A 71,818-nucleotide genomic window follows, 5' to 3' on the forward strand; every position below is an offset into this window, starting at 1 on the left:
AGTACAGGTGGTTTTATAGTTATCATTCAAATTTTCTCTATTCTTATTACTTTTCTGTCTAGGTGTCCATCATTAGCATGGAATAGTGAAGTTTCCAACTATTGCCATTGAATTACCTATTTCTCTGTTCAATTCTGTCAATTTTTCCTTAATGTGTCTAGGGGCTCTGTTAGGTGCACTTCTGTTTATAACTGCTATATCCTCTTGATGAAGTGACTCTTTTATTCTTTTAAAACGCCCTTCTTTGTCTCTAGTAACAATTTTTGTCTTCAAGTATTTTTATCTTATGTTAATATATACACTTCTGATCTCTTTTAGCTACTGTTTGCATAATTTATCTTTTTTCATGCTTTTACTTTTAGCTTTTATGTGTCTTTGAATCTATAGTGTGTCTCTTGTAGACAGCATGGTTTTTTTTTTAAATCTTTTGGCATGGAGTCTCAGTTCAGGCTGACCTTGAGTTTACTTCGTAGCCCAGGGCTAGTCTTGAACTTGCAACAATCCTCCTGCCTCAGTCTCCTGAATGCTGGGATTACAGGCCTGCGCCACTATGCCTGGTTTACAGCATGATTTTTTTTTTTATCCATTATGGCAATTTCTGCTTTTAAAGTGCCAATTAAATATTATGCAATCACCAATAAAGTATCTTATTATTATTATTTTGTCATTGTTGTTGAGAGAAGGTCTTGCTATGTAGTTCAGGCTAGCTTTGCACTCACTATATAGCCCAGGCTGTCTTTTAACTCATGATAATCCTTTCTCCTCAGCCTCCCAAGTACTGGGATCACAGGTTTATGGCACCACACCAGGCAGTAAAGTATTATTATTTTTTTTTAGTAAAGTATTATTTATACTGCTATTTTTCTGTTTGTTTTCTGTATGTCTTGTATCTTTCTCCATATTTCTTCCACCATTACCACCATCTTTTCTATTAAATAGATATTTTCTATTTCATAGTTTAATTCCTATGTCATTTTATTTTACTATAAATTTTTTCCCCAGATACCTCTTCCTATGACCACAGACTGACCTCAAATTCCTGAGCTCAGATGATCCTCCTGCCTCAGCTTCCTGAGTAGTTAGGAATACAGGTGTGCACCACCATGCCTGCACACTACATAATTTTTTAATTAAAAAAATGTTTTTGTGGTACTGAGTATTGATCCCAGAGCCTTTGCACTGAACTATATTCCCAATTTTTTTTTTTTTTTTTTTTTTTTTTGGTATCAGGAATCAAACTCAGGACCTTGCACTTGCCAGGCAGGCACTTATGCCACTGAGCTATATCCCCGGCACCCCCAGCCACTTTTTAAAAAATTTATTTATTTATTTATTTATTTATTTTTGAGACAGGGTCTCACTATGCAGTTCAAACTGATCTTGTGCTCACTTTGTAGCCCAGGCTGGTCTTGAACTCGCAACAATCCTCCTGCCTCAGCCTCCCCAGTGCTTTATTTTTTATTTTGAAATAAGTTGCTAAATTGCCTAGGCTGGGCTTGAACTGGCAATCCTCTCCCTCTCAGTCTCCCAGGAGGCTAGGATTAAAGGCATGTACCCTTTGCCTGGCTACTATATACTTTGTTTATTTGCTTTTTTAAAAAAAAGTATGTTGTAAGTTTGGCAGTTTTTTTGGTACCAGGAATTGAACTCAGGACCTTGCGCTTGCCAAGCAAGGCGCTGTACTGCTGAGCTATACTCCTGGCCTTAAACTTTGCTCTTACATAGCTTTATTTTGTCCTTTCTACTGTGGTCTCCTATTGTCATACAAATTACATGTTTTTACATTTTATGCCCACCAGTATAGTTATAATTATTGTCGTATACAATTGTCTTTTAAATATGATAAAAGAGTTAAAAACAAAAATTACACAATATACTTTTTTGTGGACAAGGTCTCACTGTGTAGTTCAGGCTTGACTTGAACTCACTGTGTAACCCAGGCTGGCATTGAACATACAGCAATCCTCCTGCTTCAGCCTCTTTAGTGCTGGGATTACAGGCTTGTACCAAGCCGACATGTCCAGCAGGCCTGATAACAGAACACTCTTTCCTTTATGTAAACCCCTGTCTTTACTGCCTTTGTGTAACTGATGGCCTTGCAATGGAACTTCAAATATAATGGGACATTTGTTTTTGTAACTCATGCTTGTTTAACTGATGGCCTTATAGTGTAACGTGAGATGTTTAAACTCCCTTAGCAACTCATGATGTCACCCAACCCTCCAATCATAATGCACCAAATCTGCCTTTGTACCTCCCTACTTACCTTACTTATAAAAGTATCAAAACCCCAGCTGGGCGGGGATGACTCTTTGGGAGCCATCCCAGTCAAGCCACTGACGACGACGACGACGATGACGACGATGACGACATAAATAAACTTTCTCCTAATTTCTCCTAAACCTTCTCCGTGCCATTTCTTCTCATGTTTGGAGGGCTGGGAATATAGCTCAGTGGCACAAGTGCCTGCCTGGCAAGCACAAGATCCTAAGTTCAACTCTTGGTACCAAAAAAAAAAAAAAAAAAAAAATCTTTTTGTGTTTGGTCTGTTTTCTGTAATATTTCAGTCATCCAAGGCGCACAGAATGCACACTGGGACACGCTTTCAACCTTCACTCTGGCAGTTTGCAATGCTGCTTCACTTCCTGCTTGGATAGAGCCTCAAGTTTAAGCAATGGTGAGGGTTTGGGGGTTCTTCCGGTCTCTCCTGACCATGCGCAAAGGCCTGTGGAGTGAGCATGCGCACAGTCTCATGCATGTGCAGAGAACTTTCCCCAAACGTCCATGTGTTAGTTACTTTTCTCTCGTTGCTGAGACAAAATACCTGATGCCTAAAATTATGGAAGGAAAGGTTTATTTAGCTCACAGTTTGTGGAGGTTTCAGTCTGTAATCAGCCGGCTCCAAGGCAGGGTGGTATGGCACCGGGGCAACACTTCAAGGCAGCAGAAGACAGCAAAAGCAGCAAGAGCAGAAGGGGGAGAAGCAAGCTACCCCCAACTAAGGCAGGTATAGCACTCATGCCATCTCTGTACCATCTCTGTGCCTCCTCTTGCACAGGATGAGGATGTTTACAAAGTGAGGACCCTGGCCCCCTGCTGAATCACTTAAACTTCTAAACTTCTCAAGTTGACACAGTGCGTCAACCATAACACTCTATATGGATATCACATTCCACAGTCTTTTAAATTAGCTTCTTCTTTTCTCCACCTGTTATCTACCATCACAGACACGTACAAAGTTAGACAGTTGCCTCTCATTGTCACAGACAAATGTCCCAGAGGAAAGGTCTTTTTAGGCAGCAAGTTCTTCAGGTCAAATAAAGATAGCCTTTTTTTTTTCTTGAAAGTTTCAAATATATTTTATTTCTTCAATATGCCATATTTTAATAGCCTTACAGTGGTTTTACTTGGCGTCAATTATGTGTTGGTTTTGAAACAATTCAGTATTACACCAGCTGGCATGATTACCACTTTGTCCATTCCTTTGGGGTGACTTTGTCAACAGTGGACAAGTTTCATTCTCTTCCAATTTGTATCTCTCTCTCTCTCTCTCTTTTTTTTTTTTTTTTTTTTTTTTTTTTTTTTTTTTTGGTCTTTTTGAGACAGCGTCTCACTATGCAGTTCAGGCTGGCTTTGAGCTCACTTTGTAGCCCAGGCTGGTCTTGAACTCACAATGATCCTCCTGCCTCAGCCTCCCAAGTGCTAGGATTACAGGTGTGTGCCACCACACCCAGCTTGTATCTCTCTTATGGTATATGTCCATGCAGAAAGTGGCTCCACTAGCTGATACAGCATTACTGTTACTTGTCATGGTACCCAAGTGTCTGTTTCTGGCATCTCTGCTTTGTCACTGTTTGCTGAGTGCTTCTAACTTGGCAATTACTTAGTGTATTTTTTGCCAAGGGAAATATGGAGCTGAGGGTAGAGCCGTGGCAACTGCAGATTTTGATTTGTTGCAGAGTCGCTCCAGGTACCCTTGCAAAGAGCCCTGAGAAACCTAGATTGCCTTGAGTGAAATGTTCCAGGAAACTATGAGACAGGCCAAATCACTGAATGGAGCTTTCTGTGAATGGAGCATTGAAGGAGTTCTAACTCCATTTTGCTCCTTTAGTGGCTGCCAAGATGTCAGCTTTTACTGTGATTGTAGGATGTTGGTTTTCAAGGCAACTGTGGAATTAGGGAAAGAGGAAGGATGGAAAGGACACATTAAAATGCCACAAAACTCACTATTAGTGAGAGTCACTTTTTTGTGGGGGGCAGGGTCTTGCTAGGTAGTTCAGGCTGGCCTTGCACTCACAGCTGTGGAATTAAGGAAAGAGGTAGGATGGGAAAGGACACATTAAAATGCCTCAGCCTCCCAAGTGCTGGGATTTCAGGTGTGTGCCACTACATCCAGCAAGCATCAATTATTTTTCTTGCATAAACACTCCTGTTATTGCTGCAAGCCTTAGCTTTGTTTTCAAAGTTATTAAAAAAAAACCAAAACCCTGATCCTGAGGATTTTGCCTAAAGTGGTCTTGTTACTTTTATGGATGAGTGAAATTTTGGAGGTTCTTATTGCACCACTTTTGCTCCTTCTAGTAGCTTTTTAATTTTTTTCCATTTGTTTTTAGACTAAATTCTTTAATGTCATTACTAATGTCTCTTTCTCACACATCCAACATCTGCAAATCCTGTAGAGGTAGCAAATCCTCTATCTTTGAAAAATATCCAGGATCCTACCACTCGTCACCACTTGCATTGTTACCACCCTCCTCTAGCCAAGTGCTCTATCATCACTCGTTCTTTTTTTTATTTTTATTTTTCCCCAAGACAGGGTCTTGCTATGTAGTACAGGCTAGCTTTGAATTCATTATATAGCTCAGACTGGCCTCAAATTCCCAACGATCCTTCTGCCTCAGCCTCTCAAGTGATGGGATTACAAGGGTGTACCACCACGCCCAGCTTCAGTGATTTTTTTTTTTTTGGTACCAGGAATCAAACTCAGGACCTTGCACTTGCCAGATAAGCACTCACGCCACTGAGCTCCCTATATCCCTGGCTTTCATTATTTTTTAAAAACCTTATCTCCTTACTTTTCTTCAGACTTCCAAGCCTGGTCTTTGCTGTAATTCTGTATGGTTTGTGCCCCTCAGAGATTCATGCGTCAGAATCTCGGTCTTTAATATGGTGTTATAAAAGGTGGGAGAACTTTCAAGAGGTGGGGCCTAGTGGAAGGTAATGAGGTCACTGGGGACAAGACCCTTGGATGATAGTAATGTAGTTCTCACAGGACCTTGGCTAGTTCCGCAGAGTAAGTTGTCATAAAAAAGTTTGGTCCCTGACTGTTTCTGGCCTCCTGTCTCACCGTATGATCGCTGCAGTGTGCTGCTGCCACTGTGATGCCATCTGCCATGAGGCCATAAATACAGGGTAAACAAATAGGACCATCCAGTTTTGGATTTATTTATTTATTTATTTTTTTCCCGTACCGGGAATCGAAATCATGACCTTGGGCTTGCCAAGCAGGTGCTGTGCCGCTGAGCTAAATCCCCACCCCCAAATTTTGGATTTTTAGTCTTTCAAACTGTAAGCTAAATAAACTTTTCTTTATAAGTACCCAGCTTCAAGCCGAACATGGTAACCCATGCCTGTAGTCTTAGCACTTGGGAGGCTGAGACAAGAGGATCACCATAAATTCTATACCAGGCTACACAGTGAGTTCAAGGCCAACCTGAACTGCATGGCAAGACCCTGTCCTCATCCCCGCACCCCCAGGAAAGTACCCAGCTTCTGACAATTTGATATAACAACAGAAAATGGACAAAGACTGTCCTGTTTCAAAACTTTTGCTTTGTTATATGAGATTTACCTATGGCTTATTCCCTTAGTTTCTTTAGGTCATTGCTCAGGTGACGACACATCATTCCACCCTGTACCTCACACGCTGTCACTCTATCTTCTTTATCTTGCTTCATTTTTCCCTAGTATCTGACATGTTATATTTGCTAGTATTTATTATCTGTCTCTTCACATTAGAACATAACTCCTAAAGACAGAGCTTCTGGATCTTGTGTTCGTTGTTGTACCCTCAGTGCCTGGAACACAACTGACTTATGTGGCACTAGGTACCTTCTAGCAGAATGTGTACCAGATCTTTCACTTGTTTCTCTGGATCCACTCTTCATTACTCATGATGTCCTGTATGCACAATATCAGTGGGCTCCTTTGCCCTCTGACTTCTGCCCATGTAGAGCCCCAAGAATAGTCTGGAGAAGAAGCCAGGCATGGTGGCACACACCTGTAATCCCTGTACTTAGCAGGCTGAGGCAGGAGGATTACTGCAAGTTTGAGGCCAGCCTGGGCTGCACAGTGAGTTCAAGACCACCCTGAACTATGTAGCAAGAACCTGTCTCAAAAAAATGGAAAAAAAATTTTGGAAGAAAGACAGGCCAGAGTACTTCCCAAGCTCTTCTTGCCAGAGTGCCTCAGGTTTACTATCCCTGGATCCCTGGAGGATCACTATCTCTATTGCTCCTATCCTCTTGTAGTCTTTTGTCTTAATTCCTGCACACCCTTCTCTTGCCTTTTGGTGTCAGGAGGGCAACAGCTTGTCTGCTGTTACTGTCCTCAGGGTGCGGTACTAACCCTGTCCTCAGGGTAGTCTACTGTCTATATGCACTCATCCATACCTTTGTAAATAGACCCTTTCTGTATAATCCTAATGGGAGAGTGACTTCTGTTTGCTCTAGGATCCTTCTTTTTTTTTTTTTTTCCAGTACTAGGAATCGAACTCACGACCTTGCGCTTGCCAGGCAGGCGCTGTGCCGCTGAGCTAAATCCCCAGCCCCAAGGATCCTGCTTGATGCAAATGACTAGTCCTTCAGGGACAAGACAAGGGTGTCCATCTCAGCACTCTTGTTCAGTACAGTAAGTCCTCCTCTTCTGAAAGATTTCTGTCGTGGGAGAAAGTTCGTAATTTGGATGCATTCGTAAATCTGATAAAATGAGTCATATACATTTGACTCAGACATAAATGTAAAACATAAAAAAACTCACACACAAAAATACTGTAAATAAACTATTTTTACTTTTATAGTTACCTTAAAATGGTGGTACAGTTCAGTACAGAATTTTCATGGTTTTTGCTTTGTGCTTTCTAGCAGTCCCCTCCACATCACTACTGCTTTTCCTACTGCTTCTGGACATCCGGGGCTCTGATTGAGCACTGCACTACTATACACTCTTACACTGCACATAAGCACACAGCAGCACAACTGTGACAGTGGCCGGCAGACATGTGAGCTGCCTCTGCGATGTGTTCGCATCTAGGAATGTTTGTAATGTGAAGTCCATTTGTATCTCTATATTGGTGAAAGTTCACAACTCAAATGTTTCTAAGTCGAGGACTTACGGTATAGTACCTCAAAGTTGCCAGAGCTATCAAGCAAGGAAAGAAAAAGGATACATATAGGAAAGGAAGAAGTCAAACTATCCTTTATCACAGATGACATGATCCTTTACAAGGACAACGCAAAAAGCTACACCCAAAAACTCATAAAACTAATAAATTAAGCAAAATTAATGCACAATACTCTGGTTTCTCTTCAGAGCACACAGATCTTTCAACTTTTTTTTTTGGTGCCAGGAATCAAACTCAGAACCCTGCACTTGCCAGGCAGGTGCTGTACCGCTGAGCTATATCCCCAGCCCCTCACCCTTTACTAAAGATTTCCACAGAGAGGAACAATGTTGAGTCTTAAACCAATTTTTTGAGGCCTTGTCTTTGCCAAGGCTAACTATAATGTTTAAAAGAAAGTTTAAAGTTCTGAGCTTTATATATATTTTCTTAATGTAAGCCTAACAAACCGTATAAAAAGTGTTAAAAAAAAAAAAAAGGTAATATGCAAAAATCAATAGTGTTTCTGTACACCAAAAAAGAAATCAGGAGAACAAACCTTCACACCCTTCTCTTGCCTTTTGGCATCGGGATGGGAAAAGCTTCTCTGCTGTCACCACCCTCAGGGTGTTGTACTAACACTGTCCTCAGGGTAGTATACTATTCATATGGTTTCCCTACACCTATCCCTACCTTCGTAAGCAAACCCTTTCTATATTATCCTAGTGGGGGAGTGACTGCTCTTTACAATGAATCCACCAAAAAAGAAATCAGATTTCAAAAGAAATCCCACTCCTGATAGCTTCAAAAACAAATTTAAATACCTAGGAATTAACATAGCCAAGGAATTGAAAGACCTCTGTGATAAAAACTATAGTATTCTGAAAAAAAATGGTTGAACAGGACATCAGAAAATAAAAAACATCTCCTGTTCCTAGATAGGCAGAACCTAATGTTTTTGTATTGTTTTTGAGACAGGCTCTTGCTATGTAGTTCAGGCTGGCTTTGAACTCACTGTGTAGTCTAGGCTGGCTTTAAATTCCTGGAAATTCTACTGCCTCACCTGCTCAAGTATTAGAATTACAGGTATGTGTCATCACACCTGCCAGAAGCAATATTATCAAAATGGCCAATCAAAATACAAACATTAATCTTCACAGAACTAGAAAAAAAACCCTAAAATTTATTTGGAACCAGAAGAGACACAGAATAGCAAAAGCAATCCTGAGTGACAAGAGCAAAGCAGGAGGCATCACAATCCCAGATTTCAAGGTATATTACAAAGCTACAGTGATAAAAACAGCATGGTACTAGTACAAAAATAGACATGTTGATCAATGGAATAGAAATGAGGCTGCAGAAACAACCCCAACAGTTTTAGTCATCTGGTCTTCAACAAAGGGACCAAAAACATATGCTAAAGAAAAAGGTAGTCTCGGGGGCTGGGGATTTAGCTCAGTGGCACAGTGCCTGCTTAGCAGGCGCAAGGTCGTGAGTTCGATTCCTGGTACTGGAAAAAAAAAAAAAACCAAAAAAGAAGAAAAGAAAAAGGTAGCCTCTTTAACTGCTGGGAAAACAGGTTATCTGTGTGCAGAAGAATGAATCTCTCACCCAGCACTATAGTTAAATCAAATAGAAATGGATCAAAGACATATATCAGAATAGAAACACTGAACCTTTTGGAAGGAAAAATTGGTAAAACTCTTGAAGGCTTAGGCAAGACTTCCTGAGCAGAACCCCAGCTGCACAAGAAACAACATCAAGACTCAACAAATAGGATATATCAAATTAAAAAGTATTTATATGGCAAAAGAAACAACCAACAGAGTGAAGAAACAATTATAGAATGAGAAAAAAAATTTTTGCCAGTTACTTCTCAGACTACTAGTATCAAGATTTTTTAAAGAACTTCAAATAATTAGACCCACCCCCAAAAAAAGACCCAAGTGTAAAAAATGGGCAATGGAAAAAAAAAATGGGCAACTGACATGAATAGGGATTTCTCAGAAGAAGTACAAATGACCAATAAATACATGAAAAAAATGTTCACCATCTTTGGCCATCAGAGAAATACAAATCAAAACAACACTGAGATTCCACCTTAGTCCAAAAAGAATGGCTATCACCACAAACTAAAAACAACAAATGCTGGTGAGATTAGAGGAAAAAGGACCCTTTCTACATTGTTGGTGAGAATATAATCTAGTGCAACCATTATGGAAATCAGTATGGAGATTCCTCAGAAAAGTAAAAATAGAGATTCTGTACCCAGCTGTACCTCTTCTAGGTATCTTCCCCAAAGAGATCATATTACATAACCCTTTAAAGACATTATATTACAATGATACATGCATACTGCATGTTTATAGCAGCACAACTCATAATAGCTAAATCTTGGAAGCAGCCTACATGCTCATCAACAGATGAATGGATAAAGGAAATGTGGTATATATATATACATATACACACAATAAAGTACTATTCATGTATAAAGAAGGATAAATTTGAGTCATTTGTAGTAAAATGGATGCATCTTGAGACTAAGTAAAATAAATGAGACACGGAGGGTTAAATATCACATAGTGGTTTCTCTTATATGAGAAACCCAAAGAAAAAATGATTTAGGAGCAAAATAAAAGACAGATGACAGGAAATTAGGAGATAGACTTTGTGCAGATGGGAAGGAAACCTGGGGATAAGAGGAGATAGGAGGGAGAGGAAGGGAAGTAAAAAGGATCAAGATTTGATATGTGTATATACCATGTATTACAAAAATACACTAATAAAAAAAGGGAGGCTGGGCATAGTGGAGCACACCTGTAATCCAAGCACTCAGGCAGAGTGTTTGTAAACAAAAGTGTTCATGAACTGAGGTACTATTTTTATTTAAAAAATTTTTCAGCCAGGCAGGGTGGCGCACGCCTGTAATCCCAGCACTCGGGAGGCTGAGGCAGGAGGATCACTGTGAGTTCCAGGACAGCCTGGGCTACAAAGTGAGCTCAAGGCTAGCCTGAACTACATAGCAAGACCCTATCTCAAAAAGACAAAAAAAAAAAAAGAAAGAAAAAATCTTAAAATCAATAGGCACAAGTACCACAATAGAAAAATGGGGCTGGGGTTGGGACTGGGGTGTAACTCAGTGGTAGAGCATTTGTATAGCATGTGTGAGGCCCTGGGTTTGATCCCAGCACTGAAGGGGTGGTGTACTGGGCATGGTAGCACACTCCTCTAATCCCAGTGCTCTGGGAGGCTCAGGTAAGAGGATCCCAAGTTTAAGCCTAGCCTGAGAAACTTAGTTTTTGTCTCAAAAAAATAAGATCTGGGGGCTGGGGATTTAGCTCAGCAATAAAAGCACCTGCCTGGTAAGCACAAGGTTGTGAGTTTGATTCCTGGTATCAGAAGAAAAACAAAAAACAAAAAACAAAAACAAAAACAAAAAAAAGATCTGGGAGTGTAGCTAAGAGTGAAGGCCCTGGGTTCAATTCCTTATACTGTGAAAGAAGAGAAAGAAAGAAAGAAAGAAAGAAAGAAAGAAAGAAAGAAAGAAAGAAAGAAAGTTCCTTGTACACTACCAAGAATTAACATTCATAATCTTTCTCCTAGCACTGGCCTTTTACCAAAGTAACTGCATTGGGGAAAAGGAAATGGTCAGATCTTTTGAGGATTACTGCACATTGGCTCTGAGCTGACACTAATTCCAGGAGGCCCACAATGTTACCATGACCCACCAGTCATAGCAGGAGCTTATGGAGGTCATTTTAGCATTTTAGCACAAATCTGTCTCACAATGGGCCCAGTGGGCCCCCTAATTAATCATGCAATTATTTTACCCTTTCTAGAATGTGTGGTTGGAATAGATATTTTTAGCAGCTGGTAGAATCCCTACATTGGTTCTCTGAACTGTGAGGTGAAGATTATTATGGTAGCAAGAGTCAAGGAGGACTAGAGATTTAGGTCAGTGGTAGAGCACCCGGCTAGCATGTGCAAGGCACAGGTTTATTTATTTATTTATTTATTTTTCTATGCAGTTCAGGCCAGTCTTGAACTCACTTTGTAGCCCACGCTGGCCTCAAACTCTCAGTGATCCTCTTGCCTCAGCCTCCTGAGTGCTGGGATTACAGGTGTGCACCACCATGCCCGGCTAAGGCACAGGTTTAAACTCAAGCACCTGAAAGAAAAAAAAAAGTCAAGGCACTAGAGTACTAGAACTACTTCTACTTAGGAAAGTAGTGGATCAAAATTAATACCATATTCCTGGAGGAACTGCACAGATTAGGGCCACCAGCAAAGTCTTGAAAGATGCATGAGTATTCTATTAAATCCTCATTCAATTTGCCTGTTTGGCCTGTACAGAAGAGAGGCATTCTCCAAAATGACAGTGTGTTACTATAAGCTTAATGTGAGGATGACTACAATTGTAGCTGTTGTAGCAGATGTGACTTCATTATTGTGCCCATGGACACGTATGTGGAACGTGGTAGGCAGAGTGATCTAGAAAATGTCTTTTTCCCATTCTTGTCAATTCAGAACACCAAAAGCAGTTCACTTTTAGATGGAAAGGCCAGCAGTACACCCTCACTGTCCTACCTCAAGTGTATATTAACTTGCATACCAGTTCTCCAGCCCTATGTCATGATTAGCTTATAAAGATACTGATTACCTTTCCTTCTACAAACTATCATGATATCTGACAACAGGCAATTCCTTAGGGTATCTCTTGGTATTACCATGCTTTGTGATTGAGGTCTATTTTGTGACTGAAGGGTCCACGAAAGATCCAGACCCTTCAGGAATGAAGATTGAAATCACTTTACCAAGTAAAGCACCATGAGAAGCTGAATTCTTTTCTAAAGTCAAAAGGTGTATATAAGGGTAGTGGAATAGGTAATTATAAAAACAACCATGACGGTCTGGGTAGTTATAGAAATGAGAACTGTAGCTATCATGAGTATTCCTCTTTATTTTGTTATAATTACGTATGTGTATATATACACACTCTATCTCATGTAGATGTATATATGTATAGTAATGAACACATATCTTGGTTTTCCTCTCATATTCCCTTATCATGTAACATAAGACGTATTGATTTATCAGGCCATTGAAGTACTGTTAATTTTAGAGTATTCTGTTATATTAAGAAGAAACATCAGTCAAGGACTTTTCTTCCTCTTCAAGGAGAAAGAAGTTAGTGTCCTGTTTATTGTATGCAGGATGGTTATATCAAATTAGACAGAATTATGACCTGTATTTGGAAATTAAGTGTGTTTTAAGGAGATATATATGGGTGCCAAGTTGACAAGGAGTAGATTTGTAATGGCTAATTTTATGTGTCCTAATTGGGACAGGCAATCACTTCTCAGCCTTCTGGCTAAGATCAAGTATAATTGGGACAGACAGTGCCCAGATAATTGGTTAAACATTATTCTGGGTGCATTTTCAGGGGTGTTTCTGGATAAGATTAACATCTGAATCAGTAGACTGAGTAAAGCAGATTTCTCTCCCCAACGTGTGTGTTTATGTATGGTGCTCATCCACCCATTGAAAGTCTGAACAGAATAAAAAGTGGGGTAGGGGAGAACTCTCTGCCTCTTCTAAGCTAGAATATGGGTCTTCTTTGCACTAGAACTAAAAACACCGTTGATTTTCCTAATTCTCAGATCACTGCATTTGGACTGAAACTTAAACCACTGATTCTCCCATTTCTCAGGTCTTTGAACACAGAACAACACCATCAACTTTCTAGGGTCTCCAACCTGCAGATACTACAGATTATAGAACTTCTTCTCGGCCTCTATAATTGCATAGGCCAAATCCTTATATTTCTTTACACACACACACACACACACACACACACACACACACACACATACAATTTTGTGTGTGTGTTACATTTAAGAAAGTTTTTGACAAACCCAAGATTACTAAAAGCTTCTATGTTTTCTTTTAGAAGCTTTACAATTGGATCTATGTATGATCCATTTATTTATGTTTTGTTTTTTGATCTCGCGGTCTGGAGGTCTCGTGGGATAGTTTAGGCTGGCCTTGAACTCACTATGTGGCACAGACTGGCCTCAAACTTGTGGTGATCCCTGACTCAGCCTCCCATGTGCAGGGATTACAGGTGTGTGCTACCACACCCAACTGTTTATGACTCATTTGAACATTCTGAGATAATTTTTATACATATGGTGAGGTAAACAGCAAGGTGGTTTTATTTTGCATATTGCTCCATTGAAAAGTTTACTTTTTTTTTTTAAAGTTTATCTTTTTTTTTGGTATGATTAATTTTCATTTTTATTTTTTGGTACTGGGAATTGAACTCAAGACCTTGCACTTGCCAGGCAGGCACTTGTGCCACTGAGCTAAATCCCTGGCCCTATTTTGGAATGATTGTGTGTGTGTGTGTGTGTGTGTGTGTGCTGGTGGATGAACCCAGGGCCTCATATATCCTAGACAAGGTGCTCTAACACTGAACTACATCCTCAGTCCCTTTGCTTGCCAGGCAGGTGCTGTGCCACTAAGCTATATCCCCAGGTTCCTTTTTTTCTTTTTAAGGCAGGGTCTTACTATGTAGTGCAGGCTGGCCTTGAACTTGCTTATGTAGCTCAAACTCATGATGATCATCCTCCTGCCTCAGCCTCCCAAACTGGGATTATAGGCAATGTACCACCATCCTTTTTCTTATTTAAATTGTTAGTACCTTTGCTGAAATTCAGCTGACCATACAGATGTAATTCAATCATATGACTTTATTCTATCCCATCGGTCTTTTTACCAATATTTACTTCAATAGCACACTGCCTTGATTTATATAATTTTATATTTCATGAAATTAGGTAGTATAAGTCTTCCAACTCTGCTCTTTATCAAGTTGTTCTGGTTATCCTAGGTTCTTCACATTTCCCATATACTTTGTAGCATAAGCTTGTCTTTTCTTTTTTTGGTACTGGGAATTGAACTCAGGATCTTGCACTTGCCAGGCAGGCGCTGTGCCACTGAGCTGTATCCCCAGCCCTACTCTTTTCTTTTTCTAAGACAGGGTCTTGCTGTGTCACTGCCTAGGCTGGCCTCAAACTCTTCATTTTCAGCTGGGACTACAGGCATGTGTCACCACACCTAGCTTACCTTGTTTGAGTAGCCTGTTAGGACTCTGACTGGGTTGTGTTCAATCTTATGTATTGGTTTGGGGAGATATGACATGTCAAAATTATCAAGAATTATGATCCATGAAGAAGATATCTCTCCATGTATTTTGGCCATTAATTTCCACAGCGTTTCATAGTTCTCAGTATACAAGTTTTGTATGTCTCTTGTCAAATTTACTCCTATTTGTTTCACATTTTGAAGTTACTGTAAATGTTTTGTAAAATTTCAATTTGATAGTTTCTGACAATACATCTAAATACAACTGATTTTTGCATGTTGATCTTTCATTCTGTAACCTTGCCAAACTCAATTAGATCTAGTGGTTTTTTTGTAGACTATATAATTTTATATATAAATGATCATATTATTTATGAAAAGACAATTTTAATGCTTCCTTTCTTATTTTATTTATTTTTGGGGATGGGGTCTCGCTGTGTATTTCAGGCTGGCTTCAAATTTATGGCAAGCCTCCTCAGAGTGCTGGGATTTCAGGCAGGCGCCACCCCCCCCCCGGCCTTTACTTTCTTACGTTGTATTTCATTTTCTTTCTAGTGTACCAATTAGAATCTTGAATGCAATGCTGAATGTTTGTTGACAGCAGATATCTGTTTAACATTCTACTTCCCTCCTTCCTTTATTTTTTTGAGACAGGGTCTTCCTAAATTGTCCAGACCAACCTTGAATTTGTTTTTTTTGTTTGTTTGTTTTTTTCCGGTACCAGGAATCGAACTCATGACCTCATGCTTGCCAGGCAGGCGCTGTGCCACTGAGCTAAATCCCCAGCCCCGAACCTTGAATTTGTAACCCCCCTTTCTCAGCCTACCAAGAAACTGGGATTATAGACATGTGCTACTTTATCTGTCTTTTATTTTATTTCCTTCAGCACTGGGAATTGAACCCAGGGCCTTGCACATACTAGGCAAGTGTTTCATCCTGAGTTATAGCCCCGTCCTTTGTATTTATTACTTTTGCGGTACTGGATTAAATCTAGGGCCTTGCATATGCTAGGCAAGTACTCTACCACTGTATTCTCAGCCATAGAAGTGATATTCTAATTCCATTCTGCAAAGCTACATATAACTTTGATTGTCCCACCACTGGTAATGTTAACTTTGATTTATCAATTATGGCAATATCTGCCGGGTTTTCCTACTGTAAAATTATTTGGCTACTTTGTGGTATTAGAGATCAAAACCAAAGCCCTGCACATGCTAGTCAAGTGTCCTACCACTGAGCTATATTCCCAGCCTCTAAAATTATCTTTTCCTTTTGTACTAATGAGTATTTTATGGGAAAGTACTCTGAGACTATGGACAGATCCTATTCTGCATCATATTTCTGCCTACTACGTTTAGAATTTATTGATGTTTTGTGGTGTATTACTATGATGGATATAAAATGATATATTCTAATTCTATCATTCCTTCTACAGTTGTCATTTTAGAGAGAAAAATTTTATCTTCTTCCACTTATTTATGACACTCAGAATGACTCATGGATTCTTGTTACATGGAGTGAATTATAAACCTTCATTTTCTTCTTTCAGTAGGCATTGGAATTGCCCCAGAGTTGGCTAGTGAGATCCCCTTCAAGATGGCTCCAATATCCCTTTACTTGTCCCTACTATGCTTTGAATACTTCCATATTTTCTGGCACAACCAGATGTTACAGGTACATACTGTTTTTTTGAGACAGGGTCTCACTGTGTAGTGCAGGCTGGCCTAGAGCTCACTGGTTGGCTTCAAACTTATGGTGATCCTCCTGCCTCAGCCTCTTGAGTGCTGCTGGCATTACAGGCAAGCAACACCATGCCTGACTACAAGTATATATTGTTTCCCTCCCCAGCTGGAATTGGCCTTCTCCAAGAAGCAATGATTCTTTTTAGTAGAGCATGTATTTGGAAGCCACGTATGATTGATAATAATGAAGAATCACAATTACCAAGCCCTCCTAAGTGAACAGAACTGAATACAGATAATATATATTTATACACATTTATACATATATATAAATATATATATATATATCAGTATCTATCACATTGGTCCCTCCCAATTCTATTTTACCTAAAGCTACCAGCTTCATTCTAATTTTTTTTTCCCACAGTTGAGACCTTCATCTGGCAGGGAGGAATCTGGGTTCCTTTATCCTCAATATATTTCTTGGATTATCCCTCCATGCGACCAATCTCCTGGTGTTGTCACTGCTGCCACCCTCTGCCACGAATGCCCTTCCCGAACCTGCTTGAGCTCTGCCCACACAGCTTCTCCCATGGAGTCTGACTGCACTACATTGAGAACCACCTTCACCCTCCTCAATCTCCAAGCCCTCACACTGGGCCCCTTTCGCTGCTCATCTCAGTGGACTGAGGTTTGTTTTGTTTGTTTGAGTCCTGGAGTCTTAACCCAGGCCTTCACACTGAGCTCTATCTCCAGTCTTTTCTTTCTTTCTCTTTCTTTCTTTCTTTCTTTCTTTCTTTCTTTCTTTCTTTCTTTCTTTCTTTCTTTCTTTCTTTTTTTTCTTTCTTTCCTTCTTTCTTTCTTTTTTTTAATTTTTTGAGACAGGGTCTTGCTAAATTGCTCAAACAGAACTCAAGGCTTATGATCCTGCCTCAGCCTTCCAGAGAGCTGGTTTGTAGCTATGTGCCACCATAACTGGCTCCTGATAGTTTGCCTTTTTAAATTAAAAAATTTTTTTTCACTTTTTGAGATAGGATCTCACTGTGTAGGCCAGGCTGGCCTCAAACTCATAGCAATCCTATTACTTCAGCCTCTCAAGTGCTGGAATTACAGGTATGTACTACTATGCCCAGTTTTGATAGCTTTTAATTATTTAGGAAAGAATGAAGAAAAGGAAGAATGAAAGGAGAAAAAAAGGGAAGGATTAGGGAACTATGAAGACCTTGTCTCAAAACAAAACAAAACAAGCCCAGCGTGGTGGCACACGCTTGTAATCCCAGCACTCGGGAGGCTGAGGCAGGAGGATCATTGCAAGTTTGAGACTAGCCTGGGCTGCAAAGTGAGCTCAAGCCCAGCTTGAACTGCATAGCAAGACCCTGTCTCAAAAAGACAAACAAAACAAAACAAAACAAAACAAAACAAAACAAAACAGGAATGTTGGGTGTGGTGGCACATGCCTGTAATGCCAGTACTCAGGAGACTGAAGCAGGAGGATCACTGCAAGTTTGAGACCAGCCTGGACTACAAAGTGAGCTCAGGGCCAGCCTGAACTGCATAGCATAACCCTGTCTCAAAAAGACAGAAGACAAAAGAAGAAAAGAAAAGAAAAGAAGAGAAGAGGAGTGATCCAGATGTAGTGGTGTACAACTGTCATCCCAGCGCTTGGAGAAGGATCACTGTGAATTCAAGGCCAGCCTGAAATACAGAGGGAGCCCATACTTCAAAAAGCCAAAAAACAAAAACAATCATCAAAACTAAAACAAAAGGGGGCTGGGGATTTAGCTCAGCGGCAAAAGCGCCTGCCTGGCAAGCGCAAGGTCGTGAGTTCGGTTCCCAGGACCGGAGAAAAACCAAAAAAAAAAAAAAAAAAAAACTAAAACAAAAGAAAATCCCCAAAACCAAAACCAGCCAAACAAAAAACCCTCAATAACAACAACAACAACAACAACGAGTTTTTAAAAATATTTATTTTTTGCAGTACTGAGGATTGAACTCAGGGCCTCTTAGATGCTAGACAAGTGTTCTACCACCAGGTTACACCCCAAGCCCTTTCTTTTTTTTGTTTTGTTTTTTTTTTTTTTTGGTTTTTCTCCGGTACCGGGAACCGAACTCACGACCTTGCGCTTGCCAGGCAGGCGCTTTGCCGCTGAGCTAAATCCCCAGCCCCCCCCAAGCCCTTTCTATTTTTATTATTTATTTACTTATTTATTGTTTTGAGACAGGGTCTCACTATGTATTGTAGGCTGGTCTCGAACTCAGTGATCCTCCTGCCTCAGCCTCCCAAGTGCTGGGATTACAGGCATGCGCCATCATGCCTATCTTAAATTTTTAAAATTTCAAAACAGGTCTTGGTAAATTACCCAGCCTGGCCTTGACTTGTGAGCTTCCTGCCTTAGCCAGCCACATGAGCTACATTCTCAATCCTTTCATATTTTTTTATTCTATTTTAATTTATTTATGTATGTATTTATTTATTTTTGTAATTTTGAGACAGGGTCTTGCTGTGCAGTTCAGGCTGGCCGTGAACTCACTTTGTAGCCCAGGCTGGTCTCAAACTCGTAACAATCCTCCTGCCTCAGCCTCCTGAGTGCTGGGCTTACAGGCGTGTGCTACCACGCCCGGACCCCTTTCACATTTTCTTAAAAGTCTTGCTAAATTGCAGACTGGGCTTGAATTTGCAATCCTAACTCAGTCTCCCAGAGTGCTGGGATTACAGGCCTACACCACCATGTTGGGCTCATACAAAATTTTTAATGCCACCTATTTGAAAGAGATTCATCATATGAGGTCGGGTGTATATTTTCCACTGTGGCATAATGTCGGTGCTCAACAAATTTTGGATTTTTGGGTATTTTGGATTAGGGACGCTCAACCTATGCTTATGACAGAGGAAGTGCTATAATAAACATTTGTATGGTCACATAGAAGGTACAACAAACTCCAGAGGGATTGACAGACATTTTTTAATCTTCGTTTTATTTTTTGCAGTATGGGGGATTTAACCTAGGGCCTCAGACATGCCAGGCAAGTGTTCCATCACTGAACTACAGCCTCAGTCCTTTTTATTTTTTTTATCTGAAGATAAGGTCTTGATAAATTACCCAGGCTGACCTAGAATTTGCAATCCTGATTTAGCCTCTTGAGTAGCTGGGATTACAGGCATGTTCCACCATACCTGGCTAAAGTTAGGCTTTTTTGTTTTTGGTTTTTTGAGACAGGGTCTCAGTATGTAATTCAGGCTGACCTTGAACTTGCAATCTTCCTGCCTCAGCCTAATAAAGTTTGATTGAACTGTTTTAATGGGTAGGTATGAGATTTGGAGAGTAGAGGATTAAGATTATTCACTTTTTCCTTTTTTTTCTTTTTTGTTACCAGAAATCAAACTCAGGGCCTTATGCTTGCTAGGCAGGTACTGTACCACTGACCTACCTTCCCCACCCACTTTTTTTTGGCATTATTGGGGATCAAACTCAGGGCCTTACATATGCTAAGCAGGCACTCTACCACTGAGCTATACTCCCAACCCAGCATTAAGCATTTTGATGAAAAAACATTCAGTGTCCTTAATATCTGCACTAAATAAGTATTTATTAAGTATCTATATTATGCCAGATACTATACTGTATGCTAAGAATGTAGTGATTAACAAGTCAGGTAAGAGTTGGGTCCCCCTCTCTTTTGGTGAGTCAGAGTTTCACTACATGGTCCAGGATACTCTTTTTTTTTTTTTTTTTTCCAGTACCGGGAATTGAACTCACAACCTTGCGCTTGCCAGGCAGGTGCTGTGCTGCTGAGCTAAATCCCCAGCCCCCTCCAGGCTGAACTTGTAATCCTCCTGCCTCAGTCTCCCAAATGCTAGCATTACAAGTGTGTGCCATCAGCCTGGCTAAGGGTTGGGCTTTTGGGCTGGGGATATAGCTCAGTGGCACAAGTGTCTGCCTGGCAAGTGCAAGGTCCTGAGTTTGATTCCTGGCACTAAAAAAAAAAAAGGTTGGGTTTTCACAAAGCCTATCCTGTGGTTGTGGGAGCACTAAATGGAAGAATGCAATAAGCGTTCTGAGTGCATGTCCATTCTTGTTTGTGTGTGTGTGGTGCTAAAGATTGAACCCAAGGTCTCACACCTGCTAGGCAAGTGGTCTATCACTAAACGACACTGTGACCCGTGTGTGTCCATTCTGAACTAAATGGCCACAAAAGACACTGGAGCTTTCTCTTTACTTTCTTGGATCATTCACACCAGAAGAGGCCAGGTACCATATTGTGAGGACACTGAAAACAAAACTGTGGTGCTGGTAGTCTTATGATTAAAACCATAGCTTCCCACTGCACTTAGAATCAAATCAGAACTCCTCACAACACCTACATGCAATGCCTTATGGGAAGCCCCATGTGGTAAGGAGCTGAGGCTTCTTGCCAACAACCATGTGAATGAGACATCTTAGACCTGGCTTCTTGAGCCCCAACCCATCAGTCAGCCGGGCTGCAACTCTGGCCAACATCTTGTCCGCAACCTCATGAGGAGTCATGAGCCAAAATCGGCTAGCTAAGCCACTCCAATTCTGGCCCCCAGAAATTGTCAGACAGCAAATAGTTGTTGTTTTGTATCATTAAGTCTGGGGGAGCAGGTTACATAGAGATAAATACAATGGTGTTACATGTAGGCATGGTGAGGAACTCTGATTTGATTCTAAGTCCAATGGGAAGCTATGGTTTTCATCAGAAGACTACCAGGACACAGTTTTGCTTTCAGTAATTATACCGAGGAGTAGCCATGAACAAGGAGGAAGACCAGTCAGGAGCCTGTTGTAGTAGTTCAAGCAAGCCAGAGATTCTGGTGACTTGGAGTAGGGTGGTGACAGTGAAGATCGGTGAGTGAAGGAGGCAGAGGGATCGAGGGCGAACTCTGGGTTTTGCTGAATAGCTGAAATGAGGGTAACTGTAAAAAGAATAGACTGGGAGAAGTGATGGAGGAAAGCAAGGCCTAAAAGAGTACACAAGCACAATGTGTTTGAGGAAACTGCAAGCAGGCCAGTATAGCTGGACAGGAGGAGATAGTGGGAAAGCAGGCTGAAGAGAGGCATGAAAGGAAGTTTTTGTGGCACACTGGCTTCTCTTTAAAGGGTTTTAAGACGGGCATGGTGGCGCATGCCTGTAATCCCAGCACTTGGGAGGCTGAGGCAGGAGGATCTTTGTGAGTTCAAGACTAGCCTAGGCTACAAAATGAGGGCAAGGCCGCCTGAACTGCATAGTGAGACCCTGTCTCAAAAACACACACAAAAAATAAATAAATGAAATTTTAAAAAATTAAAAAATAAAAAGGTCTTGTTTCCCACCAAAAGGTAGCTGAAATTTGGGGTCTGTTTAGCTCCTGCAAGTAACTAAGAGACTGTACGTAGGAAGATAATTGATCAAATCCACATTTTAGAAAGACAGCTAGTAGCAGTAATAATAGAGTTTGGAGTGAAGAAGGGAGATATTGGAAGCCAGAGACATTTTGAGTAATTTGGATTTTTAGCAGGCAGCATAGTACAGTGGAAAGAGCAGAAAACCGTTTTGGAGTAGGAAGGAACCAAGTTCAAATCTTGGACCAGCAAGTTATCATCTGGTATCAACTGAATTGTGTTCCATCCAAATTCCTAAGTTGCAGTGCTAACCCCTCTAACCTCGGGATGTGACCTTGTTTGGAAATGGAATCACTGCAGATGTAATTAGTTAAGATGAGGTCATACTTAAGTAGGGTGGACCCCTAATTCAGTATGACTAGTGTCCTTGTAAAAAGGGGAAATTGGGACACAAACACGCACAGAGACAATGCCATGTGAAGATGAAGGAATAGACCTATAAGCCAAAGGGCACCAAAGATTGCCAGCAAAACATTATTGCTCACAGCTCTTAGAAGAAACCAGCCCTGTGAACAGTTTGATCTGTGACTGCTGACTTCCAGATTCAAGATCTTTCCTTTTATTTTATTTTATTTTTATTTTAAAGAGAGTAGTACATGCGAAACAAACAAAAAAATAGAACAGTAGCAGCATACCGGTATCATGAACATAAGCAAATCAAAGCAAAAACATTCAAAGTGATCCAGGGTCTCAAGACAAATTCATACAAATCAACAGTGGTTGTTACGTTGCATACCGCTATCCTCAACTACATTGCTCAGATTATCAGATGTAAGAATGAAAGATTGCTCAAACCATTAAAGAGATTAAGAAAATAATTCTTCAATAAAACATCAGAGGTATTAGAGAGTTTCACTAGACAAGATGGTAGGAGTTCATCATTGTAATTCCATTGTATATTGTTACCTTCAAATCAGTTGCTCAGACCACCAGACACAAGCATGCAAAGTCGATCAGACCATAAAAAATTGTGAGCATTAACTGTTCATTTCGTTTTTTTTTTTTTTTTTTTTTTTGGTTTTTCTCCGGTACCGGGAACCGAACTCACGACGCTGCGCTTGCCAGGCAGGTGCTTTGCCTCTGAGCTAAATCCCTAGCCCCTAATTGTTCATTTCAATACACCATCAGACAACAACAATACAGTCATCGCAGCTGTTCTCCTTTTATTTTTGTACCAGGAATCGAACTCAGGATCTTGTGCTTGTCAGGCAGGCGCTGCGTGGCTGAGCTATATCCCCGGTCTGACAGTACCTTTCAGGTAATGTGGCTCTGTGGTACTTACTTCATTATGGCAGTCCTGGCAAACTAATGTATCTTTTGTGGACCGCAGACAAACGACTCAATCTTGCTAATCCCTAGTGTCCTAATCTGTAAAATGGGGGCACTAATGTGCATTAAATGAAATGGGAATTTGCAAAGCACCTGGTATAAGCAGGCACTACAAAAATACTTTACATCTGTTAGACACTAACGTGTTTTGTTTTTTGGTACTGGGGATTGAACCTAGGGCATTCATACTGTACTATATGCCTGACCCTTTTTTATTTTGAGACAGGATTTTGCTCAGTTGCTAAATTTCCCAGGCCGGGCTTAAAATTGTGACCCTCCTGCCTCCTGGGATTATAGGCATGCACCACTGCAACCAGCTTGAGACACCAATGTTAACCAAGAAAAAAGTAGAGCATCTCTGGAGATTTCTGGAAAGATTGCAACTACCAGAGTCATGTGTAATACAACCTTGAATCAAAGGATGGATAAGATGAGCTAGGAATCCCTTTAATAAGTAGAGAGGCATCCTGGTATTGAGTTGCTCTTTGAAGATACAGCTTCTGGGCTGGGGATCTAGCTCAGCAGCACAGCGCCTGCCTGGCAAGCACAAGGTCCTGAGTTTGATTCCCAGTGCAAAAAAAAAAAAAAAAAAAAAAAAAAAAAAAAGAAAATGTAGCTTCTTTTGGGATATAGCACTAGTACAAGAACTAAAATTGCCCCCAAAGACAGGAAGATTGAAGCTAAGAAAACTAAAACTAGCGAGGGAAATGTAGGAAGGGAAGGAAGGAGGCAAACAAAGCTAGGAAAATAATGTGCCAGACGCTTTAGGACTGCAGCTCCCCGGCTCACTTCCTTAGGTAAAGAATTGAAACTGGGGGTTGTCCTCTTTGCTGCTCCATAGGGAAACCCGACAGAGGCCTCACCAGTCTCTGGAACGCTCAGTCCTTTCAGGCATGGAGTCTCTTGCCAAAGCAAACAATCCCTGCTCTACGATTGTGCTGTGGCTGGGGTAGGGGAGAACAAAGATCCCTTTCTTTGCTTCCCCAACGCTATGGCTCCAGCCAAAGGTGCTGTTTACATAATCTTCCTAATGAATTTGTTCCCTTTCTCTCTAGGTTGCAGCTGGGAAAGACTGGGTCTCTCCTTGCCTATTCCTCTTTCCCATGTCCATATCCATGTCAGGAAAAGGGCCCAGTACCAGATACTTCTACCCATACAGATGTCAGCACACTTAGGAGTAACTCCAGGCCCTTCTGTGATGTGACAGGGAACCTCAGTTTTGGTGGCAGAAAGCCTGTCTGGCTGGGAAAGGAAGGGAGGTGGAGAGACCAGAAGCCTAGCTTCCCACTGTTCCAATTCTGTTCATCCCATCCTTTCCTATTTCCTAGGCTATCTCAAATCCATTTCCACAAGAGAATCAAACCATTCAATCCAGGACAGATTTGGGTTATTTCTTTGAAATGTGAGGTGAAAATAATGTTTTCTAGTGGGAAAAAGATTTTCTTTAGATTTTAACTCTAGCAGTGCAACTATCTCCCCACACCCCCCAAAAAAAAGTAAGCGGGAGAAAAGGAAGAGTGGTAGAGTCTAATTTTAGTACTGGCAGAGAATCATAGTGTTAAGTTACTCCTGGTAAATTGGTAACTAAGAAACAGCAGAGATAATTTACACAATCTAGCTCTCCAACAAGTAGTTTTAAAACCTAAATTTGGGCTGGGCTTGTAGCTCAGTGGTAGAGCACATGCGTAGCATGGGCAAGGTCCTGGACTTAATCCCCCACATGTGCACACATACACAGATCTAATTTCATTTATCTCTATGACCAGAGGAAGGCAGGTAATCCTGTTTCACGCAGGGAAGAAACTGTGTGCACAGGAAGTTAATCAAAAGACATTCAGTGAGCAACTTGAATCCAGGATTCTGGGACTTTGGATCTCGTTAATTCCATAGGACCAACCTACTTTCTGAAAATCTTGAGTCTTGTAAGACACAGATTTTCTCTGGGCTAAACTGTCTCCTTACCTTAAATCCTTATTGACTGTTCTGTTGTTAAGGAAACGATGGGCTAGCTGTTTGTTACCCTTTGCAGCTCTGTTTTGGAAACCTGAAGACCCTGCTCTAGTTGTTGAAGATATTGAGGGAGAAGCCACAGGGGTACAGAAAGGCTGCATGTCTGCTTAGGCTCAGAAACCATCGCTACACATACACACAAACACGCGCTCCCGGCAGCCACCCCCCTAGCAAGACATGCAGTTCCACTCTGTAAAGGCAGCTAGCTAGCTACACAGTTCCTGGAAGGCTGTAATCCACAATGGTTAAAAATATCCAGTTTGGAGGCAGAGCTGAGCCAACTAAGTAGAGCCTGCCCAGAAACCCAGAAAATGAGCGGTGGGGTAAAATGAAACCAGGAGTAGGCAAAATGTTCCCTGCTTGCAAGATAACAGTCGGGGCGGTAAACCTAAGAAAAACAGACCAATCACTTTCATGGAGAAACCTGAGAAAATGTCCAGATTTCTTTCCCTTTCCTCCAGTGACATCCGGGACCCCAGCGGGTAGAGTGCTATAAGCAAGGAGTTTTGGCCAAGGGTTCCTATTCTGTTCTATTATTTCCTACCTAGATAATATAGAAAGGCATCAAGATCTTTTCGGTATTGTTTTGTTTTTAGTACTAGGGAATGAATGCTGGGCCTTCCCACTGATCTACATCACCAGCCCTTTTTTGATTTTTGTTTTGAAACCGGGTTCACCAAGTAGCTAAACTGCTCAGGCTGTGATAAAGTGTGACACTCCTGCCTCAAGCTTCCAGGTTTTGGGGTTGCAAGAGTATACCAGCCCCAGTAACAATTCTTGAACATAAAAGAAAGAAGTACCTACTTCACATAAATGGAACAGCCATAGTAAAAAGGCTGGCATACAGTTTTGGCTTAAATGTCTTTCTTATTGATACTTTCTGAGCTTGATTAGACTAAATGAAGTCAGGAGGCAGGTAGGTAAATCAACCTCTGGAGTTAGGATGAAGTTGCTTCCAGATGAAACAAAACTACAAATCAGGATATTGCACTGCTAGGGGCTGGGGATTTAGCTCAGCGGCATGGCGCTTGCCTGGCAAGAGCGACATCGTGAGTTCAATTCCCAGTACCAGAAAAAAAAAAAGGGGGGAGGGGGATACTGTACTTCTATTAGTTTCCTATTGCTGCATAACAAATGACCACAAACTTATCAGTTTTATTTATTTATTGTGTCTTTTTGAGACAGGGTCTTGCTAAGCAGTTCAGGCTGACCTTGAGCTCACTTTGTAGCCCAGGCTGGTCTTGAACTCCCAACGATCCTCCTGCCTCAGCCTCCTGAGTGCTGGGATTACAGGCGTGCACCACCACATCCGGCAAACTTAGCAGTTTTAAATCAACATCCGGGCCTAGGGATATAGCTCAGCAGCAAAGTGCCTCCCTAGGAAGCGTGAGGCCCTGTTTGATTCCTGGTACCAAAAACAGAAAAAGAGGTCAACGTCTACTTATTAGCCTTACTTTTCTATAGATCATAAATCTATGCAGGCTCGACTGTGTTCTTTGCTTAGTTTTTCACAAACCCTAAGTTAAAGTGTTGTCTGGACTGGGCTCTTCACTGGAGGTTCTGAGGAACCCCACTTTCTTTTTCTGTCTTTTTGAGACAGGGTCTCACTGTGCAGTTCAGGCTGGCCTTGAGCTCACTTTGTAGTCCAGGCTGGTCTTGAACTCGCAATGATCCTCCTGTCTCAGCCTCCCAAGTGCTTGGTTTACAGGCATGCGCCATCATGCCCAGCTGCAAGACTCAGTTTCAACCTTCAGGTTGTCGGGCAGAATTCTGTTCCTTGTGGTTTTAAGATGAGGTCTCCATTTCCTTTGTGGCTGCGGGATACAGGTGATTCTCAGCTTTGAGGCCACTTTTTGGTACTCACTTAGGGTCCTCTCCATCTTCAAGGCCAGCGACAGTGCATTAGGTGCTTTATCTATGCATTGGTTTTTTGGAGACAGGTCTTGCCATGTAGTTCATACTGGTCTTGAACTCACTATGTAGCCCAGGCTGGCCTCAAACTTAATCCTCTAGCCTCAGTGTATGGGATTATGGGTGTGCACCACACCTGACTTCTAAAGGCTTTCTTAAAAGTCTCTGAATTCTAATGCCACCAATTTGAGAAATCTTGCTGCTGATCTAATCATGTGATTAGATCTGGTCCATCTAGATAATCCCAAGTCACCAGTGCCATATAACCAGGGGAACAGTAACAAATCCACACGTTCTGGGGATTAAAGGAAGGCATATTTAAGGAGTTATTTTTTACTTTGTGGTGCTGGAGACGAAACTTAGGGCCTTGTGCACACTAGGCAACCAGTCTACTACTTAACCACCCCCTGCCTCAGTTTCTTTAAAGGATCATTTAAAAAATTCTGCTTACCATAGCATTTACTCACAAGATGAATGGGAATGATCTCAGGGAGGACATGGGAATAGACTCCTCTGCGCATTTCACTCTAATATTAAAGAGAAGCCAAGCATTTCACCTGAGAGTGACCTGTCATGCGCAGTATACCTCAGTGCGCTCTGCCTTTTCCAAAGTGACAACTTTGACTACAACGTGCGGATATTTGCAGTGCCTTGAGGGAAATGCTCAAAAATAATTTTAAAGAATGCCTGAGAACTAAACGATCGTTCCATATTTTAGTTTTTCCTCATCAGACTGTGAGAACTCCAAGCTGTCCGGGAGTATGTGCAAAGAACGCACGTTAGATTAGACAAGGTATTTTGAGAGATGGCTCAGTGAAGCTGTTTCCCTGCTCAAAACTTGGAGGACGAGGACGATATTCTTTTTACTCACCAGTGCGATGCTACTCTTCTTTTTATAATCTTTCATCTCATTTCTCTTGAGTGAAGGTAAGATGGAACTGCCCTAGTTTCCCTGCTATCAACTCCAGCTAAACTCTTAGCAGTTTTTTCATCTTAATGACCTTGAGAAGGGCTCAAGCTATATAACCTTCCTGAAAGGGAGACTAGGGCAGGGTTCCTCATTACTGGTATTTGATGTTTAAATGATTTACAAAGGACATCGTTTATTTCCAATTAGGTTGGCTTAAACCTGTTGACACTCCACCACTTGTACTTAGGAAACATAACTGACTCTTATTTACTTATTTATTTACTGACTTACTTACTTATTTGTCTTTTTGAGACAGGGTCTCGCTATGCAGTTCAGGCTGTCCTTGAGCTCACTTTGTAGCCCAGGCTGGTCTTGAACTCCCAACGATCCTCCTGCCTCTGCCTCCAGAGTGCTGGGATTACAAGCATGCACTACCCTGCCCAGCCTTTATAGCTGCCTCTTCATATAATTAAGGAGTAAAAGGGAAGCTGGTCTTGACGTTTTTTTTTTTTTAAATTCTGGTACCAAGAATTGAACTCACGACCTTGCGTTTGCCAGGCAGGCACTGTGCCACTGAACTAAATCCCCAGCCCCTTGCCGGTCTTGATGACTTCAGCATCCATAGGTTCTCTCTTCAGATGCTTTCTACCAAGATTAAATTTGTTTTTTTTTTTTTTGTTGTTGTTGTTTTTTGTCTTTTTGAGACAGGGTCTCGCTATGCAGTTCAGGCTGTCCTTGAGCTCACTTTGTAGCCCAGGCTGGTCTCGAACCAACGACTCTCTTGCCTCAGCCTCCCAAGTGCTGGGATTACAGGTGTGAGCCACCACACCACACCTGCCTAAGATTAAAATTTTTGAATGGTCAATTCTATTTTAAATGGTCAGTTCCCTATGCTAACCAGAAAAAGGAGAAGTTACCTGTAAAATGGCTCTGACTTCCATTAAGAATGAGAAAGCAAATTATAAGCCATATATGTTTAATTCTGATAGCACTGAACTTTCTAAATACTCAAGGTACCAATGTATGCACTCCCGCAATTCCTAGGCTGAGTATTATTACCATTATTTAGTAGATGAAGAGAAACAGAGGTCCTAGAAAGTTACTGGTTAGTGTCACAACTGACTAACACTACAAAGAAATTAAGAGTCCCTTGATTTTAAATCACGTACTACTTTAAAGTAAGAATAAGTAGGAAGCTTTTATAACAAAAGTTAAGAGATGATCAGGAAAATTGCTCTTGAACCATTTCTCTTACTAAAACATAGCACTTCTTTAACCCAAGTTGTTGGCAACTAAGGTTGCCAGTAAATGTCTCTTGGGGCCTGAAGCTCAGAGGATCCAAGTTGCCTTGACTCCTCTTGAATAAATTTGTTTCCAAGCTTCTTGCAGAACCATCTCATCATTCGCCTCTGAGAGAATAAAAAAATGCAGCCACCAAAACTGTATTCTCCAAACACCTGAAATGTGAAGGGGTTGGCTCATTTCCAGTGAGGGACAGAGAATGGATACCTGATGACTCAACAAAGGGACAGGGCAGCAGAGCCTCGGACTAGAGGTTCAAACTCATGTCACCAAAACAGAGGAAGGGCTATTGCTTATTTCCAAGTAATGTTGATGCCTCCTACCAACTCTCAGCTGAAGAAAACAGACATCAGGATCTGTCCTGTGAAGTCCATACCCCAGAAATTATTTGAGAAGAGTATAGCAATCTAGAAGCAAACTGTGGACATATACCCCTTTTAACACTTCATCACAGTATCAAAAGGGTAAGGATTAATGACTGGAGTGACCTGCCTTTGGATTTTTAGTCACCGATTAGACCAAAAGTAAAACTATTAAGGCGAGTTACATTATCCTTTCTGAAAGGATGTTAACACCCAGTTATTTCAAGCTACTTATGTAGTCAAAGTTTATCTAGCCATTAGAAAATGTAAGAGATTTCTCAGCTTGACATCTACTCCATGATACAAAGTCCCTCAGCATTTTTAAGGGGAAAGTTTCACTTTTGTTTACTTTGCCCTTTGCTTCTTACTATTTCAACAGTCAGCAGCAATACCAAGCTTGGGGGAAAGAGTCCCACAAAACCAAAAATGTGGCAGTCAACCTTACACCCTGTACTCCAGATGACCTCAGTGCTAGTTCCCTCTCTGCCAGTGAATGCTTCTGAGACAATAATTCAGCCTCTTCAAATCTGTTTTCTTACTTGCAAAGAAAGGAGAATGGATTAGTTGATTAAATAAAAAACTGCACTAAGCACTTCATGAGACATACTACATTAGATATGTTTAGGGATACTAAAATGAATATGATATAGTCCTTGCCTCAAGAAACAGGTAATTTGGGGCTGGGGATTTAGCTCAGCGGCAAAGCGCCTGCCTGGCAAGCGCAAGGTCGTGAGTTCGGTTCCCGGTACCGGAGGAAAAAACCAAAACAAACAAACAAACAAACAGGTAATTTGGGACTTATCAAGATTTTTTCTTTTTGGTACTGGGAATCAAACTCAGGAACTTGCATTTGCCAGGCAGGTGCTTATGCCTCTGAGCTAAATCCCTGGCCTGAAACAGATTTGAAAGTGCCCACATGCACACAAATTCACAATTTATCATAAACTGTAAGCATTATAAAGGAGACAATATGTTCTATAGCCCCTTGTAAGGGTTAATGCTCATTTGACTGAAGGTAAGTGGAAAATAACTGTCTCAGTTTTATAAGTCTTTAAGAATGACAGTAAGAGCCGGGTGTGGTGGCACATGCCTGTAATCACAGCACTCGGGAAGCTGACACAGGGGAATTGTTGCAAGTTCAAGACCAGCCTGGGCTACAAAGTGAGCTCAAGGCCTGCCTGAACTGCATAGCGAGAACTTGTCTCCAAAAGGCAAAATAAATAAGTAAGTAAATAAATAAATAAAAGAATAACACTGAATTTGAAAAAGAAAGCGAGCAAAGATTCAGATAAAGCAAGCAGAGTTGAGCAGAGAAAGGGCAAGGCTGGATAATATAGTAAGAACAGGAGAGCATCTAAAAAATGACAGTTCACTTCGGAAGAAGTGTATAGGGATAAAGAGAAGCCTGGCGCCACACACCTGTAATCCTGGATACTCGGAAGGCTGAGGGGGAATTGCTTAAGCCCATTTGTGAAGCCAGCCTGCGCAACACAGTGAGATCCTGTCTCAAAAACAAAAACCAAACCCTGAGAAAAAATTGTTTTAATTAGCTGAGTTGATAAATGACAAAACCAGTCCTACACTTAAGGAGGGTTCACCTGGCAGTGGTGAGTGGTAGACACTACAAGAAAACTGGAGGCAGCCAGTTACAAGGTTCTTGCAACACATGAGTGGCAATGAGGGTTTGAGCCCAGAGGTGGCAGCAACAGTTAAAAGAAAGCCTATTAATTATCATTTTAAACCACACTCTAAGTTGCTACTGACTCTAGTCCTTCATAGCAAGTTGCAGACCATGTCTGGTGATAATTATTATAGAGGAGTGCTATTTGGAATAAAGTAGTCCTGAAATAGTGTTAAGAACAAATGAGCCCAGCCAGACCGGCTGAGGTTAGAAATACCGCCACCTCCAGGGCTTGTACTCTCACCAAGGCACTCCGCCAACTGTAGAACAGAAATGTACACAGAAGACTCAAAAAACACCTTATTAATACAGTGTTTATTTATCTTCCCTCTGTCAGACCCTGAGCCAGTCACTTTCCCCAGGCAGCCCAGGGAAGTATATGGGAAGGAACATATAGGGCAGACAAGACATGGGAGAAAGAACTATGTGAGGTGGAGACGGCTCCTTTACATGGCGAAGAGGATGAGAAAGGCCACCATCAGGCAGAAGAGCCCCATGGCCTCCGAGAGGGCAAAGCCCAGAATGGCGTAGGAGAAGAGCTGCTGCTTCAGAGAAGGGTTCCTGGGAGAAAGGGAGGAGAAAAGACTGAATATCTAGTCCACTGGAAGGAAAAGCCAAACATCTAAGGTGGGCTCAGGGGGAATTCTCAAGTTCACATTAAGCAAGGAGCAAGGTGACACCACTGTGCCTCAGTTCCTGCTGATGCACCAAGCTCTCTATGGGGCCTGAATGGGCGGGGAGTGGACAATGTAAAATTCTACAACACAGCCAGGTACAAGCATTACCTTCTCCAGTGGATCATCCTTATCATCATCATGACTTAAAATCTTTAGGCCTGGACACTTCATATCCAGGACCTGACCAGGATGAAGAGGCATCCACAGTAGTAGGGGCTTTCTAGAGCACTTTACCCCAAACTAGGAAGCATATATAGCGAACTGCAATGGTACGAAGCAACTGGCGAGTTGGAAATGCTTGTCTGGTCACCCCTTCCTTCCCCCAGGCAGTCTCTGGCGCATAGCCACAGGAACCCAGGGCTTCATGGGCACAATAAAAAAGCACTGTTACAGAGGTCATGTGAGTCAGAGAGGCTGCCTTCCTTGTCTCATTTCAGAATAGTCAAAAGATTTTGAAAATGCTAAAAACTGCCAGATGTGGTAACGCACTCCCGTAGTCCCAGTCCTCCGAGAGGCTGAGGCTGGAGAATCATAAATTTAAACCTAGCCGGAGCAATTTAGTGACTTGGTAAGACTTCGCCTCAACATAAAAAAGGCTGGGGACGCAGCTCAGTACAAAGGCCCCAGGTTTTAATCCCTAGTACTCTCTCGCCCTCACATACAAAAAGAAAAGCGGGGCGGAGACCCAAAAACGGGGGATATGTTATGATACGAGTCAAAATAGGACTCCTGGTTTTTTGGGTACTGGGGGTTGAACTCAAGGTCATCTCACTGAGCTACATTTCAGCCTCTCTTTATTTATTTTGACACAAGGTCTCTTTGAGTTGCTAAACTCCTCAGGCTGGCTTGAACTTGTGGTCTTCCAGCATTAGCCTCCCAGAGTGCTGAGGTACACCATCATGCTCAGCTAAGGAACTCTGATCTTTTAAAGTTAATATATAATTTGTAGTTCCCTACTGATACCTCAGAAAGGCTTCATAGGTAAGGCAAAGCAACACAAGCATTTTGTTTATCTGAGACAGGGTCTTGCATGTAGTTCAGGCTGAACTCACTGGGTAGCCCAGGCTAACCTCAAATTTATGGCAATCCTCCTGCTTCAGCCTGAGTGCTGGGAGTATAGGTGTGCGCCACCACACCCAGCAACACTAACTTTTAACAGAATTATGGACACAGAAGCAGCAGGCTTCTTGTTTAAAACAAATCCTAAAAAATAACCTTATTTCCCCCAAAGACATTAAGAGACCTTGTTGGTCTCTACAGGATTAATTTAGTTCTAACAGTGAGCTGACCAGAGTTGGCAGGAGTCAAACAGTCCCAGGTGTCAGGAACCAGCAGGGCCAGCTGCAGAGGTAGTTTTCCCAGGAGTGACAGAGGCGAATTCCCAGAGATGGGAAAAACACTACAGTCACGATGCTGACTGAGTTCTGTACTAGGGATGACAAACTTTTTCTGAAAAGGGCCAGGTAATAAACATGTTGTCCCTAGCTGCGGCTAGGGACAAGTGAGGTCAGGGGACCTCCTTGTACGGTCTCTACTGCCTTCTAAATGTTTTTAGAAGTACTGTATTGATGCAAACATAGTAACTGTGCAGTGCTGTAAGGTACAGTGTGGTAAGAACCACTCAGAGAAACCATCATATCAACACCTTGAACATATATCACTCTCTTGTAGTAAAAACACTCAAAACCTTCTTTCTTTTCTTAAAAAAACTTTTTAAAGAATCACTGTTTGCTCAACTATAGAAAACCAGGCTGTGGTCTTACATTTAGCCCTCAGGCCTCAGTTTGCCAATCCTACTCTATACCAAAGCAGTTCAAAAGAACCTTCTTTTTTTCTTTTTCCTGTTTTTTTTCCGGTACTGGGAATCAAACTCACGACCTTGCACTTGCCAGGCAGGCGCTGTGCCGCTGAGCGAAATCCCCAGCCCCAAAAGAACCTTCTCCAATGGCACTCAACATCTGTACTGTCCAACATGGTAGTCTCTAGCCATACGTGGCTCCTAAGCACATGAACCATGCTGGTGTGAGTGAGGAACTGAAAACCTGGAAAACAAAATTCTTTTTAAAAACAAGGGTCTCACTATGTAGTCCAGGATAGCTTTCAACCCACCATGCTCCTGCCTCCTGTGATTACAGGTGTGCATCACCACTCCTTTTTTTTTTTTTTTTTTTTTGAGACAAGGTCTTTAGCCCAAGCTGGCCTCAAACTCATGATCCTCCTCCTCCCTTAATTTCCCAAGTTGTGGGATAACAGGCATGTGTCTGTCACCACCTACGTTGTAATTTTTTTTTTTTTTTTTTTTATATCTTTTTGAAACAGGGTCCTGCTATGTGGCTCAGGCTGGCCTTGAGCTCACTTTGGAACCCAGGCTGGTCTTGAACTTGCAACAATCCTCCTGCCTCAGCCTCTCGAGTGCTGGCATTACAAGCATGTACCACCATGCCTGGCAAGTTTTTTTTATTTTTTAATTTTGTCTTTTTGAGACAAGGTTTCACTATGCAGTTCAGGTTGGCTTGAACTCACTATGTAGCCCAGGCTGGCCTCAAACTTGCAGTAATCCTCCTGCCGCAACCTCCTGAGTGCTGGGATTTCAGGCGTATGTCACCATGCCCAGCTTTTTTAATCCATAAAGTTTAAGTAAAAAATAGCTGCATGTGGCTAGCAGCTACAGTATAGGACAGTGGAGCTCTAGACTCCCTGATCTGCCCAGACCTTTAGAAAGCATTTCAGAGCCAAGGGAGGGCTCAAGTCACCTTACCTGGCATAACCAATGATGAGGCTTCCAAACACAGTCCCAATCCCAGCCCCAGAGCCAGCCACCCCAACTGTGGCAGCCCCAGCTCCAATGAACTTGGCTGCTGTGTCGATGTCTCTTGAAATGATGCTGGTTTGGAAGCTGCGGCTAGGGACAAGTGAGGTCAGGGGACGAGGAATTGCAAAGCTGCCGAGGTTCTGTGAAGAGGCAGATAGAAGGTGAAGTGCTTTTAGAAACCTGCTTTTTGCTCTGCAAACATCTGTACCATTCAATTCTCTATGCTGCCAAATCTCCCCCCAAATGGAAAATCATTTAACTTCCAGGAAAACTTCCTATGAGGCAAGCAGGACCTTTTCATTAAGAAGTGGACTGCAAATGCCTCTAAGATTCAGATGTGGTCTATGAGTGTGAAGAACAAGGCTCCCAGACTGCTCTTGGTGTCTGGAACCTACAGGCAGCACACGAGTCCAAGTAATGGCATGAGGAGCAGAACATATGGGCATGTACTGCCAGGAGCAAAAGCTAGAGCACTAAAATATACACGCTATTAACTATCCTCCAGTTCTACCCATCTGTGGCCTTGATCCTTTAGGAATTTTAGTCACTGATGACTGCCCTCCGTAGTCATCCTACTAACTCTGCCAGGTTCCCCTTCCTACCCCTCTCCCCAAACCACAGTCAAACTCCGCTTATTAAGGTACCTCTTCTGCCGGTGTCTTTGGTCTGGTCAGCACCACTGCAGATAGGGGTCGGCTCAGCAGCTGGGAGGTGCTTCTGACCTAGCAGGAATGACATGGGGCAGGAAAACTATTGACAAGACTTTCAGAACCATGCCAACTTGGATTTTTTCCTTTAGAAAATTTTATTGATTATTATTTTGTGGTGGTACTGGGGACTGAACCCAGGGCCTTACAGTGAGGTACATAGCTAGCCCTTTTTATTTTGAGACAGGGGTTTGCTAAACTGCTAGCACTATGCTTAAGCTGCAGCATTCCTCCTGCTTCAGCCTCCCAGAGTGCTGGGATTATAGAAATGCACCATGCTTGGCTTTTTTTTTTTTTTCTCCAAGAGACACACTCTTACTCGGTTACCCAGGCTGGCCAGGAACTGAAGCAATCCTTCCTCCTCAGCCTCTCGAGCTGCTGGGACTTTTGCCAGCATACCTATCTGTAGCAAATTCTAATTTATGAACTGTACCATTTCTCTTGCTCCTCAGGCTTTAAAGTAAGAAAGTCTACTCATTTTGGGCCACAAGGAGTTATCTACCCTTGTACCTTTTTTTTTTTTGAGACAAAGTCTTACTGTGTAGTTTTAGTCTGATCCTGAATTGACTATGTAACCTATGTAACCGAAGTTGGCCTTGAGCTCATGGTGATCCTCTTGCCTCAGCATCCCAACATGCTGGGATTACAGGTAAGCTTTTTTATAATCCTTTAGAATGAAATCTAAGTCTTAGAAGGATCTGTTTCACTCCACAAGGGAGACAGATACTGGTAAGGGCCAATCCATAAGGAAACCACAGATTGGGGCATCTTTCCCTAAACACATCCTCTGGAAAAGATCCTTGCTCAAAGTTTACCTCCTCCTCGTAGCCTTTTCTAACTTCAAGCCAGTGTCTCTAAAACAGAAAACATGGTAACAGCCAGAATTTCTAAGTCAGATCTAGATTCCAATCTTAAATTCTTTTATCATCTGTGCAATCTCAGGATGTCACACTTTTCCTTTTTGTTATTGTGTCTTTTTTGAGACAGGGTCTCACTGTGTAGTTGAGGCTGGCCTCGAACTCACAGCAATCCTCCTGTCTCAGCCTCCTGAGTGCAGGGATTGATGTTGTATCTTTCTAAACGTGTTTTCTCATCTATCAAATAGGAACCATAAGTCTTAGGGTTGCTCTAGTAAATGAGATGGGAATACACAAATTGGTAAACTCAATGCAAAGCATGTGGGGAGTGCTTGATAAGTGCTGCCAACTAATAGCAAATTATGGATGAACCAACTGCCTCTATCATCTAATTTTTTTTAAAGATTTATTTTGGCTCTTGCATCTAATTAATTTTTATTTGCTTCCACGCTGTTGCTTCTTTTCCAATTTATATTCATAATATATTCAGCTTCTCCTCTAAATTTAAATTCCCAGAATGCACTCCAGCTATGGTTCACTGTGGACAAAATCCTACATACAGCACATACTCAGACCAAGCTTATGTCTTTCGCTTCTGGCTAGATTTCAGTGTATAGCAACATATAGTTTCAGAAATAACGTGACCTTTGTTATGACTGGATGAGAATTAACTGGCCTCCAAAGGCTATGGGGCAGGAGAGTGCTTGGCAAGCATTTACTCGCCTGTCAGGCTCCCACAGCAAAATGTTTCCCTTTCCAAGAATCTCATTCACCTTCCCCCAGACCAGCTGTGAAAAATGAGGTCCGACATCAAGGAAGAAACAAGGTGCTTCTCCCGTAAAACTCCCAGAAAATGCAAGTACTCACCAAGGACGGGGTGGAGACAAATCTAGAGCACGTGTACATTTTCAGGGGGTGAGGGACCGTGGCAGGAGAGCTGGAATTACAGAAGCAGCATGGTAAACATTGTCCTTGTTCATTAAACTACTTGCTTCTTAGCAGAGAAAGTGCTCCAGAAAGCCTAAGTGGCCCTGAGAGTAGAGCGACTGACCTCAAGTCATCAACAGAGATGGAATTAGAACCCTGAAATCATGATTTCCTCCAGAGAGCCCAGTTTCCAAGATTTCCCTACAAGCAAACGGGAACTCTTTATGGAATTACCTGGAAGGATATGACTCCTCAAAACACTTCAATGTCCTACAGCAATTAACAGGATGAGGCAGGTCAATGAGAAAGTCTAACATTAGTTAGGAATGACTATTAAAACTCATCAGTTGCACCATCACACTTATTTTCTTTTTGTCTTTTTTTTTCCGGTACTGGGAATCAAACTCATGACCTTGTGCTTGCCAGGCAGGCGCTGTGCCGCTGAGCTAAATCCCCAGCCCCTTTTTTGATTTTTTGAGATGGGATCTCACTATGTAGTTCTGCTTGGTCTCAAACTGATGTTGATCCTCCTGCCTCAGCTTCCTGAGTGCTGGGATACAGACATGTGCATGCCTGGTTAAAGTATTAAATTTTGTATGCCCAAGATCAAAGAAATTCTTACACTACTAGGTGCCTAAGTTGGTACAGCTGAACTTACCTGGGAAGAGAAAGCAAGCTAAAGAACTAAAAGCAGGGTTTCTCCCAATGAGAAATCCAACTGATTCGGAATTATCTGGGAATAGAAGCAGTGTATTAAAAACGCATATTCTTGCTTGCAGCTTAGACATTCCCCAGTCAAGATCTCTAGGGATGAACTCAAGTGTCCTGTATTTCAAACAAGTTTTCCAAATGATCTGTCCTTACAGTTAAGTTGCACATCTATCTACAAGAGTACAGTCAATACTAGTACTGAAACTATGATAGTTTCACAGCTAGGACTTGAACTCAGACCTTTTCACTCCTAAATTCTGGTATGTCATAGAATGAAATACTCTGAATGCTCAGGCCTGTTAAACGCCACTTCTTTAAACGAACCTGACTATACTGTCCCAGGGACAGTTCTGGATCCAGAACTTTAATTACTTTAATTTTAGATTAATGGATCCCTTCAAATCTTGTGATGTCTTGCACTCCCATTCCTGTGTATATGTAAGTCTAACCCGATTCTGCTGACCAAACTAGCCTGGATTACAGAGGAAGCCTGTCTCACAAAGTACATAAATGCACATACATACACACTACTTCAAAGCTTTTATAAAGGGAAGACTTTTTTCCAAAAGAAATTAAGCCTTAAAATCGTTTATAAAAGGTACTTCTTGGATTAATTTTAACTTGAAAATGAACCTATGTAAAGTACAACGTGGTGGCGGCATATGACAGACACGACGGGTGGCAAAACAGCCTGCACTTCCAGCAGATGAATCTACTGGTCACCTAACCGGCAGCTCTGCAATGTTTAGCTTACACCTGGCCAGAGGCACCATCTGGACCCAGAGCTCCTAAATCACCACTGGACGTGGATGAGTCAGAGTTACAGGGTGCTAACTTAACCATTCCCTTCCTTAAACTTTCTATTCCTCTTAGTATTAGATCCAGGGGAGCTTAAGTAATACTTGAGAAAGCTGGCAGGTGGAGACACAAGCTGGCCCCACTACTTGGCCTGCTGGGCCTGCTACCTGTAACAGAAACCCTCATTTCTAGCCCATGGTCTGTGATCTTTCCAACTTCACCAGGGTGCCAGGGCAACAAGAGCAGGGATCTTAGCTTTTCTGCAGAGGCAGCTCAGGGTAGGGCGTTCCAAAGAAACTGCCAGGCGTCCTAAGCCACAGCCTAACGGGAAGGCGTGTTCTGTAAGTGCCTGCCGCGTTCACGGTTTACTTTTTAAATTGAGGGATGCTGGCTGGAGGGACTGGTGGCTTTACACGATGCGCCATCGCCAAGACTCGCGCCTGAGGTCCTGAGGATGCAAGTCTGGAGGTTTCAGGCACGAGCCAGGATGCAAGGAGAAAGCACACAGCAGGGGAGACTCTGGGAGTCGTGACAGCTCTGCAAGGGTAAGAGGGTGAGCAAAGACCGTCTGTCTGGTCGGGGCAGGGGGAAGTCGGTACTCGGGACCTGACTTTCACTAGCGCCCATGCGCCCTCCCCCACACCAGACACCCAAGATGGCGCCAGGCCCGCGCGGCTGGAGGTCACCGGAGCGCGGGAAGGGGCAGCTCTCAGACGCGGGGACACCTGCAACCCGGGCGGAGGCGAGGACTGGGGTGGGAGCGAGCAAGAAGGGCCTCACAGCAGCCGCGCGAGCGATCATGCCCGCGCGCCTGCGCGGCGCAGACAGGGCACGAGGCCCCAAAGCCTTACCTGCTCCCAGTGCGGAGACGACAGAGAGGGGGGGCGGGGCGGGAAACCGGCAGGAAGGCTCGGCGCATGCGTGGCGCCGGCCAACGAGTCGCGCAGCCACGGATAGAGCGAATGCAACGTTGAGGGTCGGCTCAAGCGCCACAGCGCCGCCTGCCAGCTCTGTGGCGGCACCCGGCCAGACGCTCCACCTAGTGTTTGAGAAGAGGAGCTACAGGCGGAGTCGGCCGTTTGCAGAAACAAGGCCAACTCCGCTGTAAGCCGATCCGTAACGTGGCCCGCGGTTCCGTCTGCGCCGCGTTTGGCATCTTGGACTCGCATCCCCTGTCCGAGCATGCGCAATTACATGGGTGGGGAAGCCTACTCTGCAATCCAGGGTTAAATAGCCTGCAATAGGGATCCGGGGCTCAGTACCTAAAATGTAGCAGGAGAAAAAGGAAGTCTTGGGGCTCCTGCCTTCTATCGCCTCAGGCCCCTGGTATCTGTGCATGGAAAATCGGCTCAATGGGCGAATAGCAAAATGCCACAGCTGCGTCTGTTCGCTACGCCTTTCCCTTCTCGTTTCCCTCTGTCTCCTCTTGATCAACCATGAGAAAACTAGCACCAGCGAGCCAGAAGATAGGGGCGACAGTTCAAAGCTCTCCTTCCTGGCTCCTGGGGCTGAGTAGGAGAAACGGGCTCCTGCGATCTGCAGGAAGGGTGCGAGCTCACCCCGGGCAGGCCGGAGCATCTGCCCAAGTCACACAGGGCCGGGTGGGATGAGCAGCGCTCTTGCCCCCGCCGGGCAAGCGAGTGGGCGCTCCCCGACCTCGGCCCGTGAGGGGCTCTTTGTCGCCCAGCCAGGACCTGACCAGCCCTGCGGAAGAGGGCGGCAAAAGGCCGACCCGATTCCAAACCCCAGCCATTGGGGCATCGTGCTTGAACGCAGCGTGAGAAGGACGGGAAAAGCTCACCAAACCCCCATAAAAAATAAAAAATAAAAAGAAAGCCGCGGCTGTAAATAAAGCCAAATCCGCCACCCTCTGAGGGGCCGTTTGTCCTCCCCTCCTTGGCCCCGTCCTTCCCGCCGCCCCCTCCCGGCTCCCCGGCCCCGCGGCGCCCCGGCCCCGAGCTCCTCCATTTAATCGGATTTGGGAGAAGGGGAGGATAAATCACGGCAGCAGCTTTACGGTCCCGGAGGAGAGGCGAGCCGCAGCCAGGCACACCCCGGCCGGCGATAAAAACCGCCGCTGAAAGCCCACGGAGCAATTTCCCGGGACCCCGAGCGACGCCATTACAGGAATGTAATTTTGCCCGGATGAGGCCCCGAGTTTAATTATCCTCGCGGAGGAATTTCAATGCAGCCAATCCATCTTGCAGGCGGGCGGCAGAGGGATTTATATGGGCCCGTTATTTCACACCGATCCTCCATCTGCATTTTTATGGCCCTGAGCTCCTGTAAGGGAGGGGAGGGGTGGGGGGGAAATAGGAGAAGCGGAGAGAAGAGGAGGGTGGGGGCCCTTCCCGCCTTGCCTAAATCCACGATTTCAGCTCGATTAGGATCCTCATAGGTTCCCCGAAATCCCCAAATCTCTCCCCAGTTCCGCTTGTTGACTGGGGCAGGGGCAGAACTGAGATCTTTGGAAATCAATCAACAGGTATTTACAACATACTAAGCGGTGGCAGGCACCATGTCGGGTGTTGTAGAGAGAAGACAGGCTAGCGAGAGCTTAGGACTTTATCCCCGGAGGCCCCCCGACACCCCCACCCCCTCGAAAACGGAATTCCTTTTTGCTCTCAGCTTCCCATCCTATGAGGCAGAAAGCCCACAGTTCTGAGGAGCCGCCACGGCCAAATGACTGTTGCAGCTGTTGGTTTCCGCGATTCGGACCATCTCAGATTCCGCTAGCAATCCCAGAGGAGACTCAGAGAACGGGCCTGTGAGAAGCTAAAGCTGGCTCCTTCCAAAAGTGTTACCGCCTGCAATGTCTGATACCCACCCTACCCGCCTTCAGCGGTGGGCTGTGGATTCAAACTTGGGTTCTATGACCTTGAGCAGGTTATTTAACCCTTCTAAATAAATTTCCTCTGTAAACTGGGAATAAAAGTTTTTTTTACTTTACAGCCAATATTGGGATGATAATATAATGAAGCTTCTAGCAAGGTACTTGGTATCCAGTAAAAGTCCAGTAATTGCTGCCGTCATCATCATCATCGTCATCACCATCATCACTGTTGTTATAGTTAAGAGCATGGCAGTTCAGTTCTGCACTGCTCCCTAGAGACGGCTCATTGCAAGGCCCTTGGTTGGTAACTCCCGAGAATCAACTATAACTTCGAACTTTTTCACTCCCGTAAATCATGCAAAACAAGTTGTTTGGCACCTTGGTGGGTGGAGATCTGTGGGGAGGCTGAGAACCCTAGGGGCTGTTGTAACAAGGTTTGAAACAAGAAATTACATTGGTAGCAGAGCAGTGAGATTGCATGAAGTAGATAATAGAGATTTGTGAGTGAAGGGAGAGTTCGAAGGCAAAAAAGATGATCCAAAATTAGCTGAGGGTCTAGGGATCTTTTTAACTACCGGCTTGGAGAAGTCCTTTCTGCACTTTACTAAAAGAAACTGGGTCCAGGAAGGAAAGGGTGTGGAGTCAGAACTAGCCTCACCAATCAATTCCTTTCTTTTCCTACCAGGCCATGTAACAAGGTTGGCCTGATTGGTCAGTTTTTCTAATGACTGCCAGTGGCAGATTCTGACTGGTTTTCAGCTTCCCTGCATAGTAGTGAGGAAGAAATGAGATTGATCTTTTCTCTCCTTGGATTGGTTAACAACTCTCAGGGGGGCCAGAGACTCATTTTAATTGACTGGATGGGTTAGGAGGGAGGTTCAGCATCTCTCATATCGAAATTTCGAGTGTTCTTTACCTCAAAGGTCACCATGAAAGAGTCTTGATTGTACGTGTTTGCCTTTGGACAGGAAACAGTTTTGAGAATTAAAAAAAAAAAAAAAAGATTTATGCAGGCCTACTACAGTTCAGTTTGAAACTCCAGAGAGAGGGTTTCACAGGGAGAAACCTAAAAGGGGTTTAAAAGAGACAGTGACTAGCACACAGAGAAACACACAAAAAAGAGAAAAATATTGTGGGGTGGGAGTAGGGGAAGGAAAAATGTTGATAAAGGATACAAAGTTAAACTGGAGGAGTAAGTTTTAATGATCTATTACACTGCATGTTGACCACAGTGAATGTATTGGGTATTTCAAGATTGCCAAAAGAGATTTTTAATGTTCTTACCACACGCAGCAAAATAAATTAGTGAGGTGATGGATATGTTAATCACAGCATTGAATCTTTCTGTAATGTATACCTACGTCAAAACATCCCATTGTACCCCATACATGCACACAATTATTTGTCAATTTAAAAACAATACTGTCAGAGAAGAGGAAGGGTTCGAGCGATTTGTTTTTCATTCCTGATGGCTTAGGATGATTCTGTGTCTTGCTAGATGTACATATGGCCAGCATGTGGCATGGAACAAACAGCTGTCCTGGATGTGCAGACCTTGAGTCTGCCCCCAGCTCTACGACTAAGCAGTTGAGAGACTGTGCAAATTACTTCATCTCTCAAGGCTCCAGCTTTCTTATTTAGAACAACTCAGGAGAAGTAGCGATCTTCAAGGTTCCTTCCTGCGTCAACTTTCCTGGATTCTCTTTTTCCTGCAAGTTGAAGTGGTTCCTCTACATCCGAAAAGGACTGCTCTTTCCCCTATTTATGATTTTTTTTTTTTTTTTTGTGCAGGATGGAACCCAGGACCTGGGCTAAGTAAGGTGATCTACCACTAAGCTACACCTCCAATCTGTATTTGTGATTGTTACTTTCTTTGTGTTTTTTCTCTGAGAAGATCTCACTATGTAACCCAGGCTGGCCTCAAACCCACAATCCTCCTGCCTCCGTCTGCCAGAGTGCTGGGACTGCAGGTGAAAGCGCCACTGACCCTGCTCTCGTTGATTTCAAACTCCTAGGCTAGTGGGCATTGACTCGTGGCTTTTCTACTGTGCCTTGCTGTCTTGGTTTCTTTTCTCATTGCTGAGACAAAATTCTGGACGCCTAAAGTTAAAGGAGAGAAGGTTTACTTCGACTCAAAGTTTGTAGATGTTTCAATCCATAATCAGATGGCAGGCGGAGGGGCATGGCATAGAGAAATGGTTCATGGGAGGCAGAGGAAACAAAGGCAGCAAGCGACAAGCGACGACGACGACAGCAGCCCTCTTTCTGTCTCTTATATTTATCCAGGCTACCCACGCTAGCACTCACATCCTTACTCCTAGCACACCATGCCCAGCAAGTGCTTCTGAATTTGTATGAGGGATTGCTACATGTCCTGTGTATTTATCTAGATGCCACAATTAAGATCTATAAACAGATTGGTCTTTGTCATTGAAAGATTCCTCCCAAGTCAAGGAAAACATACAGACAAAATAGAAAATAAAAGTCCACGTAATGTGTTGTAAAGAGCCAAGGACAGAAAGTTAGGTATCTGAAGTTTATCTGATTTGAGGGTACCATTAATTATGTGATTTTGAGAAAAACAATTTCTTGCCTTCAATTTTCTCATTTGCAAAATGTAAGAAAATACTAGATGATAATAAGTTTGATTGATTGGTTGATTATACTTGGGACTAAACCCAGGGTCTTTGCACTAAGCTCCGTCTCCAGCCCTCTTTAATTTTCTGAGACAAGGTCTTCTTAAATCCTTAAATTGCTGCAGCTGTGCTTGAATTTTGCTCCTCTTGCCTCAGCTTCCCAGAGTGCTGGGATTACAGGTGGGTGCCACCACGTCTGGTTATTAAATTCTTTTTTATTCTTAAATATATGTTAAATAAGGCGGGCATGGCGGCATACATCTGTGATCCCAGCACTCGGGCAGCTGAGACAGAGGATTGCTGTGAGTCTGAGGCCAGCCTGGGTTATACAGTGAGTTCAAGGACAGTCTGATACAGCAAGATCCTGCCATGATACAAATAAACAGTATGTCTCTGTGTTACATAGTATAAGTCTGGCTTATCAACCCTTATCTCTTGTGATTCCAAGTAATAAACCAGTATTTATTGAGCATCTACTATGAAGATATTGTGCTATACAAATATAGAGTGAAGGTGAAGTTTATATTTATAATCCCAGGGGAAGGTTATTGGAATTCTAGCAAGTTAATTCCAGTCTACCACTTCCAGTGTGACCCATAGTACAGATAAAGACACAAATACATATCTAAAATGGTGGGGAGCCAAGGGGGTCCTAAGTCCGGTCAGAATAATGGCTAACGGGAACAAAAGCTTCAACCTAGGGCTGAACCTGGATTTTATTAATTCAAGAAGAGGGGAGAGGCTCAGGGATGAATGACTAGGAGAAAGACAGAAAGTAAGTGAGAGCTGTGAGCTGGGCTGGGTGGGAGACCTGAAATCACCCCTGCAATATGCAGAGAGAGAGAGAGATGCAGAAAGAGTAATCTACATATTACAGATTGGGGCCCTATCTAGTGTTTTGGAATCAGTGCTTAAGTTTTTTTTTTTTTGTAGTGGGATCAAACTCAGGACTTCGAGCTTGCCAGGCAGGTGCTGTGCCTCTGCGCTATATCCCGGGCCAAGTGCTTCAGTTTTGATACGTAATCCTCGTGCCCTGAGATGTCACGGCTTCTTTCTCAAAGCTCAATCCCAGCCGACAGCATGGTGCCACCTGGCCTAGCTCACGCATACTTGGGAGCGATAGGCGAGGCAGCCTGGGCCTGTCTGCTTTAGAGACTACACATCAGCGTCTCAGCTAGACCTGTTTGCATTGCTTAAAGCCAACTGAGGAGATGAAGACAAATCTTAGCCAGCTCTGTACACATTATACATGGAAATTGGGCCAAGTTTAGCTGAAATGGAAACAGTGGCTCTTCTTACAAGGAGAGCTGTCCTGGAGGTCCTCCACATTGTGCCACATATTGTGAATGAGTCTAAAAAAGAGAAAATATAATCCCTGCCTTCACAAATTCAAAGTCACTAAGAATGACATGTATACATGTAACTGTGATACACAGCAGGGTTTATTGTTGTTTTTGTTTTTTTTCCGGTACCGGGAATTGAACTCACGACATCGCGCTTGCCAGACAGGCACTGTGCCACTGAGCTAAATCCCCAACCCCTAATGGTAGGGTTTAAAGGCTATCTGTAATAGGAATTGAGAAAGCAGTATGACTTATATCTAGAATAATCAAGGGACATCATGATTAAAGTAGGCTATTTTTGAGACAGGGTCTCTCTTTGTAGTTCAAGCTAGGCTTGAACTCACTTTGTAGCCCAAGTTGGCCTGGAATTTGTAGCAGTCCTCCTGCCTCAGCCTCCTGATTTTTCCTTCTTTAAATTATATCATGCTGCTGGGTGTGGTGGCGCATGCCTGTAATCCCACCATGGGGGAGGCTGAGGCAGGAGGATCGCTGCAAGTTTGAGACCAGCCTGGGCTACAAAGTGAGCTCAAGGTCAGCCTGAACTGCATAGCAAGACCCTGTCTCAAAAAGATAAAATATATCATGCTGGGTGTGGTGGCATGCTCCTGTAATCCCAGCACTGAGGCAGGGGGACCTACGGTTTGAGGCTAGCCTGGCCTATACCTCCAGACCTTGTTTAAAGAAGAAAGAAAGAAAAAAGAAAGAAAGAGAAGAAAAAGGAAACATTTGATTCATATAAAGAATACAAGTAATATGTATTCATTTATCTAACAAATATTTATCAAACATCTATTGTGTGTGCTTGGTACTGGGAATACAGGTATGAATAAATCAAAACAAAAATCCTTACCTTCCCTGAGTTGACATTTTATATAAATTATGAAGCATAATAATAAAATCGACAACCATTATATAATCCTCCAATTTAAGAAAAAAATTACCAATACCATTCAGGGATCTTACATGCTTCTATAGTAACCTCTGAATTTTATGCTTATTTCCTGGGTTTTCTTCATATTATTACTGTGTTATTCATTTTGTCCTCCCTCCTTTTTGAAAATCACTGTAAGAATCATATAGTGTTGCTTGTAGACCTCTTCAACTTGGTCTTTTCATTCCATTTTGTTTCTAAGATTCACCCATGTTGATGCAGGGAGCTGTCGTTTATTGATTTTCCTAAATGTATTATGGCCCACCAATTTGTTGATTAATTTTCTGTTGATGAATATTTGGGTTTCTTTGCAGCTTTTTGTCACTATAAACAATATTGCTTTTAACCTTTCTGTGCATGTGTTCTGGTGTACATGGGTAAGAGTTTCTTCAAGGGTATATATACATATTGCTGGGCTAGCGTGTAGCTCAGGGGTAGGTCTTCTCTGGCATACCCTGGGTCAGATTGTCTTCAATGTCTCCAGTTCATTTCTTTTCCAACATATATGCCCACCAAGGTATATGAGTTTTGGTGGCTATCCTATGCTTGTCAACATTGGTTTTTAGTCAGTGTATAAGATGGAATTTCATAGTGGTTTGAATTTATATTTCTCAGATTATTAAGGAGGTTTTTCCATATATTTATTGCCCATTCATGATCCCTCTTCTGTGAAAGGCCTGGTCATGTATGCCTTTTTCCATTTCCCTACTGGGTTATTTGTCATCTCCCCATGGATTTAGGAATTAACAATTAATATGTATATAATACATATTAGTTAATAGATAAGCTGGTCCTTTGCTCTTACTTCCAGTGTGCAGAAGGGTTGGGATTTTAGTAGAGACTCTAGGGATGGATGATTTCATCCAGTTCTGAGTATTTATTGAGTTGGATGAATCAATTCTTAATTCATTCATCAAATATTCATTGAATGTCTAGTCAGACATCAAGCTAGATACTAGAATATAAATGTATTCCATATTTACCTACCCCTTACCACTTTCAAAATTTAACATGGTCCAAAACCCTGACAGCTTTTATAGGACCACTGCAGTAGCCACCTGGCTGATCTTGGTTCCAATCTGGGCTCCCTGCAGTCTGCTTGCCATGTAGTTAGTAGTTAATCTAATCCTAGCTTAGCTCATACTTCTTAAAACCTCCCAATACGGAGGCAAGGGTGTAGCTCAGTGGTAGGCTTGTCTAGCATGCGTGAGGCCCTGAATTAAATTCTTTGGACTTTATTCTACAGGCAATGGGAAACTATTAGGGGACATTCCACAGGGAAGTAACATGATCAGACTTATACTTTTTCTATGTCCTTTTTTTTGTCTTGCTATGTATTCCAGACTGGCCTTGAACTTACTATGTGGCACATGTTAGCCTTGAACTTGTGGTGATCTCCTGTCTCAGCCTGAGTGCTAGGATTACAGGCGTGTGTCACGCCTGGCTTCTATTTCATTCTTGCTGCATGATGGACTTTACAGGCAAGAATTACAGTACTCTGGAGGAAGATGATAAAGATGTGCTCTATTTGATAGCAATGAAAATGAAGGAAAATAGATTTGAGTGATAAGAAGAAGAATGGAAAGAAGTTGTTGATTTTTTTTTTTTTTTTTTTTTTTTTTTTAAGAAGTTGTTGATTATTTGGCTCTCAGGGAAAAGGAAAAAAGAAAGCAGGCTGTGGGGAGCTAGACTGGAATATGGGTTCAATCCCCAGCACCAAACCAAACCAAACAAACCTCCCTACCAGTTTTTTAGTACTATACATGTAGAGCAAAAAATCCCAGGGTCCAGATCAATAGGATCCTTCTGTTCCTCAGATACACCAAACTGAGAGTTCCCTGTTCTTGGAACATTCTTTCCCCAGATCATACGCTGAGTATTCTTATTTCATTTAGTCCTCAATTCAGATGCTGCCTCCCCAGAGAAGCCTTTTCCTATCATGTCATCTAAATAACCACGTTTTTTTTGAGATGAAGTCTCGCTATGCTGCTTAGGCTGGTCTGTAGCTCCTGGATTCAAGTAATCCTCCTGCCTCAGCCTTCTGAGTACCCAAGACTACAAGTGTGTACCACTGTGCCTACGCACCACACACAATTATTTTTGTGGTACTGTGAATTGAATCCCAGGACTTTTAGTCTAGGCTATATCCCTAGCCTATTTATTTATCTATTTATTTATTTCTGAGATAGGGACTCACCAACTTGCTAAGTGCCAAACTCGAGATCCTCCTGCCTCAGCTTCTCCAAGTACAGAGATTACCACCATGCCTACTTCACCCTTCCTTCTAAATCCCTTTATTTTTCTTCTTAACACTTACCATAATTTTTAAAAAATTTTTTCTTTAGTGGAAGAGAAGCCCCCATAAGGCAGTGACCTTGCTCACTACTATATCCCTAGCATTTAGAACAGGGCTTGGCACTTACAAGGAGATAAAAAAGAGAAAAGTGGAGACAGTGCACATTTTCTGACAGTGCACTGTTCAGAATGACTGAACAGTGAATAAGCTAGAATCTGTGTCCTTACAAAGTTTATAATCTATCAGAGGAGATAAACACTTTAGCCAATGGTTTAAACCCAGTACAACAGCATTATAGGAGTGGTGAGCCTGGGTGTACCCTGGTCCTGAGAAATGGTAGTTGAGGAAGGCCTCATTTAGAGGCCTCAAGGAAGGCGGAAGTGACGTTTATGAAACACCAAAGGCATCTGCGTAGGGAGAGAACGGGAGGATGTCCCTTGGAGAAGAAGTAATGAGTGCGAAGTCCTGGCAATGAAGGAAATAAGCGGTCTCTTATGCAAAGGGCAGTAATTCTGAGTGAATGAACAATTAAGTGTATGGCTGCGTGGCTGGGTGTAGAGGAGACGAGGTGTTAGTGGCTACATCCTGAAAGATCTTGAGCCCTGAGCTAAGGCAGAAGAGTGTCATTTTAAGTAGGGGAAGGAAAGGTTTGGACTGTTTTGTGTTTTGTTTTGCAGTGTTGGGCCTCACACAGACGTTCCCTGTTTAACGACCTACCTGTTCAATGACGGTTCAGACTTAGCACCGAGGTGTGCTGTTCCAGGTTACAACCTGCTGTTCCTGCTTCCAACCTGCATTCAGACTGAGGCTGCAAGAGCGTGAGCGGCAGTACAGCCTCATGGTGGCTTCTTACAGTACTGTAATTTTTGCTGATCATACTGTACAGTACAGTGCTGTAGTTTTATGTTGTTAGACATCTCATTGCTGAATGTAAGAGTTAAGCAAATAAAAGCAAAGTCATCAAGTTGGAGTTTCATTTGACCATTTCTTTGTTCTCAGTATTGTCATGTGCGTGCAAGATACAATTCCTCATTTAGCGACCCAATTCAATTAAGGAAGTAGCTGTGGGAATGGAATTCCATTCTGTTAATTCAGCTCACTTCTTAAAGCAGAATGTCTGCACAGTATATGCTATGCAAGTGTTCTATCACTGAGCTACCCCCAGCCCACAAGATTTGCATTTTAGAAAAATCATTCTAGCTCTGGCGTGTGTGTATGTATGGGTATGTCCGCGGGGCGGGGGAACGACACTTAGCACACAGAAGGTAATAAGGAAGCTGTTCTAATCCAGGTGGGAGATGGTGGTAGCCTGAGATCCAGGTCAAAGGTTGAGATGGAGAGAAGTGAGCCGAGCTCAGACATGTTTCAAGAGAAGAACTGACAGGCCTCAGTGGTTTTTTTTTGGCGGGGGGGTGCTTTGAGACAGGGTCTCACTGTGCAGCTCAGGCTGGCCTTGAGCTCACTTTGTAACCCAGGCTGGTCTTCAGTCTGCAACGATCCTCCTGCCTCAGCCTCCTGAGTGCTGGGATTACAGGCGTGCTCCACCACGCCCAGCTTGGCCTCAGTGTTGTTGTAGGGGATGAGAAAGAGAAAAGTGAAGACAGTGCACATTTTCTGGCCCGGGTCACTGAGTGCCATTCCCTGACTATCCCAGCCTGGTCTTCTTCCATCTCTAAATTCTAGCAGCCACCCCCACCCCCACAGTCTCCCTAATTTAGGAGCCTCATTTCTTCAGCTGCCCTTGCTCTAAACTTAGTCCGGTAGCCTATGACCCTTCGTTTGTCTAACGTTTTCTCTGGGCTCTGATGCTTCCATTTTCCTTTCCACTGAATGAAACTGAAACCTCCATCTAGATATCCTTGTTTCTGTTCTTATTTTTCCAACCTTGCCCAAGTCACTAAGCCCTTGGATGTATGGTTGGGAGCTTATCTAACAAGGCTCCTCCCCAGTATCTTTTCTTTTTTTTTTTTTTTTTTTTTTTTTTTTTTTTTTTTGGTTTTTCTCCGGTACCGGGAACCGAACTCACGACCTTGCGCTTGCCAGGCAGGCGCTTTTGCCGCTGAGCTAAATCCCCAGCCCCTCCCAGTATCTTTTCACCAAGGCTAATACAGGGTTGTAGCTCAGGGGAGCCACTGATCAGGAGCCAAAGCAGCCTGAAGATTCCCAGACAAGAATGCCAGGACAGACCAATGACTACAGGTATGCCGCGAAACTTAGTTATATCCTCTGAATTCAGGTCAGGAAGAGCAGAGGTCATGGCAGCTGGGAAAGGGTGAGGGAGAGGAAATCAGCCTCTTCTTTGGCAGTAAGCTGAAGAAGTTTCAGGCAGAAGGTGGATTTGGGAAGCAGTGAGGATGAAGAGAATTGCTTGGTGGGCAAGTCTGGGTCTTTCTAGCCATGAAGGTCAGAAAGGAAAGACTAGCAGGAAAAGAGTCAGAGTGTCGTCGTGAGATAAGTAGGACCACCCTCAATATTTGGAGTTTGAGCAAGATAAAAATATAGGCCCAGATGCCAAATGTTTAAATATGTGAAAGCTATTAATCAGAACTGAGAAACTGTTAGAGAAAATGTGTTCTAGCTTCTCAACAGGTATATTAATATCAACAGGAAGGTTTATATTTAGAATTCTAGGATTCCTCCAGCCACCTTCTGACCCTCAGGCTTTCATTCTAGTCCTGACTGTGTGCAGCCACACATATGAATGCCATCCACTCTCCAAGCCACTGGACCGGGGCCGGGGCCAGCAGCTCAGTCTGTGCCCTCAGAAGCCCCAGAAATGAGAGGTCTGGAGAATGGTCCAGGAAAGGGGAGGAGTGAACTCTGGGTACGCACATCCACTTAGCCTTAAGTTATCATCACTCTGGGGTGGGAAGGAGAAGGAGAAGGAAGAGAAGGAGGAGGGGAGAAGGAGGAGGCGGCCACCTTCTAAAATAGGCACCCAGGGTGGAGTCCCCCTGGCCAGGACTCTGAAATCATGCAGACCTGGTTGTGATATTTACTTGTTTTTCTTTGAACCTGGGTAGCCCCTTTGAGCCTGTTTCTTGCCTTATAAAATGGGAATAGTAATACCCAAATAACAGAGCTGTTGTTTAGAATTAATAAACTAAAACATGCCAAGCACCTGACATTTAGTGACCATTACCTGGAATACCTCGATTCACATTGATTTCCTCCCCACTCACTACCATATTTCCTTCAAAGTAATCAGGGAGGCTAGGGGAAAAATACAAAGTGTTTTTTTGTAAGGCTGTCTTGTAGGAATGTGTCTAGGAGGGAGTGCGTTTATACACTGGGTGTGGTAGTGCACGCCTGCAATACCAGCATTCTGGGAGGCCAAGGCAGAAGGACTGTGGGTTCAACTCTCCCTGGGCAATTTGGAGACTTAATAAGACCATGTCTCAACATAAAAATTAAAAAAGTCTGGATATATAGTTCAGTACCAAGTCCGTGGGTTCAATCCTCAGTAGAGAAAAAAAAAGAATTTATAAAGGAGACGGTAATAATCAAGGCATCAATAATCCCAGTTCAGGCTGTGACCATGTGGGGGGAAGAGGAAGAAGAAGTTATTTTGCATGCAAATAAATGAGAAATGGTAATAGCGTAATTGCTTTTACAATCTGTTTGTTTTGCTGAGGGTAGCAGCTGGTTACTGTTTTGATTCTTGGCTTTCAAGTGATGACAGAGAAAAAAAGGTATGAATAATCTGAAATGATAGAAAAATCTAAATATCATTTCTCGGTGACTGGGAGCACAGTTAGCGAAACACAATGTTCCGAGCATGTATGGTTCCTGACTTTCTGGCTCCCAGACTGGTTGGTTTAGTCACTGTCTCTGAACGTGTATAGGTTCTTGCCACATGCAGTCACTCTCGCTACCACTGCATCTGGAATTCCCTTCTCCCTCTTTCTCAGCCATTCTGAGTTCTATTTTAGGCCCACACCTTCTGTGTTAGCGCCCTTGTTCACTGCATAACTCTTCCCTTTTAGTCTGTATCACCTAGAACTTACTTACTTAACATAACATGGTCCTAATATGTTCACTGTCTTATATTGTTCTCTGTCTCTTTCATGTGAACAAGTTTTATTTCCCTGTGAGTTTAAGCTTATTAAAGGTGGGAACTATATTTCTAATTCTCTTCCATTTCCCATGGAATTTATGTATTCATTTAATATACATTTATGAAGTTCCTACTGTGCTTCAATTGTGCTAGATTTTATATATATATATATAGGTTCCAGTCAATGCTTGGCAGAAAAACAGATTTAATGCAAGATATAGAAATATATAAGAAACTGGGTGGGTGTGGTGGTGTATGCATATAATCCCTGCATTTGGGAGGCTGATACAGGAGGATCACCATGAGTTCAAAGCCAGCCTGGGCTATACAGTGAGTTCAAGGCCAGCCAGAACTACATAGTGAGCCCTTGTCTAAAAAAAAAAAAAAATTATATATATATATACATATATATATGAATTTGCAAAATTGGCTTACAGTGGCTGCCTGCAGAGTTAGGTATGGAAGGGTGCAAAAGGCCTGTGCTAGAGTCTAAGGCCTGGAGCTCAGTGTAGTGTCCCGTGTGTCTCTATTAAGGGGTCAAAGGGTCTGCACTGGAAGCCAGGAGATGACCTCCAAGGTGATGGCAAAGACTAGAGCCCTTCTGAAGAAATAGAAGGGAGACTTCCTTCTCTGTCTCCCTTTTATTCTATTCAGGGGACAAGCCTACCCAGGCTGGGTTTTCTGTCTTCAGTAAATCCCCTCACACACCCAGAACCATGTTGATATAACTCAAGTTGATACAATCAGTTAACTGTCGTCTGTCTATCTATCTATCTATCTATCTATCTATCTATCTATCTATCTATCTATCTCTACGTATCATGAGAACAGCTAATAATGCGATGGGCTCATGGTTTCATGACTGCCTATTAAAGTGTGGAGCACAGAATGGGACTTCAATATAGGTTTGATGGAGAGATGAACAGTGACGCTTTTTTAAAAAAATAGAAACAACCTTGCAACACTTATTACCATCCAGTAATAACATAAGGGTAATCAAAACAATATGAACAAATGTTTTACAAACACTTCCAGGAAAACCACTTAAATGCCTGCATTTTTCACATATCATAATTGCCATTGCCACCACCTCACTTCACTGCTGTGTTCTTTTTCTGTGGTGGAGGGGGGGAGGGGGGCAGGTACCAGGAATCAAACTCAGGACTTTGTGCTTGCCAGGAAGGCGCTTGTGCTCCTGAGCTATATCCCTGGCTCCTGCTGTCTTCTTAATTCATTGATCATTTCTACTTGGAGGCACTTTTTTTTTATTTTTGAGACAGGGTCTAGCTATGTAGCCCATGCTGGCCTCAAACTCAAGATGATCCTCCTGCTTCAGCCTCTTAAGTGCTGGGATTACAGGCATGCATCACCATGCCTGGCTTAGTTGAAGACACTTAGTAGTAAAGTAATATTATCTCCTTTCAGTGTGATCCAACCCAGTTGTTTTCTTGACTTTGCTTTAGAATGAATTTCTTCTATATCATCTAATACAAGGTTCATGTACTCATCAAAGTCAATAAAACAGCCCTCTACCTGCATATTCACTGCTCATAGAGCCACACCTGAATCCAGGAGCTATTCTACAAATATTGGGGGCTGGGCATAGTAGCTCAGCAGCACAGTGCCTGCCTGGCAAGCATCAGGTCCTGAGTTTGATTCCAGTTACCCACAAAAAAAACCCACAAAAATATTTTGCAATGAAACGTGAGGTTCTTGAGGTTTGAACATGAGGTTCCTGAGGTCTGCCATCACCTTCTGCATTTTCTGGGCTGGGCCCCAGTATGCCATGGCAGAATCTCCTATCCTTTTTATGATCCTTAGGCCATCTCAGTCTTGGCATAGCAGGAAGAATGAGTGATTAGAACAATGATGCCATTTTGGGTAAAGTAGTACAATCAACAATAACAACAGCATCAAACACAGCCTAGAAAATCACAAACTGGTAACTACTAATATGCCACCTTTAACCATATGAACTAGATTTGTGATTATATAACAAAATCTAAGACAAACCAGAAAATTATATATAGTAAATGTGCCCGCAGCATGGTGATTTTACCTTTGGGGAGAAAATTTAAAAGGGGATGGGGAAAAATAGAGAAATAGAAGAGAATGAGATGAGAAGCAAGGCTGGAAGACAAATGAAGATTACTCAAACTTTGGAAAACTGGTAAAGAAGACAGGAGGAAAAGAGGGAAGAAATAAAAAGAACAGAATAGAACAACAACAAGAAAAACTAGAAACAATGTTCACACTCACATAAAAATAAGAACAAACAAAAAAGAAAACAAAACAATAAAAGAGAAAAAAAGAAGAAAGTCTAATTCATGGCATCTCTCTGCTGTCACTGGTAGACAGTGCGCAGACAGAGTTCAGATCTACGTTGATTAATCTCAGCAAACCAGCCATAGATTTACGGCAGGGTAGTGGATAATCCCAGCAAGCCTGCACATTTAATTCCACTGATGTTCAGGCTGGTTTCTGGCTGTGAGGCTGGAATCCAATTTGTTCAGTCTGTATGTAATACTCTGTGTGCCTCCTGCCAGCTTGAACTTGGCTCCTTGGTCTCCTGCCAACTTGAACTCAGTTTTGTCTCACTCTGACACTGGGAGCTGCTAGATGGAGCCAGCCTGTGGCTGCTCTGAGTTCTAGCTCAGTTGGCCTCTCTCCATCATGGTTCCCAGCCAATCACCCTCTCCTGAGGGACGTCTGAACCTGAATAGCTCACCAGTCACCGCAGTCTGCTCTGTCCACTGCTCTGTTTCACTGGTGTGTTCCTCTGTGGAGGCCTCTGAGGTTGCCAAGAGTCACCATGCATCTGCAGGTCCCACACAGTTAGTGAGGGCTCAGAGAGAAAGCACAGGTTGGCACCTCCTTCTTCTGTGTTGAGGTATCTGTCTTTGCTCTCCCTGTGGGCTCCAATTCTTGCTTCAGATCCTTGCTGGGTCCTGGGGACCCACTTCCTTCTTTCTTCTCTTCCTTACATTGCTGTATTCCAGTGTCTGGACCCCAAACCTCAGAGAGGCTGTTTCTCTGCTCTTCACTACTCCACCATCTTCCTGGGAGTCTCTCTGATGCTTTTAAAATAGGAATTTGGTGAATGAATTAGTGAATGAAACAGCAGAGTAATAAGCCACTTGGTACAGCTGTTCATGTGTATCTGTCCTACATGAGCCTAAGCTGGTACACTTGAAGGTGTACGAAGTGGTCTTTTTCTTTTTTTGGTAGTGGGCATTGAACTCAGGGCATAATGGATACTAGGCAAGTGTTCTCTCACTGAGCTACATGCCAGCCCTCTTAAAAAATTTTTATTTTGAGACAGGGTCTCTCACTAAGTCACCTAGGCTGGTCTCAAACTTGTGATCCTCCTGCTTCAGATTCTGGAGTAGCTGGGATTACAGGTGTGTAGCACCGCACCCAGCTAAGAAGTTGTCCTTAGAGTCATCAAAACAGCCTTTTATCTTCTTACAAAAGTGTTCCTTCCTTTCCGCAGGGCTTGTTGGTTAAATTGCAAAGCAGTTTACAGGCATTGCTGAATACCTTTTCTCAGTCATGTCACTGAGGTTGGTCAGCTATGAGAACTACGTTCATCGTAATAAAAAGTTATTATTGAATACTTATTGTGTGCTAGCTATTGTGATGATTTTTATATGAATTTCTTTAGGTGAATTATCTAAACCCTAATCCACAACTCTAAAGGAGGTGCTGTTACTATCCCTATTTTACAGATGAGGAAACTGAGGCACAGCTAGTAGTGGAGGCAGCATTTGAACCCAAGAAGTCTGATTCTATGCTGTGCTCATATACAATAAAGTAGGAAAATAGACAGCTGAATTCTTGAGTTGGCCCTGCCATTCATTCACTCATTGTGTGGCCTGTAGAAGTGATTTCAACTCTCTGGTCTTCAGAAAGCTAAGTCCTATGAATTCAAGTCTTATGCTCTTTCCACCAACCTCAGCTGCCTAAATCTCATGATCTCCTAAATCTCATCTTTTATCTCTCTGTGGTATTAGGGGCAGCTTGTGATATTGAGTACTTTTTTTTTTTCTTGCAGTACTGGGGTTTGAACCCAAGGCACTTTATTATGTTTTGAGACAGGGTCTCACTAAGAAGCCCAGGCTGGGCTTCAACTTGTGATCTTTGCAGTCCTCTTGCCTCGGCCTCCCAGAGTGCTAGGATTACCACCATGTCCGACAGGGTATTCTTTTTTGAGAGGTAATGTATAAAGACTGATGGATTCATGAAAATCTTGGCTGATGGGGAATATGAAGACAAAGATCCTGATCCTGATTTCTTCATGTGACCCATCCCTCGATTCCTAGGTTTGAATAAAAATATTTCCCAGCTACAGTAGGCCTCAGTTTGAGTCCATTCAGATAACACATAACCAAAAGCAGGGTATGACTGGAAGACAGATGAGGGGTCCAGTTGCTTTCTGATTGTGGAGCTCAATCAATGTCTTTAAGGAACTCAGTCTAGAGAGCAAGAAAGAGCAGGCCAAAGCTGACTTCTCTGAGGTGGCTCCACATAGAAACCAAAGCTGCTTAAGTCCTCCAACTCTGCCCCTTAATAGATAGGATTTTGCCTCCCACATATGCAGACAAAGGATAATTATCTGAACAAGTGTGCGTGGCTGGCTGGCATGCACCATTGTTTTAAACTGGTGTGCTTAAGTAGAAACTGGTCATGCTGTTATTTGTTGTACTGGTCATGCTGTTATTTGACTCTGCTCTCCCTCTTTGGTCTCCTGTGTCTGGTTCCCATGTGCCTGTGTGCTGTGTGTGGCCTCCCCTGGGTGCCTGCTGGTGTCCTTGAGGTCTTTCTTACCACTAGGCAGCCTGGCAGGACAGCTTGTGTGCCTGCCTTCACCACCTTCCTTGTCACCAATTTCATCTTGTCATTTTCCAGAATTATTTGCTTGGTTCTCTTGAAAGCTTCCTCCTACCCTCGACCTTCTTCATCCCTGCATACAGTTCCAGAGACCGGAGGGGAAACCCTCAAAATCAATCGCTCTCTTTCTTCACTATGCCTCCGAATATTAAAACAAGTTTACTATCCTAGCAGATGGGTCTTCTTTCCTTCCTTCCTTCCTTCCTTCCTTCCTTCCTTCCTTCCTTCCTTCCTTCTTCCCTTCCCTTCCTCTCTCCTTCTTTCCTTCCCTTCTTCTCTCCTTCCCTTCTTCCCTCCCTTTTCCCCCTCCTTCCTTCCTCTTTTCTTTCTGACTTCACCTGAGCTTGCTGAAGGGCTTTCTGAAGCATATTTTTCCATATGGGCCCTGGTGACCAGTGGTCTGCGTGCCTGCATATGTGATGAGTTTGTGAGGGTACGCTGTATTTTCCTTAAGCAGAAGGTAGACTTGACTGGAGGTTTGAATTCCCTGAGTGTGTGGGTGTCGGGGGAGAATTCAGGGTCGGGGAGTGAAGGAGTGGTTGGTGAAGAAAAGTCATGTCTGACCTCTGAGGTAAGGATTCAAAGAGAAGTCTTGGTCTCAGCCTCCTGAAAACCCCCAGTGTTGGAGGGAGAGATACCGGGTCTGGCTGGGTGAACCAGGGCCTCACAGGGGACTCGGAACGGTGAAACCTCATTTACAAACCAACATACATTTGCAAATAAACTCAGATACACTCACTGGGGAAGGAATCAGCAGCGACTCAAGGGCAGAACTTTGAGGACCTGGGAAGGCCTGGGGGGAGCGGGGCTTGGGGAGCGGGGCTGCACACGGGCGGCGCAGGGTGAGGCGCCCCGCCGGGTCCCCTCCTGGACAAAGACCTCCGGCTCCTGCGCGAGCTGATCGCCCGGCCTGGCCTCCTCTCTCGTCCCCACCAGACCTCTTCCCCACACGTATTCCTCTGCCTCCCCCTTGATAATCTCCTGACATCTCTTCAGATCCAATTATCGAATTAATTGACGTGCGAACTGAGAGGCAAACAGAAAGGGGCGGCAAACACCGACCGGGCGGCTCAGATTTATCCTCCGGCCTCCGCAGGCCCGGCCGGACGAGATTTACTGGGCCTCGAACACGGCGACAGTTCAAACCTTTGATTAATCATGTTTTTCTCCCGGCCCCATAATTTAGTTGCTCCTTTTCCCTCCCTGCCTTTTTTTTTTTTTTTTTTTTATCAGTGGAAACAGAGACAGAGTCCTCATCAGCTTCAATTACAAATATTAAGCCCCGGACAGCACTTTGACAGAGAGGCGGCCAGCCCCCACACCCTGGCCCGCCCCTCTAAATCATGGCCGCATTAACATTACAATCGGCTGCTGGCGCGCATTCAGATTTAAATGGTGGCATATTGTTCGCGGACGGTCTAGTTCAGACCAGGCTTCGCAGCTCGCGGCGGCAGCCCCCGCCTCTACCGCAACGTTCCCCTGGGCTCCCCGGAGGCTGGGACTCCGGGAGTGCGAGAAGCTCCGGGCGCTGTGGCCAGAAGGGGGTGCTGCAGGCGAAGGTGCGCCGGGGTAGGGAGAGCGCGACCGAGAGGGGTCGTCGCGGGGGGCGAGCCAGTTAGAGCGGAAACCACAGGTGCAGATGCGGGGCAGAGACCGGTACAGGTGAGCTCTATGCAGATTAGATGCAAATGAGGGCTCCAAAGCTGCAGGTCTGGGAAAGCCGCTCCACAGACCTTAGGGTGTGGGATTCAGACCCCGCCTCGAGGGTCCGCGAGACACTCTTGGGACTTGGTAGGGCAGCCAGGAGGTGGGATATCTCTTGCTCTTTTGAGCCCTGCGGTATGTACAGAAAACATGGGTCACAATTTCCCCATTTCATGAGTATTTTAGAGAATATCGGTCCTGAACTACAGCCTGAGCTACAGGCATGAGGGTAGGCTTCAGGAAAAAGCAGGGTGAGGTTAAAATACCTCCACCGAGGCTTTTCCGGACTGGAAGACCCTCCAAGTAGCCAGATTTCTCCAAAGAATTGGGGGCTGGGGTATGGTAACTATTTGGCTCTATTCCACTAGAGAGAAAAAAAAAAGGGAGAGTCATTCCCCTGACCCCATCAATCCTTTCGGAATGAAGGAGCTCGGGGTGTGTGTGGGTTAACCCAGTAGTCTGCGTTTCCGGATATTTTCGTATTCATCTGTCTCTTCGGTCTTGGCAGCATCAATCTGAACGACCTGATTTCTGCCTAGCAACATCACAACCAATCAAGACGCAATTAAACCTGCCAGTGCGGCTCATCCTTAACTAGGATTGGCTGCTCGCTGTATACACATTCCAAGTTTTCATTGGCTGACAGCCACCTGTATGGAAATGAGAATTACACGGGACTCTGAAGCCCTTCTCAGCAGTGCAGACCTGTGGCTTATTGTGCTGAAACCTGCAAGCTTAGAGCTGGAACTCCTGGGCTTGCTTCTTGCCCTGTCTTCCCCTTTCCTCAAAGCAGAGCTCTCGAACTTTTTCCCTTTTTCCTCTGCGTTCCAGCCTGAGGCCCACTCTGAAAAACAACACAGCAAATAACGCAGAAATAATGTGGATTTGCATTCTTTTGCATCTTCTTTGCATTTTCTCGGTCAGTGTCAGGATTTTGCCCCTTCCCTTCAATCTCGCCACTGTTCTTGTTCCTTTCACTCTTCCGAGTCTATCCAAGGGGTGGTTTCTCTCCGTGGAGCCCACCCCTTTCCCCCAAACCCTCTCTTCAAGCTCATCTCGCCTAATTTCCGACCACCCTTCCTCCCACTCAGAATCCAGGCGTCTCTCACAACAATCCGGTTTAGGAGGGAGTTTGAGGGAGAGAGGACCCCCCCCCAAAAAAAACCCCTCCATCCTCTCTCCCCATCCATTTTCTCTGAGGGAGCCGAGTTTGACAGCGAATTCATTCCGAGCGGGGAGGGTGATTTATTCTTCAAATATACCGACAAGTGTGGGCATGATGGAGCCCATTAAAATGTTGGGAGATTGTTTTTATGATTGAAGTCTGTATTACTCCAACCATAAAGAAAGAGAGCAAGGAGTCATTAGCATTTTCATGATGGTGTATTTCTGCTTGTCTCCACGCCATCACTCATCTTTACTGCCCGTCCCTTTGCTCTCGCTCTGCTACAACGAGGAGAGACTGCAGCCTGAGTTGGGGTTGGGGGGTGGGGGAGGCGGGGGCAGAGATTCCCCCCACTCCTCTCTGCCCTTCACGCCAAATCCTCATCCTCCCTGGGACGCAGATCAGGGGGTGAGAGGCTGGTCACGGAGGATGTGCCTCACCTTTCTCTTGCCGGCACCTGCCTCTGAATGGTGGGTACAGGGGTCCTGCCCAAATGGTGCTTGGAGATCTAGGCAGGCTGGGGCTGGGGGAAAGGGTGAACCCCTTCTTTTTGGGGGCAGTCCCTCCCTGACCTACCCACTACTTCCAACTCTCCAAGGTTATCCAAATGGGAGTAAATTCAGGAATGCTTGGCTAAGTGCCTTGGACTTTGATTCTTGGCATCAAAATAGGGAAGGTCTTTGGGTTTAGGGCTCTACTGGCAGGAAGCTGGGAGGCTGGACATTTGGTTTCTGACTGTTATACCCCCCAAAGAAACCTTTGAATTTGCTCTGGGATCTGGCAAGCCTTGAATTCCCTCCTAATTCCCTAAATCCTTTTTTTGTGTGTGTGTGTGTGCCAGGAATCGAACTCATGACCTCAGGCTTGCCAGGCAAGCGCTTATGCTGCTGAGCTATACCCCCAGCCCCCTTAAATCCTTAATTCTTTCTTTTTCCTCATTATTTACAACTAGACCCACCAGGATTTCAAAGAACAAGTTCATACCTTTCATGAGAATAATGATAATCAGAGTGTTCCAAAATAGATCGACCATGGGTGAAACACTGCCCATGAGACTCTTCCCATAAGAAACAGTCAGTGCTAGTTGGGCACAGCCTGTCTCTATATCTTGTGTACAGAATATATGATGGCCCTTGAATGGTTGTTGGGTGGGTTAAGGATGAGAAGAGGTAGTATCTGTGGGGAAGTACAAGTTTAGCAAGTAAGACATTAACAGTGATAACAGTAATTAGTGAACTACTTTCCTGTTGGTCTGGTGCTTTCTCATTGATGTCTCCCAAGCTGAGAGGTAGGTTTCATGATCAGCATTTTCCAGGTGAGAAAACCAAGGCTCAGGTTGGGGGAGGTATGCTCAAGGTCATTTGGCTAATTAACAGAAAAATCAAGATCTGAACCTGGTCTATCTACTATTTTGGTGCAGTCTAAGAAGTTCAAGGTCTCTAAAGTAGAACCAGGATGACTGATTGTCCTATATAGTTTATCCGGGTCATTAGAAAATGAGGGCCAGGCATTTGGGCCCATCCTGTAATCTCAGCACTCTGGGAGGCTGAGGCAGTGGGATCACAGGTTTGAGCTAGTATGGAACATATTGAGACCATATCAAAAAAAAAAGAAAAAAAAAAAAAGGAAGAAAGAGAAAGAAAGAAAGAAAAGAAAAAGTGAGGAAGACTGCCTAGTGAGAGCTTGATATTTTTGAGAGAAATTTTACTAGGAATGTTCATCCTTTGGTCATTGGGTTTAGTGGCTGGTTAATGGTTAACATTGATGAGACTTGCTTCTTGAATCATTTAATCATTTATTGAGCACCTACTATGTGTCTTTCTTTAATTGACCACAGCCTCCCATTTCATGCTCCTGCTGAGATGGGTACACAAAAGTGTTCTCAGGTCCTGAGCCGTGGTAGAGGCCCAGGAGCACAGGGGGTATAGAGGTGAGCACCCCCCACACCATAGCCTGCACAGTGCCCAGAGGCGGCTGCAGCAGCAGCTCCAGATTTACAGCTGCCCTGGCGCTGATGCCATAAAAGCAAACGATCCTTCTCTGTACTAATTTCTGTGTAATTAGATCTCTCCTGGCATGGAAAGTGGGGAGTGGGGGTGGCCAGGAAGGGAGGGTGCCAAGGACTCTTTACAGAGTCTTCCTCAGGAGGAGGGGTTGTGGGATGTACATGGCTTCACGTGGGCAGGTTGGATACATGGAGCTCGTGTATTGTGATGAGAGTTGGGGGATGCAATGATGTACATATAGAGGGCAGGGAGGCAGATGAGTCTTGATATATCAATACACATGTACTGAGGATGCGCACAGACCAACCTGGGATCATGCACAAAGACCTAGAAGCCAGAAGAATAACCCCTGGCTAATCTCTGTACACGCAGAAAGTATGAACGTTCTCAGAGGAGCTGCACACAGACTTCCTTATACCAAGTTAGATAGCAAGACCTTTCAGAGGGGCTTGAACAGCAAAGAATTCCTTCAGACCCATTCACATTTACATCTGCATGTAAAACAATATGTACACACAGATTTACCTGCACAGAAGCAGATGCACACCTCTGTTAATAAAAGGCAAATTTTAGAGTGTCTACACTTCACAGGAACTAAATGTTTGTCTTATCTCTTAGGGGCAGGAAACTAAAAGATGAAAAAAGTTCTTTCCTTAAATAAGGTACGCTTTAAGGTATTTGCAAGATCCTATGAAGAAAATGGTGAGGGTGGCAAAAGAAAGCAAGAGAAAGGTAGGGATGGTTAGAGAGGGAATGATCTTGGACTCTTGTCTTTCCTTGGGAAAAGCAAAGGCTCAGATGGAGAAGAATACCATTGTTATTATTACTACCTCTTGCTCCCATCCCGTGGTGACAATGACTGTGGGTATGGCAGTAATGCTGTTTGGAGCCATACTTCCATGGAGCTAAGTATTCATCATACACTCAAATGTGTTTGCAGAGGGACCTCAGAGGGGCTCTTACCCAGCCTCCCTGCAGCCCGAGTCTCTATCACAGTAAGTCTGCCCGGGAGTCAGCCGGCCCCTGCGTCAATATTCCTGCTGAAATGGAGCTCGTTACTTTATATGCAGTCTGCCCCTGTCACTGGACAGCTGTAGGGGTTAGAATATTCTTCGGTGGAATTGAAATCTGTCTTCTTTTTAATTTCAGAATATACTAATTCTAACTACCTGTCATATCTCCTTGAGTTATTCTAATGTTTTAAGACCAGTTCAATCTAAGCATTAATCGTCCCCCCACAATAGCTATAACAATTAGACACCCATTGGAAAATCAGGAGATTTTGATCTCCACAGATGACTGTCATGTACTTATCTTAAGCCCTTGTTCTAATGGGTAATTCCTGATTAACCTGGGTAATGAAAATGTATCACAATAAAGAGAGATTTGTCATGCCTTGTTATCACTTCATAAGGCCATCCTTCTAGATACCTGCCATAACATCAGGATATTTCTATCCCAATAAAACATGATCATGATGTGCTTGGCTAATAAAAAGGAAAAAAGCCATGTATTAAAAATATGTTTAAAATGATTTGCATGAGTGGTATAAATATAAACCACCACCATCATCATTGTCAACATCATCCCTGGTTTATTTGCCTTTTGAAATCTCTGCCCGACCTTGAGGGTGGGAGGTAGGTAAAGGAAGGGGGAGGCAGAAAATTAGTATCTATTAAGTGCTTACCGTATATTATATTAGCTCTCTGCACTAGGGATTATGATGCCTTTACAGGTGAAGAAATTGGCTTCAAAGAAGTTAAGTATCTTGCCTGAGGTCATCCAGGTAGTAACCAGGGGATCAGGATTTTCACCCAGGTAACTGATTTCAAGATGGACATTCTTTCCTTTTCATCTGGACTGGTTAATTTTACTTTGAGCCCATCAGAGTCCTATTGAGTCTTATACTGTGGAAGTGACACTGGTGAGATGTGATGTGCGACCTCACCCTTCCCAGATACCTGGAGTCTCCAGAGGGGAGTCAGGAGCTCAGAACCTGAACTTTGTGGCTTTTGTGGCCAGTCACATTACTGCCTTTGCCTACGGGTTCCTACGCATAATCATGGGCAGCGCTGATACATTATCGTTGTCGTTCAGTGACACACTCACATAGCAGGGCCACACAGTCAACACACACCTGGATTCTCACTGCCAGCTGTACCTTCCCGGCTCCCAGGCAGTGGTATGTGCAGCCAGCAGGGGTCGCCGGCACACCAGGAATTGCCACAATCCGAGTCTGTCTCCTTCTGCACCAACAGGATGGAAATGTCTCTCCTCCTTTGGTCTTTTCCTAAAATCACTCGCTGATCCCTCCCCTTCCTTGCCTCCTTCTCCTAGCCCCCTTTCTGATCTTGTAGATTTGTAAGGATGAGCTGAGTAATTGCCCCTCAAGTTGCACCCTAAGTAGGTGAACCCCAACCTAGGCCAGGGACCGGGGACTGGGCTGTCAGTCTTGCTATAGGAATGGCCAGGGAGCTGATAAGAAGCCCAGTGTCCAGCCTTCTGGCTCAACCTTGACTTCTTAGGATTCTTCCCTCCTCTCGGTGATTCCTCAAACCCTTCTCAGCATTCTCTTCTACAGCCTATCTTGCCCATCTTTTCCTTGTCCCGGTCCCCATGCGGGCACCTGTCCTGGGCATCCTCAGATCCCCAGGGTCCTTTAGCACCCTCATTTGGGGAGGGCCTAAGAATGAGGATGGAAGCAGATCGCTTACATAGCCTGTGATCTGGGGGTGAGAAATCATGGTTCGGGGAATATAGGAGAAGGACCCAGCTTCTGTGCCTCATAGCAGAAAGAAGGGCAAGGTGTGTGGTTTATTTTGTTCTGTGTTTAGTTTTTGGTTTTTCGGGAGAGGAGTCTAGACAGAGGGCTGTGGTGGCAGCTGTGGCTGCCTTCCGGGAGGGGCGTCTCTCTGCTCTTTTCTGTGCCTCTCCCTCCCCTGCTGTAGCAACAGCGCCCCAGCTTTTCCATTCCTCCGTCTCTCTGCTACCCCTCCTCCGCAACTGTTGGAGCCCAGTGATTGGCGGCTGCCTGCTGCAGGGCCAGCTAGGTTTATAGCTTTGCGGCAGCTAGGGAGAAAGCGAGGCCAGAGACAGGAAAATGGAAACCGACCAAGAAACAGAGAAAGATGAAGAAGTAAAAGAGAAAGAAAGAAAGACACAGGGACAGACAGAAAAGCCAAAAGACCCCCCCCCCCAAATTAGAAGTCAAATATTAAAATGAGGAGAGAGACTGAATGAAGCAGAAAAGGAAATTATAGAAAAGAAAATTATAGAGTTGCTGATAAAAGATGAAGAATATATTATAAGAGAGATGGGGAGAGGAAGGAGAGAAAAGTACCGACAGAAAAACCCTCGGATGAGTCTTGAGAATAGGGATGTGCTGGACTTTCCAAGGCAGTGGAGCAAAAATTTCCATTAGTAGGTAGAGGGCAGAATAGATATTTAAGGGCTCCCAGAAACCATTCTGTTTTTTTTTTTTTTTTTGTACCAGGAATCAAACTCACAACCTCACGCTTGCCGGGCAGGCACTGTGCCGCTGAGCTACATCCCCGGCCCCCAGAAACCAGTCTGGGATACAGACACAACAGGCTGGAGGACCTTGCACTGGCCCCAGTTTCCCCCACACCTCTTCCATGTCCACATTATCCTGCAGTTTTAAGGTGACTGAGGAAAAGTCTTCTTTGAGAACACTCCCGGGACCCAGTGTGGAAGCATTTTGTTCTATGTTCCATGGTAAAAACTGAGGTCTGAGATTTGGGTGTTAATGCTATCCTTTGTTGAGCATGAATTAATGTGGTGTCTCAATTGGCACATACCACTTTACCTTATAGTTATTTCTCTGTGTGTCTTTTTGCTAAAATATAAGCTCCTTAACAGCAAGATCTGTGTCTGCCCTTCTTTGTGGCTCCCACAGTGCCTTGTTCTTGTTTATTGAGTGAACCAATGAATGGCCCCTGGAGATGTTTAAGCAGAGGTTGGATGACTACCAATGAGAAATGTAGTCTAGGGAATTTCTGCACTGAATGAGAAGCTGGAAATATGTCTCTAAGAGCTCTTTTCATTTTGATGTTCTATGTTCTATATATAGCCTATTTTTTCCCCCTACTTTCCCGAATCTGCAAGGGGGTAAGACGCAAAGTAGGAAACCCCAAAGTACAAAGTGTGTACTGCGAGCCAGGCTCTGTTCAAAGCATTTTGCACCTGAGATCTCATTTTCTAGGTGTGTGTTAGCCACATTTTGCAGCTATGGGCTCAGAGAGATGGATGTTTTTCTCTATGTCACATGACTGGGGTGTATGATGCAAAAGGTTTGTTGTGCTCTAAAGCCTTTATGATTTCCATGACACCATATTTCTATTAATCTGGGAGTAGAAAGAGGAGATGTGAAATGAAAGAAATAGGGAGAGGACATGGCATCTAAATTCAAGGTTGGGAGAGATTCTGGATTGTAAGCAAGGAAGAAAACCCCATTTTTGTAAGTTAGAATAGGACATATTTGCTCTCACTTGAATATCAAAAGACCTGACGAAAGGAAAAAAAAAATGAGGAGACCAGGGCAGGGGTGTCCTGAATATGGGTATCAGGGACTGAAGTCCTGGGTTTGGGGAGTATGGGTTTTAGGGGTCCATTGAGGATGCATTCTTGGGAATTCCAGGTGTTTGACTTCCTGCTAGGAGAGACTCAGGAATTTGTGGGACTCCTATTTTGTGGTGGAGCTTAGGCCAGTGCTGTGCAATAGAAATTTGACAGGAATCACTTAGTATAAGTTTACAATTTCTGCTGGCCTTGAGCTCACTTTGTAGCTAAGGCTGGTCTTGAACTCTCAACGATCCTCCTGCCTCAGCCTCCCGAGTGCTGGGATTACAGGCATGTGCCACCATGCCCAGCAAGTAACAATGTATATTATTTAAGCTAATATCTCCAAAATGCTATCATATCAACCTGCAAACAACATAAAGGTATTTATTTATTTAAGCAGTGATCAATTTTATTAGATAAAGAAAAGTGAAGAAGAGAAACTGGCTCTGCAGAGCAAGCTTGGGCCGAGTAAAAGGAGGAAAAGCAAAATAAAAGGACACCCTAGGGAAAGCAGAGCAGACTACCTTGAGTTAAGTCATGATGGTCCACATAAAAATATTGAAGTGTTTTAAAATTTTTTTTTTGTCTTTTTGAGACAGGGTCACTGTGCAGTTCAGGCGGGCCTTGAACTCACTTTGTAGCCCAGGCTATTCACAAACTCACAACCATCCTCCTGCCTCAGCCTCCCAAGTGCTGGGATTACAGGTGCGTGCCACCACACCCGGCTAAATTTCTTTTTTAAAAAAAGTACTAAGTCTTTGAAATCTGTTATGCAGCTTACACTTATAAAGCTCCATCTGGGCCACATTTCAAGCCTTCAGTAGGGGCTGATGCCTGCCCCAGTGAACAGTGGAGGGTTAGGCTTTATGTTATTTTACATGCCGGGTGAAGTGACATTGAAATCCCAGCTACTCAAGCAGATTCAGGCAGATTATGGGATTTATTTGGGGAAATTAGTACATATATTTAACATATCCTAATCAATTTCAATCCCATTACTTCCCGAGAGAGATCTCAAACACCTGGGCTCAAGCCATCTTTTTGCCTCCACCTCCTTGAGTGGCTGCTGATCCAGCGGCTTCCAGGAGTCACTTCCCTGGCCTCCCTGCTACTGGCCCCTGTCCTCGACTCATAAGCCTGAGCGGCTTCCTGCCTCCCTAACCAGTCCTTCTCAGTGTTTTCCATAACTCTGCACTCTCCACCCTCCCCTTCCATGATGATCTCACAAGTTCTGCCTTCACCCTCTTACCCTCACCCTGCCTGTGAGGAGATCTTTTTTCACTCTTAGCACTTTCACTGTCAGGGATCTTATATTTGTATTCCCAGCTTCAAACTGTTGATCCCTGGACTTAAATATCTCCCCAACTGCATACTGCACCATGTTCTCCTTCTGAAGATTCCCAAAACATGCTGGCCATGGTGGCACTATGGGAGGCTGAGGCAGGAGGAATGCAAGTCTGAAGTCAGCCTGGACAACTTAGACCCTGTCTCAAAATAAAATTTTAAAAGGAGTGGGGAAGTAGCTCCATGGTAGAGCACTTGTCTAATATGCGTGAGGTCTTGGATTTGATCTCCAGTACAGGAAAAAGAAAAATGATGCCCCAGACACTAGGAATCTACAAGCCAAAACTGAACCACTTTTTCCTCACATGTATTTTTCTCCATTTGTACTATTTATTTGGGAATGGCATCATCAGTTATCTGGTCATTGAAACCAGAAACCCGGGATCAACTTGACACTCCTCCTGTTCACTTCCCATATATAATTATCACCAGGTCCCATTAATCCTTCTTCCTAGGATTTGGTGCTCACCATTTTTGCCTGGGCTATTACAAAATGTTCCTAACTAGTTTCTGTGGACTTTCATGATTTGGCAACAGAGAACAATGTGGGCTGGTTTTTTTTGGTACTAAGAATTGAACTCAGGACCTTGCACTTGCCAGGCAGGTGCTGTGCTGCTGAGCTCTATCCCTGGCCTGGCAGCAGAATATAAGCTGCATGAGGGCAGGCTTTCCTGTCTTTTTTTTTGTACGTCTCACTAGTGCCTAAAACAGCGCCTGGCGTGTAATGGGCGTCCCACTGAGCCTGTTGAGTGAATGTGTGAGTCATGTCAGTAGGCCACATTTCCAGCCTCACTTCCCACACTGTACGTCCTCACCCAACAGCCCTCCCTACGTGTTTAGAGTTCTGAGCACACTTTTTTCTTCTGCCTGCGCATACTAGGCTCACATGTACTCACCCCTGAAAGACTCAGCCCCACACTGTCACCCAAAGGAACCCGTACTTTGCCTAGTTTTGGTAAGTTTTCCTCCTCTGTGGTTCCAGATTCTGCTGTGTGTACCTCTAAAGTAGCAATTATGTTGCTTCCTTGTACTTGGTGACTTATACTGACTACAGGCTATCTGAGGGCAGGGTTTTTAACCGTGCCATCTCTACTTCTATAAATAATACTCTTCCTTAAATTAATACAAACATCTCTATCTCTTTTTTGTTTTTTTTTGTTTTTGTTTTTGTTTTGTTTTTGTTTTTTTGTCTTTTTGAGGCAGGGTCTTGCTATGCAGTTCAGGCTGGCCTTGAGCTCACTTTGTAGCCCAGGCTGGTCTCGAACTTGCAGCGATCCTCCTGCCTCAGCCTCCTGAGTGCTGGGATTACAGGCGTGCACCACCACGTCCGGCAGAAACATTTCTATCTCATCTGACACCACATTTTGTTTTTTCAAGCTACACATGGCACTTGGTATTGGTCACGTTTAATTATTTGAAGCTAGTTAGTGAATCCAGTGCTGTTCCTCCTCCTCCTCCTCCTCTTCTTCTTCTTTCTCTTCTTCTCCTTCTCCTTCTCTCTCTTCCTTCTCTTTGCCCTCCCCCATCCTCCTTTCCCTCCTCCTTCTCCTTCTTCTTCTAACTTCTTCCTTCTTGTCCTTCTTCTTCTTCTTTTTTTTTTTTTCCTTCTTGTCCTTCTTGAGATGGAATCTTGCTATATTGCCCAGGCTGGTCCTGAACTCCTGGGCTCAGGTTATTCTCCACTTCAGGTTCCCAAGTGCTGAGATTAGAGGTGTTACCACTGCTCCTGACTTATTTATTCTTTGTATATATTATTTTGTATGTATGACATTTTTAAATTAAAATAATATAAAATTATTTTTGGATGACTACACTTATGTGCAAGTCCCTATATTAGATTTTAGGATCACAAAGCTATAAAAATACAGAATTTTTGTTTGTTTGTTTTGAGACAGGGCCTCACTATGTAGTTCAGGCTGGCCTTGAACTCACTGTGTAGCCCAGGCTGGCCTGGAACTTGTGCCCAATCCTCCTGCCTCAGCCTCTCCAGTGCTAGGATTACAGGTATGTACCACCATGCCTGGCTAGAATTTATTTTCAAGTTGCTTATAGTCTAGAGAGAAGAAAAACTTCTATATATGATATAGCATTTTTTACTTTTATGTGTCTGTGGTACTGGAAACTGGACTTGAGTTTTTGCACATGCTAGACAAGTACTGTACCACTGAGCTATATCCCCAGCCCTTCTAATTAAAAAAAATTTTTTTTTAAATAGTGGCCAAGTTTCACATTTATTAAAGGTAGGGAAAAAACAGATGGGTAAGAGAAAAAGAGGCACTACAGAGTGAGTTTGGGCAGAGTAAAAAGGGATGAAAAAATAAAAATGCACCCTACTGTATAGGGTGGGCTATTGTTAAGAGGCGTGATAGCTTAATTTTTAAAATTTTGAGACAAGGTGTTCCTAAATTGTCTAGGCTGGCCTTGAACTTGCAATCCTCCTGTCTCAATCTCCTGAGTAGCTGGGATTACAGATATGCTCCACAATGCTGAGTATGCTTTTATATATGTGCTACATATGGTATTCCAGAGGGTAACTGGGGGAAGTCAGGGAAGGCTTCACAGAGGAGGTGTCTGTTGAGCTGAGAGAAAAGACAGTGCCCTGAGGCATGCAAAATAGTGCATATTTCTATGGAATGGTTCTATTATCCTGGAGTATGAAGTTGCTCAGGGTGGTATGGAAGGTGGAAAGGCAGGCTGGGGCCAGATAGTGAGGACTGTGACTGGTTAAGTAATTTGCACTTCAGTTTCTGTAGGTGACTGGGAGCCATAGAGGTTCTATAAGTGGGGAATGATGTGTTCGGATCCATCCTTCTACCACCAAATACTGACACAGGATTCCAGTTTCCTGCCACTTTCCATTTCGCTCAAGCCTATCCAGGTTTATCTGCCTCTGCACAGATGCTGGAAGCAGGGCGGGGACGAGATGATCCATTACAGGATGGAAGTTAAGTAGAAAGGCTGAATTGCCAAATACCACGCAGTGCACAGGAGGCAGAACTAGAGTGGGAACCCAGCTGTCTTCCCTCCCCGCGGTGCAGGGCACTACCCTCCCCGCAGCTCCTCTGGTTCAGGGCCATGACTTGGACACTGGGTGAAGTAAATCACGAGTAAGGAAGAGAAACGGCTCCCAATGCCTGTGGGAGTCACAGCGTGAAAGCGTAGCTTGCACACCAGAAGGACATGCTGAAAGGGCAGAGAAGGGACAGGCTGGAGACTTTAGAAATCCACGTGGAAGGGGCTGGTGAAGGACCGTGGGCTTCATGGAGGAGGGGACTGTGGAGTACCTTTGAGAAGGTGGGCAGAACAGAGCTGGGGAGAAAGGAGGCAGAAGGACCCATGGAAAGTGTTGCCGGTGAGAAAGAACAAAACCCACACTGCTGTCCTCACGAGTGCTTCTGGTCTGACAGCTTCTGAGTCAGTGGTCTTGGTG

At 43.6% G+C, this 71,818-nt stretch overlaps 1 protein-coding gene and 1 pseudogene across 2 annotated transcripts; both read right to left on the reverse strand.

The window, feature by feature from the left end:
• Positions 1 to 31,409: 31,409 nt before the first annotated feature.
• On the reverse strand, positions 31,410 to 39,556 carry Atp5g2 (ATP synthase, H+ transporting, mitochondrial Fo complex, subunit C2 (subunit 9)). Of its 2 annotated transcripts, none has more exons than XM_005397192.2 (5): positions 39,454 to 39,556; positions 37,034 to 37,103; positions 35,247 to 35,324; positions 34,549 to 34,742; positions 31,410 to 31,674 (listed from the first exon to the last, which is right to left on the reverse strand). In XM_005397192.2, exons 1-5 carry the CDS (start codon positions 39,519 to 39,521, stop codon positions 31,560 to 31,562), a joined length of 525 nt encoding a protein of 174 aa, XP_005397249.1. In that variant the 5' UTR covers positions 39,522 to 39,556; the 3' UTR covers positions 31,410 to 31,559. The 2 variants fall into 2 exon arrangements, with proteins under 2 accessions (XP_005397249.1, XP_005397248.1); XM_005397191.2 differs by lacking the exon at positions 39,454 to 39,556 and adding an exon at positions 37,752 to 37,832.
• Positions 39,557 to 54,078: 14,522 nt separating this feature from the next.
• Positions 54,079 to 54,486, reverse strand: LOC106149939 (annotated as a pseudogene).
• Between the last annotated feature and the right edge of the window lie 17,332 nt (positions 54,487 to 71,818).

The sequence above is a fragment of the Chinchilla lanigera genome, unplaced genomic scaffold (assembly GCF_000276665.1).
Source record: "Chinchilla lanigera isolate Chin_1 unplaced genomic scaffold, ChiLan1.0 scaffold00057, whole genome shotgun sequence".
Taxonomy (NCBI): Eukaryota; Metazoa; Chordata; class Mammalia; order Rodentia; family Chinchillidae; genus Chinchilla; species Chinchilla lanigera.

What these genes read in the sequence shown, in the direction of transcription:
- Atp5g2 (XM_005397192.2), bottom strand. Translation starts at nt 39,521, where the DNA reads ATGCGCCGAGCCTTCCTGCCGGTTTCCCGCCCCGCCCCCCCTCTCTGT. An exon ending in TTGTCTCCACCCCGTCCTTG is followed by an intron (nt 35,325 to 37,033) that starts GTGAGTACTTGC and finishes CATTCCTGCTAG; the next exon opens with GTCAGAAGCACCTCCCAGCT. An exon ending in CTCATCATTGGTTATGCCAG is followed by an intron (nt 31,675 to 34,548) that starts GTAAGGTGACTT and finishes CCTTTCTCCCAG; the next exon opens with GAACCCTTCTCTGAAGCAGC.